The sequence below is a fragment of the Engystomops pustulosus genome, chromosome 8 (assembly GCF_040894005.1).
Source record: "Engystomops pustulosus chromosome 8, aEngPut4.maternal, whole genome shotgun sequence".
In the NCBI taxonomy this organism is placed as follows: domain Eukaryota; kingdom Metazoa; phylum Chordata; class Amphibia; order Anura; family Leptodactylidae; genus Engystomops; species Engystomops pustulosus.
The window spans coordinates 45,960,466-46,032,554 of NC_092418.1; the positions used below are offsets into that span (position 1 = coordinate 45,960,466).

General features: G+C 42.4%; 1 protein-coding gene across 1 annotated transcript; it reads right to left on the bottom strand.

Annotated features, from left to right (window-relative positions):
- Positions 1-1,874: 1,874 nt before the first annotated feature.
- On the bottom strand, positions 1,875-39,753 carry FOXK1 (forkhead box K1). The gene is made up of 10 exons (XM_072120821.1): positions 39,193-39,753; positions 31,748-31,936; positions 29,755-29,908; positions 25,740-25,886; positions 24,610-24,803; positions 21,838-21,980; positions 13,016-13,294; positions 10,088-10,306; positions 8,460-8,685; positions 1,875-7,166 (listed from the first exon to the last, which is right to left on the bottom strand). The coding sequence occupies exons 1-9, from the start codon at positions 39,567-39,569 to the stop codon at positions 8,495-8,497; spliced, it is 1,893 nt and encodes a 630-aa protein (XP_071976922.1). The 5' UTR covers positions 39,570-39,753; the 3' UTR covers positions 1,875-7,166; positions 8,460-8,494.
- Positions 39,754-72,089: the final 32,336 nt, after the last annotated feature.

A 72,089-nucleotide genomic window follows, 5' to 3' on the forward strand; every position in this document is an offset into this window, starting at 1 on the left:
CCAAAAACTAAATGAAAGTGTATATAAACCTGTACCCTTGTAGTCTAACCACATTGTCACCACACAGAGAAATAGAGGGATCATGAAGTGTCTGCCCCTGCCCACCCCCCGAAATCATACACTGACCATCACGGAGTGATAGCAGCTAAAACAGCATTAAAACTGAGTAGAATTGTAAAGTAAAGGGATTAAAAATTATCTTCCCTTCTTAACATCACTAGGGGATTGAAATTTGAGATTTTTCTTTCATGGGCAAACTACTTTAAGCCTTAAGAATTGGGAGCTTAAAGGTTATAAGTATACAAATTGGATTATGGAAGATAAAATTGTTAATTCCTTTAGGGGATTACAAATAGAAAAGGGCTTAGAAAAAGATGGATATTGAAAGAAAGGTACAGATTAGAAACATTTTAGGCAAATTTGTAGAAAGACCATGCAGGATGGGCCATGTAAGAAGTTAGCTTTATTTGATGACACTATTTGTCAGAAAATAAAGTTATCCATAGCATATCTTTTTTTTTTAAAATAGTGTCAATAAGAGGGAAACATTTCCCTACATGTTCAAAGGGGAACGAGAACTGGGAACGGACATTGGGTTTAAGCAATGGTACAGAGCCATTGAAGAAATGTCACGAACATCCACCTGCATTAATCACATGGAGCAACGTTGAAAAAGGTGCCTAGACAGACTAGCACACTGTATAAAAGATTATTCAAATTAGTGCTTGAAGGGCTGTCAGAAAAAGGTATTACAATACACGTTTGGTGGAAATGTCCTGATATCCAGGAATTTGGGACTCAAATTTTTAATTTAATTTCCGCAATCGAAGGTATGAAAGTAGATCCTGCTCCAGTACTGGCACTACTGCATAACATATAGGACTGGAAAATGTTAACACCCTAATAAGGTGTCCAATTTTGTATATACTTAAAGGGCACCTACCACCCCTATTCTACCTATAAAGGTAGAAGGGGTGGTAGGTGGATGGATGGGACGTGAGGATAGCCCTTTTTTGGGCTAATCCTCACGTCCCGGGTGTCTTTTAGAAAACTTTATTGTAGCTATATGCCAATTTTTTTTCTGCGGCTACTGGGGCGTGGAGTAGCCGGACATGAGGCTACTAGTCGCGGCTACTCCACACCCCAGTAGCCACGTTACTCCGCCTACCAGATAATCTTCGGCGCGCGTAGCTACCAGGAGCCCTCATCAGTCCCCCGTCTACTGCGCATGCGCAGTAGTTCCGACCCCAGAGCCGCGGACGCGCAGCCCGCGGGCTACCCGAACGAGGGCGCGCAGCTACCAAGAGCTGCGCGCCGAAGATTATCTGGTAGGCGGAGTAACGTGGCTACTGGGGCGTGGAGTAGCCGCGACTAGTAGCCTCATGTCCGGCTACTCCACGCCCCAGTAGCCGCAGAAAAAAATTAGCATATAGCTACAATAAAGTTTTCTAAAAGACACCCGGGACGTGAGGATTAGCCCAAAAAAGGGCTATCCTCACGTCCCATCCATCCACCTACCACCCCTTCTACCTTTATAAAATTATAAAACAATGGAAATATGGAAAGAAAAAAAATTGCAGATGTGGGAGATCAGTCCCTATGTAATTAAGAAATAAGGAAGTAAACTTATAGTCTTCCTTTTCTCTTTTTTATTATTGATTTCCTCTACTAAAAAAAAAAAAAAATCCATAGTTCTTGTGATAGTTTTTCTGTGTATGTACCCACCTTCTACAAAGTAGCTGAGGTGCAGATAATATATATGTATCCAACTCCATCACCGTATCCACTACAGAGGATTGTCAAGAGCGCAGCCTCAGATCCTCCCTCCATGTGATGTGGATTATATATCCAGATGAAAAACTCTTTACACAAAGTTGCTATTTTTATGACTTTATTTTAGATCTATAGTAGCACTAACATTGACAGCAGCCCTCTTCACAGCACTGTTAGCATCAAGTAATCTTTGGCTGCTGCACACTCAGCATCCAAGGATTAACATTCCTGTTACTTTATTAATATTTACACTAGATGAGTGCAGTGAATTGCTTGGCTTACATGTAGCACTTTATAACCTCAGAATTGTTTCTTGTTTTCCACAGACTTATTATTGCATTGCTACCGATGTGTACTTCTTTGCTGATCTTATTTCCTTATTCAAAACATATTGAAAACATGTTAGCGACAGCAGCTGATCGAATCCAGTGTAAATCTAATGGCTAGATCTTATTATGAAACATTTATTAAAAGGGAAATTAAAATAGGAATTCTCAAACTGCTTTTATAATGAACATCACTGTTCCACTCACTTTATACCTGGCTCCCTGAATGCAAACTGGTTTTAGCCATGGGGAAGTATGTTACAAGGCTGCAATCCTTGTGCAATCATCATCATCTCTCCTCTCTGCAAGCTCTTCCTTCCTCCTGGAGCATGAGACAGCTAACTGCAGGTAGGGAAGAGGAGGAAGAAGAGGAGAAGGGAGATAATGATGACAGCAAAGATTAAAAATATTCAAGGAAATTATGTTTCTTCTTTAACTATAGAATCTAGGTCGGACATCTAGCACCTGGATGAAGGATTGTAAGTAAGCCAAGCATACTGACATACTGGTGTGTGCCCTCTCTGGCAGGATCTACTCTTCTTTTCCTGTGCCCTTTTTTAAAAAAAATAAGGCAATATAAAATAATGCAAATGAGCCCGAGGAGCTCCAGGCACCATTAACACCTATGGAACCCCTCTGTCTTCTTTGCCGTTTCTGTTTTGTAAAAATCAGGGCATAAGAAGTTAAAAGAGCACATCCTGCCACAGGAGTCATAAACCAATATGTCAGTGTGCTTGGTTTCAATCATTCATCCTGGTGGTAGGAAACCTACCATCATGGATCTACCCAAGTCCTATCCTTTTTTTTAATTAAATCTTTACTGGCCCAGGACGGTCTAAAACTTAGTCCAATATATATGCTAACTTTCTCAAGAGGCTACTAGAGCAAGGAGTAACCATGCCATGGAGCGGGAGCTACGGCTACTACATGCACCAGTAGCCGCTTTTGCTTTCCTCCTTCAATGTTCATGCACACAACTACGGGTTCTTAATTGAGTGTGTGCAGCATCAGTGAGCGTTGTGCTGAAGATGGGATAGAATGGATCTAAACAGGCTACTGTGGCGTTCAGTAGCCGTAGCTCCCGCGCCATGGCATGGCTACTCCAAGCCCCAGTAGCCTCTTGAGAAAAGTTGCATATATATTGGCCTATTTTCTAACCATGTTCTATGTCATAATGTCTATTCCATAAAATGTACTTTACCCTGCAATTAATAATAGAATTAATAATAGGATTAAAACAACCAGACATCCATTTGTTCTGGATTGCAAAGCCAAATGTCACAGAATTTAATTATATCAACATAGAATATCAAAATATAAAACATTATTCTATATTAGCGGGTTTACTTCAATAGAAAATAGTGTTTATTTATATGTGTAATATTTAGACTTTTACATGGTTGTGTCCATTTACTTTTTTACCTACCATTCTGGTTGCATAATCAGGGTTTCAGTACATAGCGTTTGGAGACAACTGGGTTGCAGCATTTTGTTAACTTCTCCACCCAGGCCAGTGACACATGAGCGAGTGTGAGATTTACCAGCCCAAACGCTAAGCAGCTGAATTGGCACAGGATGGTTATTATTTCTAATATCTGAAGACTCACTAAGGGCAGGTTCTGTTCTACAGGACTGGCGCATAGCAAATGAGGAGCCAATATATAAAAAAGGGTCAAAAAGCGATCCTGGAAACTACAAACCTGTGGGTCTAACAGCAGTTGTGGCAAAAATATTTGAGGGGTTTGTTAGAGATACTTATCCTGGAGTATCTCACTGTACATACCTTATCACCCAGTATCAGCATGGGTTTATGAATGATAAGTTCGGACAGACTTATCTGATCAGCTTCTGTGAGGAGGAAAGGTCTAGCTCTAGACTGGACCTGGAGGAGGCTGTGGATGTTGTGCATCTGGACTTTTCCAAAGCATTTGATACAGTGTCTACAGCTTAGAAAAAAAAAAGACATCTGAGGGGAGACCTTATTACAATGTAAGAAATGTTTTAATTGGGCAGTACAGAGATCTCTCCAAAGATCTTTTTATACCTAGGACTTTGGCCAGGACAAGGGGCAATCTACCACGCCTAGAGGACAGACAGACAGGGATTTTTTTACTTTAATAGCAGTGCAAGTGTTGTAATGGTTGTTAATTTGAACATGGTCTGGATGCCTTTCTAAAGAGAAATATCACCACATTTTATAGGTGGTGGATTTATAAACGCACTTGCGCCACAATTCTGGTGGTTTTGCACCAAAACGCTGTCTAAAATGCCTTGCACCACAGGGCTTGTAGACCTTTTTTGTCACTTTCCCGACTTGTCCGAATAAGGGTGAGATGTGAGATGTCTCACAAGAAAGGGGCATGGTTTGTGGGAAATCGTCCATGCGCCCAAAATTCTGGTGGACAGTTTAGACCAACTAAAAGTCTTATACTGCATCAGAATTCATCATCACAGTGAAAAATCTGTCGCAGCAAAAGACAAGTGTTTTCCAGCTAGAAAGTGGCGGAACCTGAGACAAATTGATACACCCCCCCCCCCCCATTGTATGGGAATAAAACTTTTTGCAAGTAATTTCTTTTGATCCAGGCATCAGCCTTCCAGGGTTTTTGCCTCCTTCTGTATCGATCAACACGGTATGATTTAATAGGTTTGACTTGATGGACGGAAATCAGAAAAGTTGGGAGGGGTGACTGGTCCCTCCTTTAGGTTACTAAATGACGTATTTCAGTTTACTAACCAATTAGCCTCAAAAACAAGGCTGTTTAATATATATTTAAAAGCAGGAAAGCAAATGCTCTTGTGCTGGTAGCTGTAGTAGATGTCCACTATATGTCAGAACTACCCAGAAAACAATTTTAAACTGAGAAATAAAAACACTAACTTGAGTTAAATACAAAAATATATAAAACATTTAGCAATACAGTTGGCCTATAAACTAAAGACATGGTGTTCCTTTGAGGAATAAGGGAATATATACATTTGCTTCAGAACGTCCTCTGTAGCCCAATAATGTCACTATAATTTCAACCAGGAGAAAAACAGAAAAGGCCAATTTAACAAGTAAGTGAATCATGAGAGATTTCTGAAAAAAGCCATGTGTATTTTATATTCAGCTTTTCATTAAAAAACAAACAAACATAAAGCATCAGTAATGCATGTCAGTGGCAGGATCCCTAAAATGATGGCCCTTACATTGCTGGGAGATAAATCTATGATGGAGCACCCAGTGATGCAAGTTATATCATTTTAAGCTACTGAAAGTAAAATTAAAATCAATGATATGCTTCTTTCCCATTAAAGAATCTATATTCAACAATTAAATTAAATATATTTTACTTTCTTATATTAAAAAGTAATCTAGAATCAAAATCATTTGCCCCAGATAAGGCACCAAGTGATCGTGTCCTCTGGCAACCTGACCTAGTTCTGTCCGTTTAAGCAGAATCATTTCTCTGTATCTGCAGTAATTTAAAGGGAGTTGGGCTGCTCTTTTCCCTCCAAGAGGATTCCATTACACAAGTTCTCCAAGATAGAAGGTCAATTTCAAGAAAATTTACTTTAATGCAAATTTGTTTTAAGTGTTCAGTGGGAAGAGCCAAATTCAGCAAGTGCTCAGGTTTTCTCTGATACTGGTCCTCTGTCATGGGACACAATAGTATTCTGCAATAACGATGGGATTAGTTTTAGGGCTAAGAGACCTGGCCCATGAAGCCCAGACCTTGTGCTGGCCATATTTCACAAACAGAGTGCAGAGGAAGGGATCATGATTACAGTTCAGAATTGCTGTTTTCTGGAGAGGAATGGACTCCATGCATCATACGTATCCCTATGATGCTCAAAGACCCATCCATGTCAAGTCCGAAAAATCTGCTATTGTTCAGTTCGTAATTCGGGGACCGATCATGGGCTTGTGTTCAAGTCCCTATACATAACACAGCTGAGAGATTTCCTTTGAATTAACTGAAGTGAACAAAAGATGCAGGGCAGACAACAACCTGGAGTGTTCTCCTGGACATACTAACAATGACATGACTTTCCGTGTGCAATTCCATTTAAAAGGTTATATGTATTGCAGAGTTTATAGCTGTTAAACATGTAAAGTACTCCTAGGGTGTCCAATCACATAAAAATGAGAACATACACAAGATCTTGCCATACATAAAAAAGTGTCAGGGTCAATAACAGGGCTGTCTATAGGTTTTTTCATGAACAAAAAAAAAAAAAAAGTCCTCACAACTAGGTAATTGAATAACTCTTATTACTAATTTAGGTTTCATTGGCACATATTAAGTCCATAAAAGTGCTATAGTGAAGACATTAGTATGACTATGACTACATTCAAACAGCTGTCATAGCATTTGCCCCATCTATCTTAAAAAAACAGAGGTTTTCTGTGCATTGTTAGAATTACAAATGGAGAAAAGGGGAGACCTAGAGAGACAAAAATCTGCAATATATTTTTTCGTATTTTACATTAAAGGTATCCAAGATTAACGGAGCCATCAAAATGACTTGATAAAATAGTGCCATAGAAGTGATGGAAGGTAAACCCACTAGTTCCAATGCTGAGTAGGGCCAGGCAGTGTTCTATAGCTGAAATGGTCAGATGAGCTAAACAGAAAATGACCGGCTTCTTTATTTACTTTTTTATAATTCGTTTTGAGAATTTTGCCTGCAACAGTCATGTCAGATCATAACATCATGGTAGATAATTTAGCACAAAATTGCCTGCAATCTTGTACACTGCACTCCAGGGTCATGCAAACCCCGTACAATGTAATCCCAGGACTAACTTTACCCTATACTCTACACTCACAATCCTGTGAACCCACAAGCGGCGTCCTGAAGAACTCTGGATCCTGCACACTAAACTAGGTGCCAAATTATCTTGTAATGTGTTTAGAAGAGTCTTGCAAAAGCTGCACCATTTCATACATAGCTTATTTGAAAACATGCAGCACTTTAGCTACAGGTCATCTTTATGTGGTGGCGGGTGATGCATTCTCTACATATCCATCTGGGGAAAGGCGCTTGATTACCGAGAATTCACCTCCAGTGCACAAGGACCTGCAAGATGACAAAAATTGAAAGTAAAAGGGATGAATGCCAAAGCAAGACACATAAATCTGCATATTATATGAACATCTAAAACTTAAAGGGTTTTTTCAAGGTTTTAAAAACATGGCTACTTATATTTGCAAAAATATTATGCAGCTTAGTCCCAATACCACGTACTACCTATAGTCAGATGTGGCGCTGATTTGGAAGAAAGTAGGGGGGTTTTTTCAAACCTTGGACAATCCCTTTAAGGGGAGGTCTAAATGTGAAAGTTACAGTCCTAGTTATAGTTTGAAACAAATTTTTTTGATTAATCCTTTTATGACCGGGGTTCCTTGGTTCCTGAATGTCCAGGTCAATTTTTGCAGTTCTGTACACCAAATGATGGTTATCCACTTTACATCATCATTTACATCATAACAATTTATACCTTGTTTTTGTTCATGTGAGATCTTAACTTGATGGAATAATTTTATTGAGAACAATTTTTAATTAGCAGACAAATTATTAAAAATGTGAAAAAATATGCTCTTTTTGTAATTTTTCCCTCATTAAAAATTTTTAAATAAGCAACAAAATTGTATAAACCTTTAGCATAATATGTTAAAAACATAAACAGTATCAATCCATTACTATTTCCCAGGTTCAGAGACAGAGGGTGCAGGTGCTTTTGCAAAGTGTCTTCTGCAGAACCTAAAGCATTCTGTCTTCAGCTGACAGGCTGGAAAGAGGCTAACTTCATTCTGGTGTCATATTAAAGAGGATAATATCCCCCTTTAATAGAATATCAGGATTGCATTTCAAGGCGACACAGAACCGGCGATATCCACTCTGAAATTTACAGACGGGAATTGAGACCTGTATTTAAAAATATAATTTTTACTGCAACTTTAACAATGTATATCTCTGGTTCTGTTTTACCTAGAAACACAATCCTGACACCAGAATTGTGTTTATATATATATATATATATATATATGCTCTCCGCAGGGGACGTGCAAACAGGAAGTATATATCAGTATGAAAGTTGTGACGGGGGTTGAGACACTATAGCAATGATTTGGTTTGGCACAGGCAATGGTGGAGATTAATCAATTTGTCTAAAACACTTTGCACCCCTGGTATGACTAAGGGCGTGGCCTCAATCATCATCAGATACTGTTAAGAATCTACTGTAGCAGAAGGCTGTTTGTCCCTGTAGCTTTCCAAGGTGGGAGTAGGAGATCGGCTACGGTTGATCCCTAGGTACCGATGTTCCTAGAATTCCCTGAAAATAAGTGAATTCAAGTATTTTACAATCACCTGAACATTCATCTTTACAAACATTTTATGTTTTCTCATTCTCCTGTTGCTTCTACTTGTGCTGACACAGAGGTGATCACTTCAGCTTGTGGGCCACAGCCTTCATCCAGACGCGCCCTCTTCGTCTCTGGTTCTTTAGGGATCTCCCGATCTACTGCAGAGGACACAGACACAGGGAGAGAGGTGCTTGCCTGAGCAGCAAGAAGCTGCAGGGGGTTGGTAAGAGCTGCCCGAAAACAAGACGGAAAAGGGAGTTTATTATATTTCATCAGCAGTAACAAGTCATCACTTCTGTCAGATGGGACATGGATTCCTTTTTCCGGTCATTCAAAACTATTATGCTTGATATTGCTTTTACTTACCAGCTAGTCTAGACACATAATAATCTTACTAATATGCTTTAAGGGAACCTGTCAACACATTCTCACATATACTGCCAGTGACTGGTTCCTATGGAGCAATATTTAATGACTGACTCCCTTATTATAGCTAAAAAGTTTTTAGCTAAAAAGTTTTGCTTACATCCACATAAATCACCTTTTGTCTTATATTACCTGGCATCAGAGGGGGAGTGTCCTGCTCGACCGGCCCCTCCCATCTACTCCTCCGCATGCCTTATGCCTCCTTACTGGTCACAGTTCATGTCATGTGACCAGAGTGACATTATCTCAGGTACTTTAGCCTCTTAATAATTGCAAAGTGTAGCCCATGCATGTATCTGACTACATGAAGTCACAGAAGCCTCCACGGACTTCTACTCCTCTCCATTCTTCATGGAGGCTGCTGTGATTTCATGTAATCACATACATGGTGTACAGTTTGCTATTGTCAGGAGACAGAGACCCGCGATGATGTCACTGGTCACATGTCATGAATGCAACACAAGGCACCGTGTAAAAAGATTGACACAATATTTCTCATCTGTACATAGAGCTTTATATGTCTGTAGTTGAATATTAGCAGTCCATAAGTACAAGGAGGCAGAGCAGGGATTTGAAGAGACACAGAGCTGTCAGAAGAATGGGGCATGGTTCACTGGTATCTCTGACTTAATTAAGGTACAGTGCTCCACTGGCAGCTAATTTTAGGTGATATGGGGAGGACTTGTAACCCTTTATCAGCAGGCATTGTTAGTCGGGGATGAGGGGGGGGGGGGAGCAAATCTGGTGATAGGTCCACTTTAACAGGGGGCTAATAAAATTATCTGAAACAAAACGGAGAGGGGTAGATCTGTATAGCGTTACCTGTATATGGACACATAAATTTTAAAGGAAACCTACCATTTCAAATGGTAGGGGTAAGCTGTAAATACCGAGCACCAGCTCAGGGTGAGCTGGTGCCGGTACTTACTTTCGTTAGTGTTATTAACCCCCTGTATCGTGGTTTTAACACTTTTTAAAGTTTACAGCAGAAGCTGCTTCGGCGCTGCGTGCAACGTCTCCGGCATTTCCTATGTAGACGCGTGCACGCAGCAGTTTTGGCTATAAACTTTAAAAAAATGTTAAAACCGTGATACAGCGGTTAATAACACCGGCACCGGTACCAGCTGGTGCTCGGTATTTACAGCTTACCCCTACCATTTGAAATGATAGTTTTCCTTTAATATATAAACTAGGCTGTCTACGTACCATACATATTTCCGTGGAAGCCGGCAGTTGTCACAGCCTCCTTTGTCACCATTGGAGAGTGCTGGGCTATACTGACTGGAGTCGCTGGCTGGAGAAGTGTAACTTTCTGCCCCTGAACAGTTTGGGGCAATGCACTTGCTACAGTCTGAATTACTCGGCTTGCAGTTGGAAGAGTAGGAATTGTAGCAAATGTAATCGTATTCACCTCATCTTTGATGCCTGCAATATGATAAAGAACATTTTTGTGTCACATATAGAAGTTAGAATATGAAATTATGGAGGCCCAACCAGAACCACCAATCTGGGTTTAGTGATGCAGCATGTCAGTGGCACTCCATGCTATCTGGGTATGCAGACAACAATAGCCAGCCATATCCATTGGAATAGGACCACACTGCAGTTCTCCTAAATTTGTAGTTCAAAGTTTTAAGTTGTTCACGGTCTCTCAGCTCTCAGATAACATTAAAGAGGTGCATCTGAAATGCAACATGAGGGGCGACAAGAGTAACCGGAGGTCATTTAACATTTGGCTCTTCATTAAAATGTAACCTATGTGCAACCCATTATTACAGACACATAACTGCACATAATGTGCAATTCTATTCATTCCTCAGTATTGCAACTATCCCTTAGCTCAGGGGTCGGGAACCTATGGCTCGCGAGCCAGATATGGCTCTTTTGATGGCCGCATCTGGCTCGCAGCCGGGGCTCCTATCCAGGGGCGTAACTACAGCCACAGCTGCTGCTACAGTGCCTGTCAAGAACAGGGTCCCGTATTTGGCCGTATGTCCGGGGCCCCTGTTGTTCCCCCGGCTGTAGTTATGCCCCTGGATGTATTCGGCAGAGCAGCGCAGTGGTACGCGGGGTTAATTCAGGGGCGGCACCTCCGTCTCCTTCCCTGCAGCAGCCTCCTCCGTGTGTGAGAGGGAGGGGGAGGAGACTGTCTGCCTGCTGCCAATCCCAGCGTTGGATGTAGCAGTGCGGGAGATGCATACATGAGACCAGAGAGCTGCACACTCCGGAGGCATCCAGCACCTGAATAGAAGGATTCAACAGCCCGGATCAGCCAGAGAGAAGTCCTCCCTCCCCCCAGTGTCCTGCCACACTCTGCACTAACCCCTTAGTGTCCTGTGTGCAGGAGCAGCTATGAAGCTCCTAAGTGTCCCTTTAAAGACCCATCTGCATCATCCCCTCATATCTTCCCCCACCACTGCATTTCTACATTAATGTGAGGTTCTGCAGCAGCTTAGACACATGTTGGCATCTGTATAGGGATGTTCTGCAGCGGTTGGCGTCTGTATGGGGATGTTCTGCAGCGGTTGGCGTCTGTATGGGGATGTTCTGCAGCGGTTGGCGTCTGTATGGGGATGTTCTGCAGCGGTCGGCGTCTGTATGGGGATGTTCTGCAGCGGTCGGCGTCTGTATGGGGATGTTCTGCAGCGGCTGGCGTCTGTATGGGGATGTTCTGCAGCGGTTGGCGTCTGTATGGGGATGTTCTGCAGCGGTTGGCGTCTGTATGGGGATGTTCTGCAGCGGTTGGCGTCTGTATGGGGATGTTCTGCAGCGGTTGGCGTCTGTATGGGGATGTTCTGCAGCGGTTGGCGTCTGTATGGGGATGTTCTGCAGCGGTTGGCGTCTGTATGGGGATGTTCTGCAGCGGTTGGCGTCTGTATGGGGATGTTCTGCAGCGGTTGGCGTCTGTATGGGGATGTTCTGCAGCGGTTGGCGTCTGTATGGGGATGTTCTGCAGCGGTTGGCGTCTGTATGGGGATTTTCTGCAGCGGTTGACGTCTGTATGGGGATTTTCTGCAGCGGTTGGCGTCTGTATAGGGACAAGCTCAAATGTAAATTATCTATTTTTTATTTTAAAGGGAATTACCATTGTTTCGGTCCAGTGGCGGCTTAGTACACGGGGGAGGAACACTCCTTGCTGTACTAATGACTGCTGGTGCGATTGTTCTGTCAGTGGCCTTTTAAACATATTGTACGGCTCTCGCAGAATTATATTTTAAAATATTTGGCGCTTATGGCTCTCTCAGCCAAAAAGGTTCCTGACCCCTGCCTCAGCTTAAAGGGGTTCTCCAGGAAAAAGTGGCATGGTGCCCATTCACTACAGTCACTCAATGCATGGTGGACAAAGCTTTTGGCTTCTAGTTCCATTCAAAAAGGCGTCCAACTTTCAGCAAGAAAATGCTTTTCATTCTTGTCTTTCTGACTGTATTTGTGTGCCCGTTTTGCTTTTCAGTCTATGGTGGAGATTAATCAAAAGAGGTAAAATTGTTCTAGTTGCCCATGGAAACCAATCAGAGCTCAGCTTTAATTTTATAAACAGCTGTGGAAAAATGAAGGTTGAGCTCTGATTGGTTGCCAACTAGAACTGTTTGGCTCTCAGGAACTTCTGATAAATCTCCCCCAATGAGTCCATGTTTGTGTAAACTGAAAATTATGTTGATAGAAATGAAGATTTAAAAAAAATATATGTTTTTTATTGTATAATGTGAAAAATTACATTGGTTCTAATTCTGTAAATTTTTAAGGAGAATCTCCTAAACATTTTGTCCTGGAGAACACTGGCATAAAATTGTCAATTTGGAAAAATGCTCTAAAGTACAAGTAGCAATTGACCTGTATGAACAACACTTGACTAGTACATCCAGCCCAGAAGATGTATTTTTAGAAAAATCCAGTAGTGTAGAAATAGGATATTACTGCTTTCAAGCTGCATGTTCTGTTCTCTGTTGTCAGAGAGCCACACTCCATCTTTAACCAATGTATCATGTGTCATATTTTCATGCTAGGTAGAAAGTGTCCAACAATCATAGCAAATTGTCTATGGTTGTTGCAAATAACATGCACAGTTAACGAGTGTGAAAGTCGAGTGTAAAAGGAACAAATGGCATCTTGTCAAAATTAGCAAAATATTCTGACCTCTGGCAGCTGAGGCACCATCCATAACTGTTCCACGCAGGTCATCTCTGGTACATGGTGGCCTCTGGTTTGCAATAATGTATCCATTTGCAGAATTGGTAGGGGTCGTCAATACCTGCACCATGGTGACAGTAGGTGCTTGCTGCACCACATGGATGGCATGACTCGTTGGCTGCGATGTCATGATGGAAGCAGGCATGTATGCCAAAGGTTTTGCCACAAAATTTGTTTGGGGTACAGGCTTTGCCATGATAACTGGCTGAGCACTCACCGGAGAACCTGTCACAAAAAAAGAAATACATATTGGTTTGTAACAACAAACAACTAAATAACTAAAGAGTTATAAATTGTCTCAACAGCCGTGGCTTCAAAGCACATGGCAGGGTTCAATAGACCAGTATGGCTCCTGCAGCTAAGCTATCGTAATGCAAGTGTGGAAGCTCAGTCAGTGCACATGAAATGTGAAAGACAAGTCGCAGTCACTGATAGCATGATCATGTTACCACCTTGGGGATACCAGCACAATGCCCAAATCACTTTATGTAACATAGATTGTGACCGTTCATGGGTCTCCTTCCATGTATGTCAATTAAAGGGCACCTGTCACCAAGGACCTCACAGGTTGCTTTTAAACCTAGTTTTTTGGCTTTTGGACTTATTTCTGCTTGTTTTATGCCATTTGCATGAACACCTTTACAAAATGTTTAGTGCCATGGAATTAATGGTGCTCTAAGAATAATAATATTAGCCATTTCCTAATCCTAGCAGTAAGGAGGGAGTATTCTCTAATTAGCCACACATTACTTAATTTATTGTTCACAGGATTTGGTTATGCAGTTAACGTCACAATTTAGAACGACTGTGTGCATGGAGGAATCCTATGTGCGGTCCGGAGCCCAGCTGCTTGGCTTAAATTAATTAGACAAGAAGAAGAGGTGGATTCCAGCATTTCGAGTAAAAAAAAAAAAAAAAAGCTGTTAAAACATTAAATTTAATATGTCTTCGTAAAAACTGCTTGTAGCAGGTAACATCGACATGGAGACACAGGACACAAAAACAGAGCTGCGGTAACGCGTTTCGGACTACAACATCCTAGTCCTTACTCATACCTGGTCTGTCCAGCGTCTCCATGTCGATGTTACTTGCTACAAGCATGTTTTTATGAAGACTTATTAAATGTTACATTTTAACAGCTTTTTTTAATCGAAATACTGGAATCCACCTCTTCTTTTTGTCTATTCAATTTAAAGCAAGCAGCTGTCTGGACTCCGGACTGAACCTAGGATTCCATGCACAAAGTCGTTCTTCTAAATTGTCGGACCCACTCATGGTGAGCCGTTTTTCTATTTCTTTTTTTAGGATTTAAACTTCACTTCCCTTTTGTATAGATTATTGGCACATGCTCCCACTTGCCTTTAAGATACATTTTTTCATATTTTGTCACCAGAACTTTACCCCTCATACCAGTAATAAATACCTGTAAAGGGTTAAGAGTCCTCCTCATATCACCTAAAATTATCTGCTACTGAGGCACAGCTGTTTTTCTGACACGCAAATGAATAAAGGTGAGTCAACTACTGAAGAGAAGAGTCACATTTTTCTCTCCGGCTGCTGGTGAGCCACGCCTCCTTTTTTTGACTGACAGCACAGTGTCTCTTCCCTGACCACTTTCTGTCCTTACCGGAATGCTGTCCCTCTCTTTCTGCATGGTGAGTTTAGCATTGAGCACTGTGTGTTCTTCTCACCATTTCACATACCCTTGGGTGGAGCCAAGTGGTGAAAGACACGAGCCACATGACAGTGAGACCCATCATTTGGCTTTACATCTTTTTAAGTTTTCAGGTTTGTGTGTTTTCAACTGCCTCAAAACATTTGTCTCATGTATGATCAACTTCTTTTATTTTATAGGCACATGTTCACACATGTTTTTCCAAATTAAGAGGATTTATATGTGCATATAAGTGAAAAAGATCCGGGGGGGCGTGACCGGATGTTGAAGGGAACAGACGTGTCCCACTGAGCGCTCCACTACCCGGGGCAAATCTGAATTAAATTAGCGGGCCAACGCTCACCCACACATGGGAGGACGACGGGGGCAGACGACACGCCTCTCGAGGAGCCAGGAGAGGCCGGGGATGCCGCATTCCGCGGCGGATTTCTTTAAGAAACGAGCGGTGGAAGTCCCGGCGCCGCGATCCAAGATGGCGCCCGCAACTCAGAGCGGTGAGCAGGCACCCTCCCCCTCTCCCCTGCAGCAGCGCTTACCATGCGCTTCCTATTGTGAGGCCCTGCTGAGCCCGAGTGTGGCGGGGAAGACACCACCATGCCCCCCCACAGCCCCCCTGCCAGCAGAGGCACAAGATATATCTAGTAAATGCCCTGGCAATATAGAGGGGGGTTCTCCTGAACTGCGCCCAGGAGATAAACAAAGCTCCCAGCCGTCTATACCGCAGGAGGGTGACCCGGCTTACCGGAGGTCTCCAGCCCCCTCCCTTACACCCCCTACACCAGGTCCAACTTTCACAGCGGAGGGTATGGAGATGATTGCCCCAGCCATAGAATGGACCTCACTTGCACACCAGCCTTCCATGCCGTCCTCACCCTCTCTATCTCAAGGGGAAGATGAGAGAAACTCTCCAGGAATTGCAGCCGTCAGGGAAACGCTTAATAATGTCCTATTGACATGCTCACCACAGCTGCCTCCTGATTTACACAAGAGCTCTAGTCCGCCATCTACGCCTCAAGTATTATCGCCTATGCCTCTATCCTCCTTGTCTCAGCTGTCTCCACCTCTCCAAGACCCACTTTGGCTCTATATCCAACAAATGCCCACTAAAAAGGACTTTAGAGAGCTGATTGATGAGGTCAAGGAAACCTGCAGGCAAGAGATTGCAGCAGTTCATAAAGATGTACAGCAGGTGGCGCAAAGAGTGGACACACTGGAAGATGATCATAACGCTGCCCGGGCAGTAATCTCGACCTTACAACATCAAATGACTGAGCAAGCTTCAACTATTAGGGATCTGAAACGCCATGTAGAAGATCTTGATAACAGGGGACGCCGGCACAACATTAGAATACGGGGCATTCCAGAACAGCAAGGCGAAGAGAACATACATGGTTACCTGCAGCGGCTGTTTAATATGATCCTGGATAGACCACCGGAGACTCCATTAAAAATGGACAGAGCTCATAGGGCACTTCGCCCGAAAACAAGCGGTCCCCCTAGGGATGTTATTTGTCATATTACTGACTTTGTGACCAAGGAGGAAATTATGAAGCGCTCTCGACAACTCAAATCAGTATCGTTCCTTGGCTCTCGGCTCCAACTTTTTCAAGATCTCTCTTGGATTACGCTCCAACAACGCAGAGCCATCAAACCTCTTCTGGACATGCTACGAGATAAAGGGGTACCATACCGCTGGGGGTTCCCTTTCAGCTTGACGGCTAGAAAAGATGGATTCTCTGCCACCCTCCGCTTCCCGGAGGATCTGCAGGACTTCTGCGAGACCTTCCAGATTGATCCGCCTGACCTCCCTGATTGGCCTCAGCAACCAGCGACACCAATGTTGTCTCCAACTTGGCAACCAGCCCATCCACCTAAGAAGAAGCAGAAAGCCCCGGACCGGAGGCCTCCAACGGGGCGATAAGTATCTATGTCGATGTTTCTCTTTGACCTATTCGCTATGCCTTGATCTGTTAGTATGGGTATATTTCAAATGTATGGTGGGTTAAATGTATCGTATACTAGGATCTTTTGTGTATATTTCTTAACTAATATATACCTCCTTACTTTCTTTGACCTCCCCTCTGCTTAATTGGTCCCCAGTTAGGCCCTTATCATAAGGCCCGGGTGAAACTCAGTGGTTAAAGATAGATTATTCTATACTATGTTGACAATCGGTTGTGATTTTCCCCCCGAAGTGAATCCTCCTGACAGTCTTCGCTCCTTCGCTGAGGAGCTGACATTCCTCTTGTGCTTTGTTACGGTTTTAGGGAGGATTTGCAGCGAGAATGGCAGTAGGCCTCCCTCGCTATTCACACTTTTTGTTCTTATGTTGTTCTTAATTGAAAGTTGTTATTTGATTTTAAGGTACATCCATGGATCCCTTTATAGGTTGTTCTCCAGCGCCCATAGGCCTAGAGTGGAAACAGTATTCGGCTGGGTTCCCCCGGGAGACCCCATAGCCGAGTTTCCATCTGCTCTACTTTTCATTTACAAAGCTCACAGGCCTCACTACTTTGAAAATGGTTAAAGTCTTCTCTCTAAACGTGAAAGGCCTTAACTCAGATGCCAAGAGGCGACTAGCACTTAAAGAAATAAGACATGCTAAAGCTGATATAGTCTTCCTCCAAGAGACACATTTTACAGCATCAGGATCCTTCCATTTCGCTAAACATTGGTTCCCAACAGCCTATATGGCACATGCGCCCACAAAAAAGAAAGCGGGAGTAGCTATACTGATATCCAGCCAATGTCCCTTTCAAATAGTGGATAGTGAGGTTGACCCCCAAGGTCGCTTCATTATTCTTAGGGGTACCATATATGATCTCAATGTAACCCTATGCAATGTTTATGCCCCCAATAATCGTCAGGTGCCCTTCCTCGCTAAGGTTCTCTCCAAATTATACTCGACCCAGAATGAAGTACTCCTACTAGGGGGTGATTTCAATACTATTTTTTCAGACACTGCGGATCGCCTGACCCTTCCTGCACGTCCAACGCCACAGAGTGTGAAATCACTCGCATTACGTTTCCGTCAATTAATTCGTAAGCACTCCCTGTATGATCTATGGCGGGTAAATAATCCTACCGCCAAAGAGTACACCTTCTATTCCCAGCCTCATAGAACTCATTCTAGGATTGATTATTTTTTTGGTAATTACCCTGCCCTAAAAGCCATGCATGTGGCAACTATAGGCCACATTACATGGTCTGATCACGCCCCAGTCGTCATAGATATACAACTGGAAGATGCCCTTTCTAAAACAACGCACTGGCGGCTAAATGATACACTTTTAACGTCAGTACCTTCCAGGGAAACCTTGCGGACAGTCTTGGTTAATTATTTTAAAGAGAACACCCCAACAGCACCTTCGGTCCCGATTCTATGGGAAGCACATAAGACGGTCTTTAGAGGAGAGGCAATATCATTGGCTTCCAAATTAAAGAGAGATAGACTTTTGAATTACTCTAAGTTTAAACAGCAATTAAGTCAAGCGGAGAGGGATTACACGTCTCACCCCACACATTCTCTACTTAGGAAGATCTTAGTGCTCCGCTCGAGAATAAGAGAGCTAGACCTGGTAGATGTCGAACGCATGCTCAAATTCTCCAAACGTAGGTTTTACGAATTTGGGAATAAAGCGCACACGATGCTGGCTCGCCAGCTACGAAATAAGATGGTTAACCAGACACCTTATCACATTAAAGATAGAAGCGGAACCCTACACTATCATCCCGCTAAGATTGCTGAGCTTTTTCACTGTTATTATTCTAGCCTCTATTCATTGCCACCCACACTACCTTCGTCATCCCCTGAATGACGAATAAAACTAGATCAGTATCTCTCCCAGTGTTCTCTACCCCGTTTAACTACAGAGGCCCTAACCCAATTAAACAGAGTGGTGACGCCGGAGGAGATAGAGGAAGTGGTAGGAGACTTGCCGGGAAATAAAGCCCCAGGCCCGGACGGATTTACGTACCTCTATTACAAGACTTTTCTGCCACTTCTTCTGCCTCACATGGTGGAATTATTCAATAAATTTCTTAAAGGCGAGGCGATCCCCCAAACAATGTTGACGTCACATATTACAGTTATCCCTAAACAAGGCAAAGACCCTTCAGAATGCTCCAGCTATAGGCCCATTAGCTTATTAAATACAGATCTTAAGATCTTTACTAAGCTTCTGGCTAGCAGATTAAGTGAATGGCTCCCGCACCTAGTACATAAGGACCAAGTGGGGTTTGTCCGGTATAGACAGGCAGGCGATAACACTCGCCGCACCATTGATCTGATAGATCTGGTGCAGAAAACCAAATCAGAAGCCTTAGTGTTGAGTCTAGATGCTGAAAAGGCATTTGACCGATTAAATTGGCATTACATGTTTCGGACATTAACACACTTTGGTTTCCGCGGACCATTTCTGAACGCCCTGTCCAATCTCTATTCTTTTCCTACAGCGCAAATTAGACTACCGCATGCCCATTCAAATTCCCTGACAATTAATAATGGTACTCGTCAAGGCTGTCCTCTATCCCCTTTATTATATGTTTTAAGCATTGAACCCTTAGCAGCACGCATCAGAAACAACCCAGACATTAAGGGCATTGAGGTACGGGACAAACAGTTCAAAATAGCTCTGTTTGCGGATGATGTGCTACTCACTATCACTGACCCCCTCATATCGCTCCCGAACCTAAACACTGAAATTGAGGAATATAGTAATGTCTCTGGATACAAAATTAACCAGACTAAGTCAGAGGCATTGCCAGTACATCTATCCCCCACATTATTAAGCTCTTTAGAGGACAACTTTCATTATACTTGGAACTTGACCTCCATAAAATACCTGGGGATAAAACTTACCGCATCATATAACTCGCTATACAAAGAAAACTTCCCCTCCTTAATTCAAGATGTGAGGAAGCAGTTACAAAGCTGGCGTACTCTAAATCTCTCTATGCTAGGTAAAATAGCGGCTATAAAAATGTCAATACTTCCCAGATTTTTATATCTTTTTGAAACTCTCCCAGTGAGGGTGCCAGTTAGCACTCTGAGGCAAATCCAATCACTGTTCTTGGATTTTATATGGAATTCCAAGAGGCATAGGATTTCAAAAACAGTCTTAACAGCACCCAAGTCACGAGGGGGTCTGGGACTACCTGATATAGCGGTGTATTATTATGCTACTCATCTAAGACACATAGTATCCTGGACTTCACTGGCGGCCTTCAATAAGTGGACAGAAATTGAGAAGCTCTGGTTAGCCCCCGCTCATCCCGCTGCATTGATATGGGGGCCACCATTGGAAATTCCTACACATTCCCTTTTAGGTCCCATAGCGTTTACTAGAGAGGTTTGGAGAAGATGTCGCATGCGATATTCTCTTGCTACTTTGAAGTCGCCTCTTACCCCGTTTCTATATACACCGGGTCTACCCCAAAGTCTCAAACCGGACTTTGTAAATTTTTGGAGGCCGATGAAAATTTTCCAGATTAGGGACCTGACACACCCAACTACCAAGAACCTCCTTAAGCTATCAGACCTCAGCAGTGCATCTGATCAGTTTGCCCCCGCCGCAAATACGTACCCACAGATCTACCAATATTGTATATCCATACTACAATCTCCCATAATACCGGATCTTACAGAATTTGAGCGGATCTGTCTTAGGGGTTCGGCGTCTAGAGGACTTATCTCAGATTTATACGTCTTGCTCATGGCCCAGACATACCCGAATTCAGATAAACATGCGTACATGACTAAATGGGAGGACTGGCTGGGTAAGACACTTTCGATATTGGATTGGAAAAAGGTATGGGATAAGGCCCCGAAAGGTTCTTTGTCCACTATATACAAAGAAAACCAGTATAAAATCTTGATGCATTGGTACCACACCCCGGCGCTTTTACACAAAATGGATCCAAGCATCCCAGATATCTGCTGGAGGTGTAAAGCCCCAGACGCCACCCTATATCACATCTTTTGGGAATGTGGGGCTATTCAACCTTTTTGGGAGAAGGTTCGATTAGTGATAGAAAGGGTACTGGAGATAAGTTTGTGTAGAGACCCAATTGTCTTTTTGCTAGGGCTTCCTCCACCGGAGATGGGTAAATTGCAGTCAAAACTGCTCCTCCATATTTTGTGTGCTGCAAAGACCCTGATCTCGTTGCACTGGAGACGTCCTGCACCGCCCTCAATGCTAGATCTATATTCCCGCATCAGGCATATACGAACTCTAGAACATATGACTGCCTCGCTGCACGAAAACTCGGACAAGTTCCTCAAAACTTGGTCCCCTTGGGATACTATTGGAGACAACCTACCTATGTTTTAGCTACTAGATTCTTAATTTAGGAATGGGATCCATGGATATAGTATGTTCTGTTTTGTGTTGGCATTTAGTGTGTTGATAAGTTGGACCTTTGGTCCCTTTTTACTTTTTTTCTTTATATTTCTCTTACATAAAGTAACGCAGCAAAAGAGATGGAGCTCGAATGAAAGACTTTATTCTTTTTCCCGTAAGAACTGGACTTTGCTCCTTACTCTCCTGCTATTTATTGAGTCATTTAAAGCTGCCTGTTTTATTCGACTTCTACACCACCTACAAGAGGTCCTGCGTGACCTAACTATTACTTTATGTATTGATGTGCGGTATATGCTTATACCAATCTGGTAATACTATGTTTTATTGCTTGAGCATGATTGTTTGTAACTTTTCTTTTGGAAAAATAAAAATGTAAGTTGAAAAAAAAAAAATAAGTGAAAAAGATCCAGTATGCATTTTAGAAATCACCTTAAATTTTGGCATACATCAGCTGTTGAGAGGGGACAGTATCCAGTGAATACCTAAAATCTGTGCAGTACAGATGTGAACCGCCAGGACACTGTTCCAAAGGAAAACTGGATCAAAACTTGTATCTGGTAACAGCAGTTCCCTGCCAGGAGCTCTCCAGTTTTGAGCTTCTATAATATAACAACTACAGTTCTTACTTCCCTTCATCTAACACTGCAAAAAACAAGCCCTCTTATGCTTATAAGAGTTGTATACTCGTCCCTAGTCGTTAACCTAAAGAAATTTGTCATACAACCGCCCACCTGGTGCACTCTGAGAGTATCGATACTCAGGAACAGAGGCCATCTTAAAACCAAAATCATGTGGAACAGGGGATCCTTCTCGAGACATGCTTTCAGGGGTCTGCAAACCAGAATCTGGATAAGTTGGGGAAGCTGGAGCACTTCTAGGAAAAGAAGAGAAATATATATAAATAAAACCTTAAACATGTCCCAAAATCAACAATTTAATGCAAAAAAAAAATGACTATCCAGTACAGTGGACGCCATCATTGAAAAGAAGATCCACAAATTTTTGCCTTTCTACCACAAATAAAAATTTTATTAAAAAGTGGCCACAAAATCAAAGAAAACTACAGCTCCATATAGACAAACATAAGGAAAATTTACAGTTGTCATTACATGGCAATGAGGAGGCCTTTGTTTTGACAACGTACCATAAGCAAGAAAGATAGTGGGACCGGCACCACCCTCTCCACACAACCCAAACTCAGTGGCGCCCCAGAGTGTGAACTGACATCAGGTCGCTGCTTCCCAGAGGTGCACGTGTGAATGCAGAGTAGGTCAAACAATCCCACGAGGAGAGAAGACACGGCACTCACCGGTATGTGCAACGTTGAAATCTTTATTCGGACAGACACAGGACAGGAGTGATGCACGCCACGACTAGGCGACGGGCCGTTTCGCGCACAAAGCGCTTCCTCAAGCCTCAGACCTCGCGAGATCTCTGGGTCCGGGTAAAAAACCCGCCCCCGGCTCGCGTGGCCTTGGCAACAATAAACAATGCAATTAAAAACATATGGCAAGTGTCTTGGGTGCACCTGGGCTGTAATGCACCCGAGCACATACACCGTGAAGTTTTACATTAAAATGATATATCTAGTACACTAAACTGCAATATAGCAACTAAGCATAATTACATGGGATAAAGAGTAAGAGGTATTAGAAGCATAAGTACGAGTAATTGTCCAAACAATAGTAACACGGAACCACCTAAAGAAAAGGTGAGTGGTTAAGTTTTTTGGTTAGCAAAAAAAAAAAAAAAAAAGGGGGGGGGGGGGCAAAGGAGAGGGGGTGGGGGGGGGAGGGAGAAGACATAAACCAGTGGAGATACAGATATGAATGAAAATGAAAATATAACACGGAATCGAAAAAAACGAGATCATGGATCACTTATCTTATAAATTTTAAGTGCGGCACTTGCAACTTTTGTCGCTTTAATTTGCAAATCGACAATATAAAATTGGCAGGTCTTAACCACAGGGTCTAGTCCTTCATAAATTGTAGGTCGACCTTTGTAGTTTACGCAATATTATGTCCATGTCAATTTTTCTATATAGGAAAAACCATCAGAAATTTGTTCACCAGGTTCCGTGAGCACCTTAACTCCTTAGGTACTGGAAAAGGCTGCCCCCGTTTGATTAACCACGTCAGAGAGGAGCATGGGGGGAACCCCAATGTACTGAGGTATATGGGGCTGGAAAAAGTAGATGTAGATGCCCGGGGAGGTGACCGCCAAAAATATTTACTTCAACTAGAAGGGAGACTGATCCTAAAATATAATGCGTTGGGCCCGATGGGATTGAATGACAGGAATGATATGAGCGTCTTTCTATAAAGCGCCCCTCTTTCATGTAACCGTTCAGTTCACTATAAGATAAGTGATCCATGCCCTCGTTTTTTTCGATTCCGTGTTATATTTTCATTTTCTGTCTTCTCCCTCCCCCCCACCCCCTCTCCTTTGTCCCCCCCCCCCTTTTTTTTTTTTTTTGCTGACCAAAAAACTTAACCACTCACCTTTTCTTTAGGTGGTTCCGTGTTACTATTGTTTGGACAATTACTCGTACTTATGCTTCTAATACCTCTTACTCTTTATCCCATGTAATTATGCTTAGTTGCTATATTGCAGTTTAGTGTACTAGATATATCATTTTAATGTAAAACTTCACGGTGTATGTGCTCGGGTGCATTACAGCCCAGGTGCACCCAAGACACTTGCCATATGTTTTTAATTGCATTGTTTATTGTTGCCAAGGCCACGCGAGCCGGGGGCGGGTTTTTTACCCGGACCCAGAGATCTCGCGAGGTCTGAGGCTTGAGGAAGCGCTTTGTGCGCGAAACGGCCCGTCGCCTAGTCGTGGCGTGCACCACTCCTGTCCTGTGTCCGTCCGAATAAAGATTTCAACGTTGCACATACCGGTGAGTGTTGTGTCTTCTCTCCTCGTGGGATTGTTTGGCCTTTGTTTTGAGACATATTTAAACTATATATATTTGTAAAAACAATATATACCGTACATGCTGGAGTATAAGCTGAGATACCCAATTTTAAACAAAAAAAAAAAAAAATTGGGAAAACCTATTGACTCGAGTATAAGCCTAGTATATAGCCTGCCATATCATGCCCCCAGTATATAGACAGACAGCCCTTTGCCCCCAGTATATAGACAGACAGCCCTTTGCCCCCAGTATATAGCCTGCTGTTATGCATAAGACGATATGATGAAATACGATGAATCATCCTGCCAGCCCCTCCCCCTCTGATTGATATAGCCTGCCAGCAGCCCCCTGCCCCCAGTATATAGCCAGCAGCCCCCTGTCCCCAAGTATACAGCCAGCAGTCACAACCATAGGAATGCCCAGCCTATAAGAAAAAAACTAAATGTTTACTCCCCTTCCGATACCCCTCAACACCCCCCACCCTGGGAGGTCCTTTTTCCATGGACATCATATGGCGCCGCACACACTAGAATGTCAGCAAGCACCTGACGTCATGACGTAAAGAAAATGATTGCATACCTGGAAGAGAGCGGACCAAAAGGAGTACGAAAAGATGAAACTCCCCTCTGCCTCCGTTTTCTAAATGCTTGCTCAACTAACTTTGCTTCAGATGTTGGATCAATTCTCCAAAATGAACCTTTTCCAGGCTCCTCTTGAGAACGTGGCACTTTTATAAAATAACGATTCAGTGACAGATTGTGCCGTATAGAGTTCTAAAGAGAAAAATAGTAACAGTTATGGAAGCACCAAAAGGCTGAAACTAAAAATCCAACAAGAATTTAAAGAACAAAAACAGAAAAAATACACACACTAAAAAGGTAAAAACAAAGCAATATTAAAGGAAAGCTATCATCAACATCAAACACTTACTCATAGATCCAGGCACAGTGACTGTGCTAATCTTATTGTATTTGTTATTCATGGCCTCTGTCTAAAATCAAACTTTAAAATATGCTAATGAGCCAGGAGGGCTCTGGAGGGTGTTACCAGAGCCTCTCTGTTTTGCAGCTTCACAGGCTATTACACCATCTCCCCTTCCTCAGCACTTCCCCTTCCCTGTAATCTCACACAAATAGTGGTGTGTAATAATGTGTAATAATTAAAAAGTTATTTTTGTATACAGGAAAAAAAATGTTGTTACAGGATAGGAGTTTTTTTTAACTTTAAGCATTTTATACTTTCAACACAGTTGCTAATTGCAACCAAATATTGCATGGCTTTAGTTCTGGCATTTTTGGGAGTGTAAAATCAGGATGATGTTGTGTGTTGTGGCATATATAAATCTGCTTACTTTGACTTATACATCCCTAGTTGTATGTAAGCCTCCCCTTTGATGTGAGTTTTTATGTAAAAATGTATGTTTTCATGCATTTTTTTATCATTTGTATTTGTCACAAAGTTGCATGATGGGCTTTAGTTTTAATCTGCTTAATTGCTATATTTTGCAGTTTGTGATGGTCTTAAAATTTGTAGCTGAAACACTGATTTTTTAATTTATATGACTGACTTATCCATGTACTCTACACACAATCATCTATTACATTTTGAAGATGTGAAGCCAATTATTTTCTAATAGCAGAGAAAGCTATTAATTAGCTATTAAAGGTCCAACACATGAATAGCACGGGGCTCTTGAAGAAACAACATACCTGCCAGCCTTTATCAGCGGACCTGTAGTAAGGGTAATGCTTAGTAATATGAGCATAAATTCCACTCAATGTGAGTTGTCGATCTTTCGCACAAGAGATTGCTTGAACGATGAGCTGTGCATATGAATATGGAGGTTTGGATTCATCCTAAAGAAAATAATGACAAGGAATAGCATATATTTAGGTCTGTGGCTCACAACATTCACATTGCCTGGCACAAAGGGTAAGAACACTTTAATGCATCGCTGAGAGCCTCTTTATAAACACAAAAGGCATAAAAGAAAAAAAAAAAATTGGCAAAAATGCACATAGCTTTGAAAGGACATCTAAAATAAACAAAATGCATTATAATATTCTACTTCTTGCCCATGATGATGGTATGAAAACTTTGTCAGCTGTTCTGCAGTGATCTTATTACATGATATTAAAGGGGTTTTCCCACAAAGACAAGTTAGGCCCTATCCACAGGATAGGGCCTAACTTGCTCATCAGTGGGGGTCTTAGGGCTGAGACCCCTGCAAATCGTAAAAAACTAGGGGTCCGACCAACCCATGAGAGTAATGGAGCATTACACTTGCTCCTTGAGAGTAATGGAGCAGATGGCCGTGCATGACCGTTCTTCTCCATTTAGCTCTATGCAGCTGATGGAGACAGCGCAGCACTTGGCAATTTCAGTCAGATCCATAGAGATTAATGGAGCAGAATGGTCATGCACGGCCATCTGCTCCAATAGTCCGTCGGAACCCCCCGTTTAACCCTATAGGGATAGGATAGGGCCTAACTTGTCTTCGTGGGAAAACCCCTTTAAGTTTATTATGGTTTACTATGTAAACACATACCAGAGCTTTACATTGTTTGGCTACAAGGAGCACTGAAAGAATAAAACCTAAGGCTTACTTTCACTTAAAAGTGAAAGTAAGGTAACCAATCCCTCTACTGTGTGGAGATCATCAGGGGAGCCATCTCTAGATATCTGCAAATTTGGTTAAAAAAATTGATAAATAAAATTATAAAAATTCAAAATCTTGTTTACACCACAATACGAGTACATTATTGGTCCCCTGGGTGGAAATTCTTTAATACATAGTGTCCCGGTAATTGTAACATACAGTTAGAGATATAGGTTTAACGTTACAGTTACATACATACACTACGAGAGACACATTCTTACATGTTGATAGTTCCTTAGTTGCATACAAACAGTTACAGTAACATGACCACATTAAATTATAGAAGGGAAACGTATGTAATAGAATAGTGACAATAACATATAAGGTAGGGCAGACAAGACATGCATAGGGGTTACTACAGTCGGGGGGCTGGTGCAGCGCTCACAGAGATTGTGGTGAAACAGCATTGTGCTGCTGCTGTTGGCTTGCCAGAAGGGATACAGTCCGCTTTGCCACTGGTTGTGATCACTTTTATTTCAGGTGCTCGGATGACACCGTGACTGGAGCTCTTTGCTTCCAGGTTTCGGTGCTCTGCTGCACTAGGTGGTGCAACATGGAGCTCCTGCTGCCGATGATCAGCTTGTCGTGCGGACCCCAAGGAAGTCCGGTTCTGGGCCCCCTTAGTCTGCATCGAGTACTTATCTACTGAAGCCTTTAAAGGAAACCTACCATTTCAAATGGTCGGTGTAAGCTGTAAACACCGAGCACCAGCTCAGGGTGAGCTGGTGCCGGTGCTTAGTTTCGTTAGTTTTATAAACCGCTGTATCGCGGTTTTAACACTTTTTAAACTTTATAGCAGAAGCTGCTTCTGCTATAAAGTTTAAAAAGTGTTAAAACCGCGATACCGCGGTTTATAACACTAACGAATCTAAGCACCGGCACCAGCTCACCCTGAGCTGGTGCTCGGTGTTTACAGCTTACACCGACCATTTGAAATGGTAGGTTTCCTTTAATATTATATGTACGGGTATCTTTTAGACACCGGTACAGGTAAATGTAATAGCAGTGTAGCAGGGTTTCTCACCTTGCCACGCTGTTTTAAGAAGCAAGTCACCAGATGTAGCGGGTCATGACATCACTGCACCGGGGCCAGAACTGAACGAAGCAGAAGCCACCAGAAGGCAAGTGGTTTTGTCATGTTATTGACCATATTAATTTAAAAAAAAAAAAAAGTATAATATATATTTTTGAGGCACTATCTATTTTTCTTTGCTAAACCAATGAAAAACTTTTAATCACTCTTAAAAATCAAAGGAATACTGTCTATAGTATCCCCTGACTTTAAATGAGTAAAAGTTATTTTATTATGCCCCCTTTTGTTTTATTCAGTGAACACTATGGCCCACATGTCATTTTGTCTGTGCCAGTTATTGGTCTATCATTGCACTAAAAGAAAAAGTTTTATTAAGTGTTTGCACCTAAAGGGGATTAGTAGTGTTTAGTCAGAGTTTGCACCAGTTATCAAATATCTGGGCCAATATTTATTTATAATATTATAATGGGGGCTCTAGATTATTTCAGAACAGTACGAATGTGTAATAAATTCCCTTAAGGACATCATTTTAATTAAAGGGGCATTGTGTATTCTATTTTATTATTATTAGATGTCCTGTGATTGATAATAGGGAATAGGGGTGCAGGGGCACTGCATAAAATAAGATTTTATTTGGTCCAAAATATATTATAATTGATGGGGGGGGCAGCAAAATGTATTTATGGGGAACACAGCGTAGTCAGTTGTGGTGTAAGGGGTAAGCATTATTTAGGGGCACAGTATATTTATACAGTAAGTGACTGTCATGTCTATAGTTGCCCAGTGTGGAGATGTGCTGCACAGAGCTGAAGACATCTGGGGGTGAATGCAGCAGCGATAAGTCATAGCCGGGTCTCTATAACTAATTCTGTCACCACTACCTGTTAGAGCATTTCACCAGGATTTCATCCCAGCCTTTATGTTGTTTATGCGTACATTAAATCACTGTAAAATAATATTTTCTTTATAATGCAAATGAGCCTTGGTATATGGAGAGAGAAAGTTATCACCCCTGTTACCCCTCCCCGACACATTCTCTTCTCCCATCCACATGGCTGCATCCTGTAGCAGTTGTATCTCATACACACAAGCTGCAAGGGGTGTGGCAGCCAGAACCAGGAGAGGAGCCAGCACCAGGAGTGTTACATCATTATACAGGCTGTCAGTCATGTGTATAAGAGTATCAGTATTAGGACCTGATAGTTTACATTTACAGGCATGTATAAGGACATCATATTACGTAGTTATATAGGGGGTAGTTATATAGGGTTAATTTTATAGTCATGTTCTATTTAAGAATAGAAGCCATGAATCAAAACAAAGCCTTAAAAGTGGTTGTCTCATGAGGTTTCATATGTAAGGATATGGTAGAGGTAGACTCCCTGCTTGGCATTCTCATGCACAAGAAAGTCGTACATCGCGATGGCTTATCTGGACCTTTCTGTACATAACCAAGAGATTTATAAATCAGTGCACTAGGTGATAATAATCTTACCCTGAAAATAATATATGTCAGGCACATATATTGACATATAGATTTACATTGTTATATGGCAATACTTATGAAAATTGTCATATCTATGCATCATTAAATAAATGTCAAAAGTTTAAAGAAATTAAAGCCAACTGCTTCCTGAAAGAAGTCAGAGTTGTACAGTCTCTGCGGCTGGCTGTATGCAGCTCTAAATATTACTCCAATCCCTTCATCTTGTATTGCACCCTTCTCACATTTCTGTAGACTTCATGACTGTCCTTCAGCAGGCTGTCATTTAGGTAGCCTTAGGCATGTGTACAGTAATATAGCAGAGTCAGAAGAGTAGGAGGAAAAGTAAAAAAAATGAACTTTTCCACCTTTAACTAATAAATAACCCAAAATAGCTCATCTGCTATATTATCAGCCCATATAAAATTTCTGTTCAGGGGGTTCTTTTACACAAACCTTCCATAACTGGTAACAGATTCACCAAAAAGACCCCTATCAAAAGGTATTTCCATAATGGCATGACAAACATTACCAATGACAATCACATACCTTGGGACTGTCTCCTCCAGATGTTTCTGTCTGTTGGTCTGTTGCAGCTTTCGCACATTCTGCTACCAGCTTCAGCTCAGATGCAATATTATGTATGAAATGTAAACCCGAAGATCCAGCACCTCGAGGGCTGGCGGGGCAGGAATTGGGGACACTAGAACAGGAAAATGTGTTTTATTAGGAATAAATATACAGAAGGTCCTTGTGTTACATACATGATTATTTCTGTAGGTTTGTTCTTATATTGAATTTGTATGCAAGTCGGGAAACTTGGAATATTTGTAGGTGTAGCTCTAGACAAAAAATTTTTTCTCCCTGTGATAATTAAATTTTCCCAATTTTGGGTTGTCAAGGGAATAAGGATCAAAAATAAAGCTTCATTGCAGCCTGGGACTAAAGGTCAGTAAATTACCAGCAACCGGAAAGGTCACAGTGGGCAGAATGGTCGTTTGTAACTAGAAGTCGTCTGTTGGGTGTCCTTAAGCCAGGCACTGCCTGTATGTTTAACTAGAGAACTAAAACCTTATATCCACAAGAAACTTCAAAATGATTTCCAGAATGATAAAAGTCACTTAAATATAATACTGTACAAAGAGCTATGCGAATACATAAATGCGAGTTACAGGAGCAGACCCACCATTACTATGAAAACAACTGGAGGGCACAGAAAACCCCCTTTAAATTAATAAATCTTGTAAGATTGTGTCTACAGCACCTATAGTGACCTAACAAAAGACAACAAGCAAACCCATGTGTGATCTTTTTTGCCTTCATACGCTGCTCAACCAGTGTCTCTAACCTTTACATTTGGACACCACCGGATTCATCTGTGCATAAACTTTGACCGATTTTACTTTTTTGATGCCCCAGCACTTTCTGCTGTTAAAGGAAATGTCATCAGAATCACTGATGGTAGACCAAATTCACATACATGTACACCTCTTCTTTTCCTGTCTAGAACAGAATCTGTTATATCATTTAATCCCCGTTCTTCGATTAAAAAAAAAAGAGCTTTTAAAATATGCAAATGAGCCTGAGGGGCTCAGGCTTAAATGGGTTTGCCCATGAAAGAAATCTTAAATTTTAATTCCCTCGTGATGTATACACAATAAAGATCATTTTATACCCTTTACCTTACAATTTTACTATGTTTTATTGTCAACACTCAGATGGTCAGTATAAGATTCAAAAAAGTGGGTGGGGACTCTCCAAGCAGACACTTCATGATCACTGTGCTTTGAGACACTGTGCTGACAATGTGCTTAGATTATCAGGGTACAGGTTGATCTACACTTCTTTTTTAGCTTCTGAACATTCACTAGTATCGGACACATAGAAAAAGAGAGATGAGACAGATCAGAGATAATGAGATGGATATAAAACACAATGACCCTCTCCTAACTCACCTACTCAATAAAACACAGAGTCAGCCCTGCTATAAAGTCTGCACCTGGTAGGTGCTGCTTGCCAGTGTCTGAGCTGGTCTTGTAATGCAAGTGGGAGGGGAAGGAGGCAGAGAGCAAGCACTGCATCGTGCAGACCAGAGAAGCTAGTCATGAAAAGAATCTTACCGAAGTCAGAAGATTAACAGTTGTATCCAAGTTGGAATTACATCTGTAAAATGCTGTATTTTTGTTAATAACAGCGAATTAGAGAATGTGATATTTTGTTATCCTGAGTATATATGTATAAGAATTTTGTCTTCTGGGGCAATACCTGCTGTGTTTTAATTTATTCCCTCACTCTTGGCTGCTGGCGACATAAGCAGGCCCTCCAAATCTCACGCATGTATACACTGAAGCCCTATAGACTCATTAGCATATTTTAAACACCCTTTTTATCAAAGAACAGGGATTCAATGATAGAACAGATACAGTTCTGGACAGGAAAGGAAAAGTTGCAAATGTAAGTGAATATGGTCTAAGATCAGCGATTCTGATGGCAGATTTCTTTAAAAGATCCAAAGAAATTAAATATGTTACAGAAGCTTCACCTGATGGTTCCAGTCGGTGAAGGTAAGGGGCTGGCAAAACTTCTCATGTCTGGTTCAGGTATATGAATTTTCAAAGGTGAAATGTGACGATATATGGGTGAAGGCGGCATTGGAGGTTTCACCTCCTTTTCTTGATACAGAGCGCAAAATTTTATCTTTATGACAGTGCTGGGGAACCGGAACGTGCACCTGTAAAAAAAAATAAATAAAAAAAGTCTAAATCGGGGACAGTGTAAGACAATTACTCTAGTTCAGCAGGTACTGTATAAACTTTAATTCCTCCACATCACCGCTGAAAAGTACCTGCCCACTGTGGCTACCCAAAAATAACAGCAGTCACACATTCACTAGTTTGAATGGAGTGGCAGCTCAGAATGTATATTACTGCTCCAATCAACTCTCCAACAGCTCCAAACAGTCCATCGACTACCGAACCATACATATGTTTCATCACGTTACCCGCAGAAATAAAGTACAAAGTTTGACTGGATGTGGAGTCAGGGAGTCCTTAAAGGTTTTTTTTCTTTTTTTAATTATGCAGGGGGGCTGGGGAGCGATTTTTAAAAAAAACCAAAGCTGTACTTCCCTCCTCCGTTGCTCCCAATGTCCCTGTTTACAGGGGCACAGAAGCGATGCTGAGTTCTCCTTCCAGCCGCTCCGCCACACCCACCCATCCCCATATCTTATTGCCTGATACAGCGCTGGGAACAGGGACGGGACAGGCCCAACCAGAAGCTTGGCACAGTGCAACAACGACAGCGAGGGACATCAGGAGCGTCAGAGGGGACGAGTACAGCTTTGGTTTTTTTAAAATCCCTCCCCAGCCCGCCTGCAGAATTTTTTAAACAGTGGGACAATCCCTTTAAGTACTGAGACTGAGCCATTCAGTACCATGAGCATTGCACACATCTCAAGGCTTCAGTAAAGCTCATTACAGTACAGTTCTCTTGTGATGATACATGCACAGAGGTACAATCTGGAGAAATTCATTCTTTTGAGTATTATAGATGTATTGAGAAGGTTTATATTTAGTTTTACGTTGAGTATTATATTCCGAGTGACTAAATCCTGCATGGTTAAACACTGGATGTTTTCATTCCGATTTCCATAGCTTGTCATAAACATGTATCCAATACAGTACACTGAAGTGTCTCCTCTAGTCTATGTAAATATAATGTATTATATCTAAGGAGTGAAATAAGTATAAGGTTACCATCAGGATTGAAACACCCAGGCATTATATTACAGAGAACTGAAAAATGATGTACAATATAGAAATAGTTTATACGACAACATGATACACGATTGTGACCCCTGTGCTCCTATAAACACTGCAGGGAAGAGGTTGCACATCCGGTCATTATATATTATAGTGACTACAAGATATGGTCCACCTAAGCCCAGCAGTAAAGAATATAAATTTTATATATGATGGCACTCGGCCACAGCTTGCCTTAAGATAAAACACTTGCTTTTAAGTACAAGTGCCGTGCTTCTTAAATAGAAAGTAGGTTAAACATTTTGATGTGTTGCTGCAAATCACAGATCTTATAGTTGTCCTTTAAGCAAACAATGGCGTCACTGAGGCTTGTGATGTGCTGTTTGTGTAGAGATCATTGCAGCAGTGACCTGTCCCCAAACAACATCAACAGATCTACAGCAGGTGCAATAAAAAGATTAGTGATGTTTCCATAACTTTGTGTGTGTTGTAAGTTGCAGCAGGACTGTGAAAATGCATAACTATTCTAAGATTGGAGCTGGGCTTGGAGCACTGAAGAAGTCCCCTCACAATGCTGCCTTCTTTGACCTTAAGGTTCAAACTGCTCTCCTTGAGGGGGATGTGCTGTGTTCATTGAAGATATCTCACACATAAGGTGTACCATAGTGTCCCGGGTCCAGATACAATTTATTTCCACAGTCCTGCTGCTACTAACACCACATACAATAGTATGGTTACACAGATCTCCAGAACTGCTACTTGACACCATCTGCAGCTTTATATGGTCTAAACTGATAGTAGACTCCCTTTCTTCTCCCTGCATTGATACAGCACATATATGATGCTCCCTCTAGTGGCCAATTGTAGTATAAATAAAATAAATACATTTCTTTAAAAAAAAAAAAAAAAAAAGGAAAACATAAAAAAGCCCCAAAATCTTATAACTAAGTGACCTTCTCAGTGGTGACTACCCCTGTATCTATACAGCTGCTCTCAGTGGCTATTCCACTGTTTTGAATTTACCAATTATCCTGTACATAGGGATACACAGGATAATTAGTAGGGGATCCTAATCCATCATGAGAAGGGTGGGGGGGTCCTTTGTTGACCCTTTATAAATGAGAGGCTGATGTGACCACCAAAAATGGCAGAGTATTGCAATCTGAAAATTAATGTAATCCATATACACTCAAGTATAATCCAAGGCCCAAAATTTTACCATAAAAAAATGGGAAACCTATTGACTCAAGTGTGAGCCTAGGGTGGAAAATGCATTGGTCGCCCCCTGCCCCGTTATACAGCCAGACCCAGTTTGCCCAATTCATAAAAAGAAGTGAAAGCAAAACAAATACTAGCCTTTCCGGCGCCCCCCGCAGGTCTTCTGTTCAATCCGTCTGGCAGAGGCAGGTCCATGCGGCGCCTGATGTCAAACGGACCTGTATTTATTGCATTTGTAAACACAATGCAAATGCCACGTGTGAACACACCCTTTAGGTACATACCGGAACGCCGTGAGGCGGCTGAGATGCAGCAGGTCACATCAATTAAGTAATTGTGCCGATAATTCTGTACAAAATTATTACTTAGTAACAGTTTCATGTTAACAGTACACGAAGCTGTTACTAAATATTATTATCAGCATAATTACTTAATCTCAGGCACATCCTGGCTGCCCTGTATATTCGCACCCCAAGAAATGTTGTTGTTTTTTTTTTTTAAATCCAATTAGACAATTACTAGATCAGCAAGTACACACAACCATTTACTAAAAAGCACAGTGCCGCCCCAGTAGCAGGCTGCTTCTTCAGTGGAAGAATAATTTCATGTGTTTACACTGTAAACAGCTGCAATGTGTTCTGTACAGCACAATAGGCCAAGCTACAGCACAACTATTGCCCTGACAACAGAAAAATTCTGAATGATCAAATGGAAAAATACAAATCTAAAACATCATTTTTTTACAATATCTGCAGGTAAATTGCAGGGCTCAGGCTTCATTCACACAGAGCCTTTACAGGGGGTTAATAAATGCACTGCAAACGCATCTGATTCTTTTAAAGCGAGTAAAACACAAGAGCCCGTTTACTAAACAAATATGTGATGTCGAAAAGCACTTTTCTTACGCGCTTTCAACAAGCGACGGGAATGGAACGTGTAAACGCAGCCTCACACTCAAAGGTTTGATATGGAGCGTGGCAGATGTGTAAGTAGGACGACCCTATGCCTAGATTCTGAAGGTATTCAATTGCATGGGGAGTTGTAGATTTTTATGAGCAATCTGTGCTGTGTGAACACACTGGGAGGACTCCATTAAGTCCACAATACCGAAAACCTTTCACATACAATATGTCCTCTATTGAAGAGGTTTCACTGAAATATTTTTAAAGAAACCTTCACATGGTAAACCAAATTATCATCAAAAACTAAATGTTTAAATGTCAACACTAAATTAATGCCCATCTATCACCGGTCCGTGAAATTTGGATTTAAAGAGGTAAAAAAAGTGTTTGGCTGGATCCTCCCTATGCTGCAGTGCTGAGGACAGAACACACAGCATCATACAAAGGATCAGAAATCTGGAATTCTTTTCTACGGTACCATACTATTTCTTGCACCTACGATTCTATACAAGAAAGGCACCTTGTTATAAAAAAACATAACATGACGTTTATCCAAAAACTAACTACAGACAGTCCCCAGGTTACGTACAAGATAGGGTCCGGAGGTTTGTTCTTAAGTTGAATTTGTATGTAAGTCGAAACTGTATATTTTATAATTGTAGATGCAGACAAAAAAATTTTTTGGCCCCAGTGACAATTGGAGTTTAAACATTTTTTGCTGTAATGGGACCAGGGATTATCAATAAAGCTTCATTACAGACACTTTACAGCTGATCATTGCAGTCTATGACTACAGTAACATCCAGAGAGCTTCACCAGAGGTCAGAGGGGTCTGTCTGTAAGTTGGGTGTCCTTAAGTAGGGGACCGCCTGTATATGGTTTTATACATGTACAAAATTGAGAAGAGATTGTAACTGTAGACATTTTATCATTGTTCATTACACGCCTTCTAAAAGACACACAGGAATATAAATGTACCCTGAAATGTGCCAGAACTCTACTATGCCTTTATTTTAGACTACTTCTACTCAAATCTTCTCCTCATCCATCAGTGCTGAGTCTGTTTGACTACAACAGAGACGGGATGTCATTACCAAACAGAGGGCGCCTCAACGGGAGCACAAAGTGTTATATTTACTGCCCCAAAGATCATTTTTAAATTAATACCCTTTAAAAAAATGTTCTAAAAAAGGGATTTTAAAAAAAATGTTGCATGCTCCAAAATAAGACCACTAAGACGAACATCGCTTCTCACAAAAAATAAGCCCTTAGCCAGATTTGTCAGACGAAAAATAAAAAAGTTATGCATATGAAAAGATGGTGATGGTAACATTAACAAAATTTTCGCCAAAATACTTTTTAAAATTCTATATAAATGAGGTATTTTCGTAATCATGGGGGCCCATAGAATAAAAATAATATGTATGGTAAACGGCCAAAAATAATACCTAAAACAATCTCCCTAAAAATTGAGGATTCTCATTTCTTCCACCAACAAAGTGTTAATAAAATCTCACCAATTAGCTATAGCACAAAATTATGTACCAGAAAATTGCATCTTATGTGGCAAAAAAATAAGCCCCTATAGGTCCGCATTAAAAAAAGAAAAAAAAATTATAGCCTGTACAATTTGACAATGCAAATCAGCTCTGGGTGGCGCCTCCTTCCATTCATTCATTTAATCCATTGCAAATGTTTATTTTTCCACCCAAAATAAATGTATTATGAAAATATATTAATTTGTAGAACATACCTCCATTTTGTTTTAACCTCTATAAAACACCTAAATGGTTAATAAACATCTTAAAGGAAACCTACCACTTGTAGTGGCAGGTTTCTGATGGAAATACCGGGCACCAGCTCAGGGTGAGCTGGTGCCGGAGCTTATTTTCGTTAGTGTTTTAAACCGTGGTATCGCGGTTTAAAACACTTTTTATACTTTATAGCCGGCGCAGGCAGGTACGCGCTCGGCGCTTACCGTGCGCGCAGCTACATAGGAAGTGAATGAGAGCCGCGTGCACGGTAAGCGCCGAGCGCGTACCTGCCTGCGCCGGCTATAAAGTTTAAAAAGTGTTTTAAACCGCGATACCGCGGTTTAAAACACTAACGAAAATAAGCTCCGGCACCAGCTCACCTTGAGCTGGTGCCCGGTATTTCCATCAGAAACCTGCCACTTCAAGTGGTAGGTTTCCTTTAAAAATGGTTTTTCATACGGTAGAAATGTCTAGTTTCCATAATGGGGTAATTTACCAGTCTTTCTATTATTTAGGCCTCTCACAGTGAATTAAAAGTTAAAACAGGTCCCTACGAATAAGGGTTTTGGTGAATTTTCCGAAAAATTTGGCACCTAAATTCTGAGCCTCATAACATTCTAGTAAAATATGTGGAATCTTAAAAAAACGTAAAGCAGACATTGGGGAAATGTAAGTTATGAATTTATTTGGGTGCTATGACTATCTGCATCAAAAGTAGAGTATTTAGAACATTTTTGCCAAAATTTAAAAATTAAAAAACAAAGGAAGGCAAATCCTGGGTGGATTTTGACCAGACTTTCCCTTGGAATATCTGTGTCAGAATGTGCTGTGTGAACCTGGCCTAAGGGTATATTCAGATATGTTGCAAAAAATATTCACCTGAACTAAGTTTTTGCAACATTCTGCAAGCTGTACTTTGAATTAATTTTTGCAACAAATCTGCAACAACTGAGGTCTTGTATAGGAAATCGTTTTACTGGAAGCAATGCTCCTAGAAAGGAATATCTTTGTATTATGGCACGTGATGTAACACGCACACATACCGCTCACACGGTACCAGCCCAAGATTTCTGACAGAAAGGGAAGCAGCTCATCTGCTATGAAGCTGTACGTAAGGGCAAGATCACACCGTGTCAGGCAAGATGTTACACCAAAAACAGAATAGCAGCCAGAGTATTGTTATCAGCTACCAATAGCAGAAGATAATGGAAGGGGCGTTCAGGTCTATGAGGATTAGCTTCCACTACACGTGAACATTCACCGCTGGATGTTTGCAGGTTTTTACTCAAAACTACGCAAGATGGGACCGGGCATAGTTTTGCCGCTAGGACAGCACCCTGGCAGATACATGAGGTCTAAGGGTGATGCCACACATGGCGTTGTGAACCCGTTTTTGGTCCTTTTTTGAAAACGCATCTGTTTTTGACAGGTTTTACCAATTATCTTAATTAAAACTGGTTAAAAACGCATGCATTTTTCAAAAACGGGGTTCAAAACGCCATGTGTGGCATCACCCTAAACCTCATGGAGGTATCCGCCAAGGCAGCACAGAACACTGAAGCGTCATACATCTCCCCAAGTGTGTGAATGTATATAGTGTATAGTCCAATTACATGTGGGAATAGCTGTATGGGGTAAGATAAAATATGTCCTCCCTGGCAGCACAACTCCTGTTTACATGACAGAAGCTGCCGACAAACAATGATTTTATGTCCCCGGAAAGGATGTAATCAGCCGACAAGTGTTTACCAGGAGACAGACGGCCATGTTTACGTGGAGCAATGACCAGAAACTAACATTTGTTCAGCTTAAACTCTGACATAAATGCAATGACAGGCGATCGCTGTCCTACCAACATCATATAAAGCAGGGACTCTCCTCGCCCGGTGAGGGGCTATGTGGGAGGGTCTTCTCTGTCCTACCCCTTGTACTATGAATGGTCCCCAAATAATCTACAGAAAGAGCAACCAATGAGATTTGTGCAAATGTCCTTGGTAAATAAAGCAACCAATCAGAGGTCAATGCGAGCCAGGGAGCTCAGACAGGTTGCTAGTGGTAACAACACATTTGGACTACAGAGGGCGCCATCCGGTACACGGGGGGCAGTGAGGGACATGTCACACAGGGAGGTGACTCCCCATGAGCTGCTTACAGGCTGCCCCTTCCCAGAAGCCCCCGCTGTGTGTGGCTCCTGCCCCTGTAGTGAAGTGAGTGAGGCGGCCAAAGCACACGGGCACCACGTTTTCTCCGAGTGTTGACATAATGGTGTCGTGAGAGCGCCGGGCGCCATAACGTGACACGTGAGGGGTGTGCGGCCCCTCTCCCTTCCCCCGGCCTCCATGTCCTACTCACAGGCTGGAGAGCTGCAGAGGGGGCGCCCCCCGCCGCTGGAAGGCCCCGTCCACAAACACCCCGTTCTTGCCCAGGCAGCGCAGGTAGAAGTGCGGCTCCACGAAGTTAATCTGAAGGTGGCGGCGGGAGATGAAGCTGGAGCGCCCCATGTTGACATCTACCGAGCCCTGGCTGGAGTCACGTCCGATGATCACTTGGGAAGTTCTCATGAAGAACTCAAAGTCTCGTCCCTCCAGCCGGGCCAGGGCCGGGGGCGCTTCATGTGGCGGGGCGGCCAGGTCACAGGCTGCGGGGCGACCCCCGGGCTGCACGGGGCTGCAGGGTGCAGAGCGCAGCGCCAGCAGGGCCAGCACCCCCGAGTCTTCTCCAGGCTCCATGGCGGCCGCGGCGCGTTGCCAGCTAGGATTGTTTTGGTTGTTGAAACTGAGTAACTGCAGGCGGGTAGACGGGCGGAGCGGAGGGAGATGGACGGGTCACAGGGGGAGGGAGGGGGCAGGGACAAAGCTCAGGTACAGGGGAAAGGCTCTGTTCGGCCCCAGCCTGTCCTGCAAGTAGTGGGGCCCCTACAAGACGTCTCCCCACACATAATAACACGGGCTGTGCCCTCATAGCTCTTCTATAGGAACATATGACAGACAGCAGAAGCGTCCAGTGCTCCTCATGACATGACGGGTCTGTCCAATGAGTGTGTACATTGGGTGGGAGAGATAACATGGCAGGATGTTCTGTGTTTTGGGCAGGGGCTGCACATCTGTGGAATGACACAGAGATTTGCAGTTTAACAGCAATTATATAGACCCCCACAAAAGGTCTTTGACCAACTCACCGACCAGAGTTTGCTTGTAGCCTTTCATCTATTCACCTACCTACCTGCCCTGATCCTCTCTGGTGGAAAAGGAGCTGCACATCATTTTGGTTGACAGCGTCGCCCATAACGAATATAAAAAGTGCTATTTAGAGCTCATTCACATGGCCACAATGGGTTTATGGCCCCCATACATTTCTATAACTTCTGGACACAGTGAGCACACACAGGGCCGATTCTAGCATATTTGCTGCCTGAGGCGAATATTAAAATGCTGCCCCCCCCCCCCCACGCTCCCTGTTAAGTAAATGCTGAAAACTTTACTAACAATTAACAACCCTACAGGCAGCTCCCTGACACTGTGTGACTGACTACAGGATCTGAGAGACATTAGTGGCATCTAGTACCTTATAGATGACAATCTCTTCCATCAGGACGACTTTATTCCGGGTTCTCCAATCCATGACGTATCACTGCTGAATTCACGGGCAGATATCTTCAGCTCCGTGCAGCATCTCCACCCGGCGCCCCTAAAAATACCACAGTCACTTACAGTATGAAGTCTCCTGGAAAACAACACTGCGCTCCTAAATAATATATACCCCTCACAACACAACTGACCGCACGCTACCCCACATATAACACATCCCTTCATTATATAGGGATAAAATCTATATACATATAATATACTGTATCCCATATACAGCCCCTGCAGCTAAGTAATATACTGTACCCGATATACAGCCCCCCCAGCATAGTAATATACTGTATCCCATATACATCCCCCCAGCTTAGTAATATACTGTATCCCATATACATCCCCCCAGCTTAGTGATATAGTGATATATAATATATACAGCACCCCCCAGTATAAAATGATTCTGGCCCCATATAATATATACTGAATCCCCCCCAGAATAGCCCCAAATAATATCTATAGCATCCCCCCCAGTATAAAATAAGTATAGCCCCAAATAATATCTATAGCATCCCCCCCCAGTATAAAATAATTATAGCCCCAAATAATATATATAGCATCCCCCCCAGTATAAAATAATTATAGCCCCAAATAATATATATAGCATCCCCCCCCAGTATAAAATAATTATGGCCCCAAATAATATCTATAGCATCCCCCCCAGTATAAAATAATTATAGCCCCAAATAATATCTATAGCATCCCCCCCAGTATAAAATAATTATAGCTCCAAATCCCCAAATAAAATATACAGAACCCCCACCCCCACCCCCACCCCTAGTATAAAATAATTCTGGCCCCATATAATATCTATAGCATCCCCCTAGTATTAAACAATCATAGCCCCAAATAATATATATATAGCATTCCCCCCAGTATAAAATAATTACAGTATAGCCCCAAATAATATATATATAGCATTCCCCCCAGTATAAAATAATTACAGTATAGCCCCAAATAATATAAATATATATTGCATCCCCCATAGTAATAAAGAAATAATTATAGCCCCAAATAAAATAGCATTCCATGATCCCCCCCCCCCCCAGTTTAAAATAATTCTGGCCCCATATGATATATATAACCCCCCCCCCCCCTCCCCGCAGTATTAATTATTAGCCACAATTAATTAAATACATGAAAAATAATAAAAATCATACTCACCTGCAGGCAGCTGCTCCCTCGGCGCGGCTCCGGTGTTCACGCGGCTCTCCTGTGAGACGCGGCTCCGCACAGTGACACAGGCGCCGCGCCATGACGTCATGGCGCCTGTGTCACTGCTTAGAACGGAGCGACGCAGCTGCCGGAAAGGCGCTGCGTCGCTCCGCATATAAATCGCGCCTGTGTCTTAAAGAGACAGGCGCGATTTATTTAGCTGGTGGGCGATTCGGGCGTTAATGGACGCCCGAATCGCCCACTTTAGAGCGGCGAATTTCGCCGCCCTTTACAGGGACCCGCATTCTGCCGCCTGAAGCGAGATTTTCAACTCGCCTCATGGCAGATGCGGCCCTGAGCACACAGGACATCACCGCACCATGACCTTGTGGTGGCTCTTCTGCCTATGGAGGGAGGTGGGGTGATGATCATCCGTCTCCCCTCCTCCTCCTGGCCCTTTGCTCACCTGGGATACGGTCCACGGGAGCACACGGCCGTATCTGTAGTATAACTTTTTATTAATCATTAGGCTTTACTGAAATGATTTTGATTTCCAAAAGTTCATTTTACTCCACTCCACTGCTGTAAAATCAATGATACCATCATTGTTAAAGGAGAGACCCTGGTGATAATGAAATACTAATCGGTTACTTATTACAGGCAGTCCCCGGATTACAAAACTTTAAAATTGTGTCGCAAGACATGTACTTACATACACCGGGAACAAGAAGGTGAACTCCGGCGGACTTGAGTGGGGAAGCGACACATGCAGGAAATCGGGAGCACGATCTTAGTGAACCACGCCAGAGTGCATTATCGTCAGAAGAATGGACTTTGGGTGAACCCCCTGGTCTAAAGTCAAGGTGCTGTCCCAGACTAGTTAAGGGTCCACTAAACAAAACATAACACTGAATAAATATAGATACAGTTAGGGTTGTTTCACACAGAGCAGAGGACGGGAGTCCCTGCATTATATTTCTATACGTTCCCTCTGCCTGCTGAACAGCCACACCAGAACATAAACTATTACAGTTCCATTGCGGCTGTTCGGCTGGCAGAGGGAACATTGTCCATTATATTTCTGTATAATTCTAAACGTATTTTGTCCACAACAAGGGGACAGGCCTAAAGCATAAACCACACTAATCAATATGGTGCAATGAATCTTTATGAAATTGACAAACAAAAACAGTTGTAATACTGGTTAAAAATGTGCACCCACAGATGGTAATGCGCAGACAAGGGAGTCACTCCACATGGACACTATGGGAACCTTGCAGTATACATAGTATCAAACTTGGGGAAGCATATAATAAAGTGCAAATGTGCAGTCGAAAAAATCAGTATTGCTGAACATGTATAATCATATAGCATGTGCCCCAAGTAAAGAAGAATAACTTTCTTACCAATATCAATTGTGCCGGTTCCCGTGTCCTGGGTGACTCCAGCCCCGATGCGCGTTTCGGCTCAAATGAGCCTTTGTCTGGGGGTGATTTCGTATATGTTATCAGAGGTCACATGTAGATACGGTTATATGTAATATTGAATAGGCACATAACCAGAACCTGTACAAGTGGTTCATTGTAGGCATATATTTCTGTATAATGCAGTGACTCTCATCTTCTGCTCTGTGTGCAGCCCTTGGGAACATGGCATCATATGGCATGTTTATACGGGCTGCACACTTTCGGCTGAAACAGCCCATAAACCGAGTGTAGCTTACAAGCGTAGTACTACAAGTATAAGCAATTTGTGAGTCAGTCACCTTCTGCTGAACTAATGGGGAAAATGGTTAGTCCACACTTGAAGATGCTTCCTGCCCTTGATGGTATGATATGCTACTATACCACATAACCACAATAATTAGTCCACACATACAGACATAATAATGCCCCTCAGCATCTCCCCTTCATATTATGCCCCCACAAAGCAGCTCCCCCTCATATAACAGTCTGCAAATATCTCCCCTGTTGCTGCTTAATAAATAAAATAAACACATGGTACATGCCTCTCATCTTTCCCTGGCAGCAGCTTCTCATCTCTCCTATCCTGCTGTATGTAGCACTGAAGCTGTCAGGTAGATAACAGCATCACTTTGGGAAAAATGCAAATAAGTTTTCCAAGGTGTTAAATGGAAAACAATACCTCCTTTTGCTACCTTGAAAGGCAGCCCCCTTAACATCAAGTATGACCTACAAGAAGTCTAAAAACATGATGTGGGATTAAGCCAAACCAGTATATCTATTCCATAAGGAACAGACTCCCAACTGTAGACAGCACTGTTTCGACCTGGTTGGGTCTCCTCAGTACAGTGTAGGAAACTGATTTGGCTATGTGAGAGGCTATTGACTAGGATCAGACAGTAGATGTTCTCCTTAAGGAGACAATGCCAATTAAGGCCACCTTATCAGCATCACTTTGGGGCAGATTTACTTACCCGGTCCATTTGTGATCCAGCGGCGCGTTCTCTGCGCTGGATTTGGGTCCGGCCGGGATTTATTAAGGCAGTTCCTCCGACGTCCACCGGGTGGCGCTGCTGCGCTGAAGTTCCCCGAAACGCACTGAAATACACCTGAGCCGGGCTGAGTGAAGGTAAGTGCAAGCTCTGCGACACATTTTTTTTTTAAATGCGGCGGTTTTTCCGAATCCGTCGGCAATTGAGGGGAAAGCGGCACAAATCAGTGTCTGGAGGACATCTCGGGTCGCAGGAACACCTGTGTGCCCTGTACGGCAACGCAGCAGCTGCAACGGTACGCCAGCTCTGTGAGATTTAAAGGGCCAGCATGCCGCTAATTGGCGACGGCCGATCCCTACCCTGATACATATCCTACCTCTTCCTGTGACCCTACCAGATCTTTGTGCCCTGTTGCATGAGAGAAGCGCTATGTTGAGACTATTGTGATCTATCCGTTGTGACCTCTGCTTTGTTTCCTGACTTCGATTCTCTGCTTCCTGTCTTGACCTTCTGCTTGTCCTCGATTCCGATCCTGTGTCACCTGTCCTAACCTCCTGCCTGACTACGATTTTGCCTGCCGTTTCTGTACCTCGCCTTGGCCACTACAGTGAGCAGGTTGTGCCTGTGGAGCGACCTGGTGATATTCCATTGCAGGAAGTCCAACCCGCTTTGAATACCGCGTGCCACTTAGACTCTGGTCCCAGGTGTCGGCTCATGGTGGTTAAGTGCGTCCACCACCTCCGATCTGTCAGTCCACCACCGATCCTGAGGGAGTTGATGTTGAAGAAAAAGGGTATCACACTGAAATATGTTTTTAAGGTGATGGGTGCTCTTGTTGAATTTCCAGACCAAAATATATAGAATTAAAAACATGACACACAACAGCATGCAATCTTTAATTTTTTCTGTTTTTAATTCAAACGCTTTATAGCAAAAAACTCTACTGTATAGTGAATATAGAGATATGTTTTTAAATAGAATAAATGTTACATCACTATAGCTATAGGATAGCTATGTGTATGTATCAGTCCCATGTTGGAAGGTACCACTATTTCTAATGCAAAAAGGGAAACAGAATTTAGTTTAACATGATGCACAAAGATATATCAAAAGCTTTTTATATATATAACATATTGAACCAAAACTGGAATACAGGCGGTCCCCTACTTAAGGACACCCGACTTACAGACAACCCATAGTTACAGACGAACCCCTCTGCCCACTGTGACCTCTGGTGAAGCTCTCTGGATGCTTTACTTTAGTCCCAGACTGTAATAATCAGCTGTAAGGTGTCTGTAATGAAGCTTTATTGATAATCCTTGGTCCAATTACAGCAAAAATTTTGAAACTCCAATTGTCAATGGGGCAAAAAAAAAAAAATTGTCTAGAACTTCAATTATAAAATATACAGTTTCGACTTACATACAAATTCAACTTAAGAACAAACCCCCAGTCCCTATCTTGTACGTAACCCGGGGACTGCCTGTACAGGCGGTCCCCTACTTAAGGACACCCGACTTACAGACAACCCATAGTTACAGACAGACCCCTCTGCCCACTGTGACCTCTGGTGAAGCTCTCTGGATGCTTTAAAATAGTCCCAGACTGCAATAATCAGCTTAAAATTGTCTGCAATGAAGCTTTATTGATAATTCTTGGTCCTATTACAGCAAAAAAATTTGAAACTCCAATTGTCACTGGGGCAAAAAAAAAAATTGTCGGGAACTACAATGATAAAATATACAGTTTCGACTTACATACAAATTCAACTTAAGAACAAACCTACAGTCCCTATCTTGTATGTAACCCGGGGACTGCCTGTATCTTGGAAACCTAGAATAAATTATTATGAGAAAGTTCGGTCATATTCCCGATTGAGTCTCTTCAGTTCAATTGCTTGCAGAGTGTGAATCTAGAAGGATTCACGTTGTCATAACAGAGCTATACTATTTCCTTCTCCCCTCGGCTTCTCAATCTGTTCGATGACTTGATATCTTAATTGCGAAGGATGATGATGGTTTGAATTAAAATGTGACGGTACTGGAAGCAAATTTTTGTTTGTTCAAATGGTAGATATATGTTATCTGTCAGTCTGTCCTTAATTGGGATAGTTGTTTTTCCCACATACAGGAGTCCAAAAGGGCATTTGCGGTGGGCTCTGGTGAAAAGCAGGTGCCACTTAGACTCCGCTCCCAGGTGTTGGGTTATGTCATCGCTCGCGGTGGTACAGTGGGTACACTAACCCTGATCTTGACAGTAAGATCCTGCCATAGATCCCGCCAAGGTTCCGCTACCTGAACTGGCTGATATTACCACCATCGTGGCCCAGCAGTCGCAGCAGATGGCCGTGCATGGTGAGCAACTCGGAAAAGTGGCCGGCATGTTGCAGCAATTGTTGGCTACTCAGCGGCAGCGTCAAGTTCCTGCGGTCCCTCCTGCTACTCCGGTTTCTCTAGCTATTGCAGAACCTAGGCTGAAACTCTCTATGCTTTCCAAGTCTGATGGGGATCCCAAGTTGTGCAGGGGCTTTATCACCCAGTGCTCCTTGCACATCAAACTAATGCCTACGTAGTTCATCAGGGAACGGTCTAAAGTGGAAAGTTCATCATCAGCCTCCTTTCCAGGAAGGCCTTGGCTTGGGCTACTCCTCTCTGGGACAGGAAAGACCCCGTCACAGCTAATATCATCACATCTTTCGCTGAATTCTGGTCTGTCTTTGAGGAACCAGCCTGGGCATCATCTGCTGAGACCACCCTACTGAACTTGCGACAAGGGAGTTATCTGTCGGTGACTATGTAGTTCAGTTCTGTACCCTAGCTTCTGAGCTGGCCTGGAATGAAGTGGCCTTGGTCTCTACCTTTAAAAAAAAGGCTTTCTGGACAGATTGAAGATGCTCTGTCTGCCCGAAAACTAGCCATTTTGCATGAATGGTCTCATCTCCCTGGCCACTCAGATTGACATCCGGTTCTCAGAGCGTACTGAGCAGCGTCTTGAACAAGCGTGAGTCAGGACCCGACGACTGACCCACCTGGCTCCTGTCATCCAAAGACCGCCTCAGCCATCTTCCGTGTCTGCTGCAGAGGAACCTATGCAGGTGGATAGAGCTTGTCTGTCTACTCAGGAGCATTCCCAACAAAGACAAGGGAATCTCTGCCTCTATTGTGCCAGCCCGGAGCACTTTCTTAAGATTTGTCCAGCCCGTCCGCAGCGTTCGGGAAATGCATGCACCTAGAGTTCCTGGGAGAATCGCCCCTAAGTGAGAACAAAGCTCCATGCCTGAATGTCTCAGTTCTACTCAGATTTGAAACAAGTGGCCTGGTTCAAGCTTTAGCCTTCCTGGATTCCGACTCTGCCGGGAACTTTGTGGATGCTGCCCTGGTCTCCTAGAGAGGTCGTTGATCATTTCTTCCGTGAATGGGCAGAACCTCTGTGATTCAGTCCAGTATCGCACCAAGCCCCTGTGCCTACAAGTAGGGGCTTAGCACAAAGAGAGACTGTTGTTCTATGTCCTACCCCAATCCACGTATTCCTGGGTCACCCGTGGTTGCAACAACATGCTCCTGTGCTCAACTGGCATACCGGTGAGGTTCTTCGCTGGGGACCGCAGTGCCAGTTTCACTGTTTGGTGGTCCCTCAGGCCGTATCCACCACGGTCTCTCCAGTGTCCACCAAGCCTCTGGTGAGTCTTCCAGCTCCATTCTTGGACTTTTCTGATGTCTTTTCAGGGAAGCAAGCGGAGACTCTGCTGGAACACCAGCCCTATGACTTCCCAATAGACTTGATGCTGGGCACCTCTCCACCACGGGGTTGAGTGTATCCCCTATCAGAGCCCAAAACCGTGGCTATGTCAGCCTATGTCAAGGAGAATTTGCAGAAGTGGTTCATCCGCAGGTCTTCTTCCCCTGCCCATGCTGGATTCTTTTTGTGGCAAAGAAGGATGGTTCTCTCCACCCATGTATTGACTATCATGGTCTTCATAAAATTACAGTGAAGAACCGCTACCCAACATCCCTGATCATGGAACTCTTTAACCCCTTCCCGAAGCGCGCCGGGTCCCGGTGCATGGAGAGGGCTCTCGGGCCGAGCCCTCTCCATAGCCGGTAAGTCTTTGCTGCATATTGCAGCAAAGGCTTACTGGTAACACCCATACAGTAGTATGGCAGTAAATGATAGGATGAATCAGACTACCTAGGGTTAGAGTACCCTAGGGAGTCTGAAAAATAGTAAAAGTAAAAATAAAAAAAAGTAAAAAAAAAAAATTATAATATAAAAACCTAAAAATTCAAATCACCCCCACTTTCCCTAGAACTGATATAAATATAAATAAACAGTAAAAATCATAAACACGGGGCGGAGCCAGCCAAGATGGCGAGAGGACGCGGCTAAACTGAGCTCCGTGCAGAGCCGAAGCAAAAGGGACGTCCACAGCCCAATCTATGGGGAAATCAGGGGCCAACAGGGCTTCTAAACGCCTCCAGAGCAGATCGGTGTCGGCAACACCGATCCGCAAGTTCTTCAATCCGCTCCAGCAGAGCTCCTTATCCCCGGAGAGGACCCGCGGCAGAAGGAGCCCGCCGCCATCTTTAACACGTGCGGCCCCGCACTCGCGGCATCACCGCTCACCGCCAGCACAGCGAAGGGGTAAGGAGAATAGGACTGCGTGTCCTCTCCCCTCACGAGCGCCACAAAGCCCAGCACACACAGGCACACTGTCCTCACCGCAGCAACCGGGGACTCCCTCACTGAATCCCTCGCTGACACCTGAGGGACACCGGGGGACGGGCAGCAGAGACACATCGCTGGGAAATTCCCAGTGCATCACCCCAAACACCATGCCAGCCTCCTCAGAAGGGGCAAAAAGCATGCCTAATGGCAAGAATAGCCCACAAAAGGGCAGAGCGGAGGTAGGCTTACCTCTCAATGCAGAGGCTTCTATCTTTTCTCCTGGAGCTGCTGCCTCACTGGGGTCATCCAGCGCTAGCTCCCCTGGGCTTCAGCCTATGGCTGGATCCCAATCCTGCATGCCTGCAGACCTTCCCCCACCAGAGGAAGCTGTTCTCACTTTGAGAGGCCATCCTGAATTACAAGCCCTACTTGCACTGCTCCCCTCTAAGAGGGATATGGACAATCTAGCTGGGGAACTTCGTGGAGCCTGGGACAGGGACTTACAAGTGGTGAGAGAAGACATAACTAATTTACATGAAAGTGTGGCAGCTTTTGAAACGTTTAAGTCTGAGATTACTTCTGCAGTCACTGTGCTACAAGAGAAGCTAGAGGATCAGACAGCTCAACAGTCAGGGGCCTTCCTGAAGCCACTCATCAACCGGATCTAGTTGCTACTTTAACAGGAATATTTAATATGCTCCTTGAACGCCCTGTTGATACGCCCATTGAAATGGACCGTGCACATAGAACGTTAAGGGCGAGAAGTGCTGATCCCTCGAGGCCAAGGGATGTGATATGCAGGATACATTTCTACAGCCTGAAGGAACGAATTATGCAAAGAGCAAGAGCAAAGGGAGAGCTGGACTTTGACGGAGCTAAGATCAACCTGTTTCCAGATCTCTCAAGGCGCCCTCTGCGGCAGAGGGCAATACTGAGACCACTTCTCTCACAACTTCAGGAAAGAGGTATATCATACAGATGGGGTTTCCCCTTTGCCCTGTATGCTCGTTCAGGTGATACACAGTCAACTCTTACTCATCTAGAAGATCTTCCAACCTTCCTAAGAGACTTAAATCTACCACCATTATCTCTTCCGGACTGGGATGCTCCAAACTTAACAGCAGTCAGACCGAATCCAAGCATCTCATCATGGGGAAACCCCCGGAACCAGCGCGGAGCATCGCCTAGACCCCGCAGACAGCAGATGCGACGCCGTCTCTCAAATGCAGAATCCCAGGAAGACTGAGAGCACCTACACCTGCGACTGGAGTGGTGAGATGGATTGAAAGATCCGCTGTTCTATACAATAGGACACTCTAGCTATAGATGGTTATATTTTTCTTCTTTCCAGGAAACAATGAGTGGAGGTTTTATCCTGCTAATGTTTATTCCCCATGATTGTCATCTTTTCTTGACTATAACTGGTTTTTAGTTCCCTACCATGTTTAACACGTGTTATTTCAACCTATATACTTCGGCCTGCAGGTACTCTTTACTTAGATTGACCGAATTACACACTGATTTTGGAATACGGTCAACTCCGTGACGACGACCTGTATTGTGCTGTCACTCACCCCCAATAGGTGAAACCTTGGTAAAGCACCTAGGTTTATTTGTGCTTGCTGCACAGCAGACTTTCTGCTACAATTAATATATTTGCTATCCAGTAGATAGCTTGATACCCGTTTTACATTTGTATAAGACTTCTTCTTCATTAGGGACTCCCTTCCCCATCTGTTTCCTTCTGCCTTCCCTACAAACCCCCCTACTCACCCCTTGACCTCGACATAAGCTAGGGAACCTACAACTTCGCTATGGCGATACCACTAAAGATCTCCTCATTCAATGCGAAAGGCCTCAATATCCCGGAAAAGAGGTCCCGGGTTTTGTATAATTTTCACAAACAACGAGCTCAAATCCTATGCATACAGGAGACTCATTTTAGCTCTACACAGACCCCTTCATGCAAAAACCGCTATTACCCTGTATCTCACCACTGCACTAACCCTCAAGGGAAATCAAGGGGGGTATCAATATTCTTCCATAAATCTGCTCAATGCAAAGTGTTAGAAACTAAGTCCGACCCAGATGCCAAATTTTTATTTTTGAAATGCGAGGTACAGGGAGCATTGTATACCATAGCAAACGTCTACGCTCCTAACTCGGAGCAGACCTCCTTTTTGGTGAGGACGCTTGAGGAACTTTGTACTTTTGCTAGGGGGTCACTGATATTGTGTGGAGATCTAAATCTCGCTCTCAATCCACTCTTGGACACCTCTTTAGGGAAATCCTCCATATCCTACAACAAACTGAATAGAATCAAGAAAGCTCTACATGCCCTGCAGCTTTGTGACGTATGGAGATTGGGTCACCCGACAGACAGAGACTATTCGTTCCTATCTATGGTTCATAATACTTACAGTAGAATAGACTACATCTTTGTTCAACACCACCTCCTTTCGCAGATTCAGGACTCTGACATAGGATCGATTTACCTATCTGACCATGCCCCTGTATCATGCACATTAGGTATCACGCATCAGAAAAGACGCCCATTTAGTTGGAGACTGAACGAATCCTTACTGACTGACGGACTATGTTTATCAGATCTTAAACAAACGATAATAGCTTTTAACTCAGACCAGAGGCACACCTTTTCCTCAGAAGCTCTCAAATGGGAGGCATTGAAGTGTGAACTAAGGGGGGTACTTATGAGACATGGGGGAAGGTTGAAGCGAGAAAGGGGACACAAAATTTCCTCTCTTCTCACCACTCTCCAGAAATTGGAAGCTCAACACAAACAGACACTACAAGAAGCTACTCTAAGAGAGCTTACCGCCACCCGACAAGAACTTAATACTCTGCTAGAGGAGGGTCAGAGGAAACTAAAACATATATATGCTCGCTCGTTGTACGAGTGGGGTAACAAGCCTGGTAGACTCCTGGCTAGAGCTCTTAGGGACGCCAGGGTATCAACATACATCCCCTCCATCAAATCACATAATGGAGCCCAAGTACATAAAACTGAGGAAATTGCTGAGGCTTTCACTGAGTCATTATACAATCTTCCACCTCCAGCAACGGCCTTCCAACCGCCCCAGCCCCCCCTCTCCTTGTCGCAGTACATAAAAAACACAGCATTGCCCATGATACCAACTGAGGAAGCAGAAAGTCTGGAACTTCCTTTCTCTCCTGAGGAGCTCAAACAAGTTATTAAACTTCTTCCATCAGGTAAAAGCCCGGGTCCCGACGGGTATACAGCGGCGTTTTACAAAACCCTATTAGAAGACCTTTCTCCCAACATGATTGCGACATTTAACTCCATTTCTGATAATAACCTCTTTCCCCCTTCTTTTCTATATGCTCATATCACAGTGATTCCCAAGGAGGGTAAAGACCCTCAACTTTGCCCAAGCTACAGGCCAATTTCATTGATCAATGTAGATGCAAAAATCTACGCCAAACTCCTGTCTTGTAGACTAGCTCGCCTCATGGGTACACTAGTTCACCCTGATCAAGTAGGTTTTATACCAACACGTGAAGCAAGGGATAACACCCTGAAGTCCTTTTCCCTGCTACACCATGCGAAATCCAACTCCACACCGTTTTTACTTCTCTCATTAGATGCAGAGAAAGCATTCGATAGGGTGGATTGGGGCTTCCTGGAGGCGACCCTGCAGCAAATAGGATTGAGAAAGACTACATTAGCACGAATCAAAGCACTGTATGCCCTCCCACAGGCGCAAATACGAATAAATGGTTCCCTCTCCCCTACCTTTACCATCCGTAACGGAACACGTCAGGGTTGTCCCCTCTCCCCCCTCCTATATGCGCTTGTTATCGAACATCTACTAAAAGCAATACGTACAAATGAGGCCATTTCAGGAATTAAAGTAGGGAAGCAAATGTATAAATGTTCCGCGTTTGCTGACGACGTCCTGCTTTACATTACTAGCCCTGAAACCTCTCTCCCGCCTTTAATGGAAACACTCAATACCTTTGGCTTCTATAGTAATTACAAAGTCAATATTACTAAGAGCGTCGCCATGGGAATAGGGCTTCCTCAGGCCACCATTACTGATTTGAAAAAAGCATACCCTTTCTCCTGGTCTACTGATGACATAGTATTAGAATTCCAGCAGACCTTGACACGACCTACGCACGCAACTACGGGCGATTTCTACAGAATCTACAGAGTGACCTCAAAAACTGGTCTGCGAAACAGCTGACATGGATGGGACGACTCAGTTGTATCAAAATGACAGTCTTACCGCGGCTTTTGTACCTGTTTCAAACTATCCCCCTTGCACTACCAAGTCAGTTTTTCGGGAAGCTGCAGAAAATAATAAACCAATTCTTATGGTCTTCAACCCCCCCCAGAATATCTAGACTAACCTTGATACGGAGGAAACATCAGGGAGGCTTAGGCCTACCAGAATTTAAGGGCTACTACACAGCGGCAACGTTGGCCCGCATTTTGGACTGGTTCCATTCTGGGAAAAGTAAGCTTTGGGTACACCTTGAAAACACCCTATCCCCGGTCCCTCTGACCATACTCCCGTGGACGGCGACATATGTACACCAGAACTTTCACTTATCCAAAACACCCTATGTAACCTCACATGTCCTTAGACTAGTAAAAAGAATGAGCAACGCAATGCAATTGTTCTGTACTGATGGACCTATGACACCAGTGGTTGATAACCCCGACTTTCCGCCAGGATGCCTCAGTCACTTCCTCCGTCCCCTGAGAGACGATAAAACCCTGACTTTTGCTAGACTTGTAAACGACACAAGTCTCCTACCCATTGAGGAAGTCATAGGAGCGGACACTTGTACAGCTAGAGTGAGATGGGAATACTCGCAACTGAAACATTTCTATAACGCCAATAAAGGTAGCCTAAATCTACATAGGTCACTGACCCCGTTTGAGTTATTATGTACATCAAAGACTCCCATCCCACACGCTATATCTGCAATCTATGATCTGCTGCTAGATAAATGGGCGATGTCGGATCTACCGTATGTTAAGACCTGGGAACTCGAACTAGGCAAAACACTATCAGAGGATGATTGGGCTAAAGCTTTCGAGCTCTGCTACCGGCTTTCCCTATCGGGTAAAGCTCAGGAAGCAAACTTCAAAATACTGTCGCGATGGTATTGGACACCTGCGAAACTGAACAAAGCATATCCCTCATGCTCTGATGAGTGCTGGCGCTGTAAACAGGCTCCAGGAACTATGACTCATATCTGGTGGGGATGTCCCTTGTTAAGACCACACTGGGCCAGGGTTATTAGACTTATAGCGAAACTAACAGGCACGAGACTGAACGATGAACCCACTACTCTCCTGCTAAATATCCTCCCGATCTCCACTGCGAAAGCCAAAAAGTCGCTAATGAATTTCGTATTAATAGCTGCCAGGGCTCTAATACCACGCTTATGGAAATCCACTAGGGTCCCAACCTGTTCTGACCTCCTCTCAGAGATTTCGCTGTTACATAGGATGGAAGAACTCACAGCCGACGCTCATCACACAACCGAACAACAAATTAAAACCTGGGGGCCATGGCATGACTTTAGAAACTCACAGGACTTTCTCTCCTTCACGTAATTAAATAGCTAAAAAGATTTTTACTCGCTGACACTAGCCTCCCCTTCTTCCCTATACTTTCCCTCCCTCCCTCCCTCCTTAGTGATGGGGTTTTCCCTCCCCAACAACAAAAGGGGACTATAGGAATATAGGCAATTAATAGACAATTAATAGTCTCTATGATGTGATGATATGATCTTACAATAACACTCCATAAAGATGATGCTTTGATTCCACGGATGTCATATCTCTGACAAAGCTTCATTAACTATATTAACCCCTTAACGCTCTGCGCCGTAGCTCTACGGCGCAGAGGTATAAGGGAAGTATGAAGAGGGCTCACGGGCTGAGTCCTCTTCATACAGAGGTGGGGGTTTTTGCATTTTGCACAAAACCCCCACCGCTAATAACCGCGGTCGGTGCTTGCACCGATCGCGGCTATTAACCCTCTAAACGCCGCCCGCAAAGTCGCGGGCGGCGTTTAAAAGACGGCGGCGCGCGGGCGCCGCCATCTTTTTTTCGATCGCCACGCCCCCGAACGTCATCGGGGGGCGGCGATCGGTTACCATGGTAGCCTCGGGTCTTCTCTTGACACGAGGCTACATGGTTTATGCAGGTTCGTTACAATGAGCCAGTGGCTCATTGTAATGTAAGACCTGCAAAAACGCCATATATTGCAATACTGTAGTATTGCAGTATATGGTAGGAGCGATCTGATCATCTAGGGTTATTGTACCCTAGATGGTCTAAAAAATAGTGAAAAAAAAAAGAAAAAAAAAAGTTTAAAAAATAAAAAAAATTAATAAAATATTAAAAGTTCAAATCACCCCCCTTTCCCTAGAACGGATATAAAACATAACAAACAGTAAAAATCACAGACATATTAGGTATCGCCGCGTCCCAAAATGCCCGATCTATCAAAATATAAAAACGGTTACGGCCGGCGGTGACCTCCGAGGCGGGAAATGGCGCCCAAATGTCCGAAATGCGACTTTTACACCTTTTTACATAACATAAAAAATGAAATAAAAAATGATCAAAATGTCGCACAGACCTCAAAATGGTAGCAATGAAAACGTCGCCTCATTTCGCAAAAAATGACCCCTCACACATTTCCGTGCGCCAAAGTATGAAAAAGTTATTAGCGTCAGAAGATGGCAAAAAATTTTTTTTCTTTTTTGTACACATTCGTTTAATTTTTGAAAATGTATTAAAACACAATAAAACCTATATAAATTTGGTATCACCGCGATCGCACCGAACCAAAGAATAAAGTAGGCGTGTTATTTGGAGCGAAGAGTGAAAGTCGTAAAAACTGAGCCCACAAGAACGTGACGCACGTGCGGTTTTTTTTCAATTTTTCCACATTTGGAATTTTTTTTCAGCTTCGCAGTACACGGCATGTTAAAATAAATAACATTACGGGAAAGTAAAATTTGTTACGCACAAAATAAGCCCTCACACAGGTCTGTACACGTAAAAATGAAAAAGTTATGGATTTTTGAAGTTGGAGAGCGAGAAATGAGCCGGAAAACCCTCCGTCCTTAAGGGGTTAAGTTAATATTTACTTATGCAAACTGTTAACTATATACGTACTAAACATTGTATGACTTGATTAAATGCACCAATGTTAGACCTGGGCACCCGCGCCTGCGTGCGCAAAGGGCGCTCGTATCTTCCTATTTTTGTACAATTTCTGTGCATTACAATGTTGATTCTTGTTGTACCACATATCTTGTTCAATAAAAGAATGATACAAAATCATAAACACATTAGGTATTGCCGCGTCCGAAAATGCCTGATCTATCAAAATATAATAACGTTTTTTCACTGCGTTTAACCCCGTAACGGAAAATAGCGTCCAAAGCATTTTTTTGCCATTTTGAAAAATATAAAAACATTCATAAAAAGTGATCAAAAGGTCGCACAGTCCCAAAAATTATAGCAATGAAAACGCCATCAAAATTCGCAAAAAATGACACTACCCACAGCTCCGTACACCAAAGTATGAAAAAGTTATTGGCGCCAGAAGATGGCAAAATAAAAAAAAATATTTTGTACAGGAGGTTTTAATTTTTTTAAATGTATGAAAACATTATAAAACCTATACAAATTTGGTATCCACGTGATCGTACCGACCCAAAGAATAAAGTTGACATGTCATTTGGGACGCAGAGTGAAAGCTGTAAAATCCAAGCCCACAAGAAAACGTCGCAAATGTGTTTTTTCACCATTTTCACTGCATTTGGAATTTTTTTCCCGCTTCCCAGTACATGCCATGGAATATTAAATACCGTCACTATGAAGTGCAATTTGTTACGCAGAAAATAAGCCATAACAGAGCTCTTTATGTGGAAAAATAAAAAAGTTATAGATTTTTGAAGTTGGTGAGTGAAAAATGGAAGTGAAAAAACTAAAAAAGGCCAAGTCGTTAAGGGGTTAACTGCCTCCGAGGAGCCAAGATCTTCACTAAACTGGACTTTCGGGGTGCATATAACCTAATCCACATCCGTGCGGTTGATGAATGGAAGACAGTCATCACGTCTCAAGCCAGCAGGTCTGCTTCTGCCTTTGCCAATACCCAGGTGCCCGTGGACTCACAAGGCCATGGACTTTATTACTGATCTTCCATCTTCTTCCAGTAAGATTGGTCACTGACCGATTCTCTAAGATGTCCCACTTTGTTCCTCTGCCAGGTCTGCTATCTGCTCCTTGCCTTATCAGCCTGTTCTTCCTTCGCATCTTCCGGCTTCATGGGCTTCCTCAGCACATCGTCTCTGACTGATGGGTCCAGATTGTTTCCAAGTTCTGGCGTTCATTGCCCGACCAACTACAAGTATAGCTGGACTTCTCATCTGCATATCATCCACAGTCTAATAGACAAGTGGAGAGAGTCAATCAGACTCTGGGCTGCTACCTACAGCAATTTATCTCTGCTCGACAAGACAACTGGTCTACCCTCCTATCTTGGGCATAATTCTCATATAATTTCCTGGACTCTGAATCTGACGGAGATGCTTCCTTGTCTATGGACCCCTATCGTTTATGGATGACTCCCATACCCATAGATGAATTCGCCAGGTATGACTGTGGAAAACTGGTTGCAGTCAAAGCATGTATAAGTGCCCTTTTTAGGGGTTGCCAAAAACGTTTGTCGTGGTACTTGCTTCCAATGTCTGCTCAAACTAAAGTGTATTTCAAGTTTTTATGTGCTTATAGCACATTAATGGTAGTTCTTGAAATTCCTGGATTTGTGGATAGGATCTTTGGAGGAGCGACTAGTGTTTATTCACAATTCTTGTGAGAAGAGGTGAAAAGGAGTGATATTAATGTACTAGAGGTATACGCTTAGTAGTAGCTCTAGTATACGCTTAGAACTACATATTTACATCTCTTGTAATTATTTGGGGGGATAACCTCTCTGAGTAAATTTAATGGTCTTCTCTTCTGATCTTTCCGTTTTCTTTCTATATTGTGACAGTGGACAGTGGTAGAGAATTTTTTGTACTGGAACTATGATAGTGTAAGAGCGCGTTATGGTCTGTGGGTTTTACATATAAATCCGCCTGTATGTTACCCTCAGAATTCTGTAGGATTAGGGAATCCCAAAAAATTTATTTGGAGTTTGTCTTGATGAATGGTGAATTAGAGGTGTAATAGGTACTGATGGAATTGTAACAGGGAGTCTAACGTGCCCACCCATACAAAAAAATATTGTCAATATAAGGATGGCAGTAAATTGAGTATTGTTTAAATTTCTGTTCATTGTAAATATGTTTCTCCTCAAAATGTGCCATGTTGGAATTTGTATATGGGGGGGGGGGGCACATTGGACCTCATAGTCATTCCGTGTACTGTAGTTGCAAGTAATATTGATCACAAACAAGACAAAACAAAAATTGATATACAAGGTATACATGTCCCATGTGACTTGGATGGTCGAGTGTGTTAATAGAGAAAGGGCCTTGAAAGAGTTAAAAAAATTAGATATATGAAGGACAAAGGAGGGTGGTCTTGATTATGGGGGTGAGAATTTTTTCTAGGTAAATGGCTAACAGGCCAAGATCGTGTCTTTGGAGGTCACAATGGGCCTTCCTGGGGGTTTCTTGAGTCTCTTTCTATCTTAGGGAGTGTATAGAAGACTGGAGTAATTGGGTGGTGATTCACCAAGAAGTCTGCTGTTTTAGAGTCAATAGTGCCAGTTGTTTTTCAAAAGTGTTTTGAATTATTCTAGAGACCCTAGATGTAGGATCATGCTATAGCTGCATGTATGTAGGAGTGTCACTTAATTAGAAGTTGATCTCCTCAATGTAATCCATTTTATTCTTCACTACAATTGCGCCCCCTTTGTCTACTGGTTTTATAAAAGGGTTATTCAGTTCATTTAGTGTAGTCACCATCTTGCCAAGGATTGTCGCTCCCCGTGACGTCATTGGGGAGCGGTGATCCGTCGCCATGACAGCCTCCGGTCTTCTGAAGACCCAAGGCTGTCTCGTTTTAACCCTATAATTACAGTGGCTGTTTTTTGCCATTTTAAAAAAATATTAAAAATCAATAAAAAGTGATCAAAAGGTCGTAAAGCCCTAAAAATGATAGAAATTAAATTGTCATCAAAAGTTACAAAAAAATGACACCACCCACAGCTCCGTAAACCAAAGTATGAAAAAGTTATTGTCTCCAAAATAAAAATAGAAAAAAAAATTTGTACAGGAGGTTTTATAAACATTATAAAACCTATACAAATTTGGTAGACATATCAATTGGGGCGCACAGTGAAAGCCATAAAATTCAAGCCCACAAGAACATGGCTCAAATGCATTTTTTCACCATTTGCACTGCATTTGGAATTTTTTTCCCAGTACACAGCATTGAATATTAAATACCATCACTGTGAACTGCAATTTGTTACGCAGAAAACACAGAGCTCTTTACATGGAAAAATAAAAAAGTTATAGATCTTTAAAGGTGGGGAGTGAAAAATGGAAATGAAAAAAAAGGCCAGGTCGTTAAGGGGTTGTCCGAGACTTATTGAAACAAAACAAAAGGTGGCCAGGAGGGAGCTGCTTAAAAAAATAAAGATGTACTTACCTCCCGGCACTCTCCCAGGCTGTCCTGCGCTGCTGTCGCTCCGGTCTGTACACCATGCTAACAAACATGGCCGCGGGGGCAGCGCTGTATTCAGCTTCCAGCTATTGCCATTCACGCCCACCCGTCCTATTCACAGCATTGTATTTGCAGAACAGATGGTTGTCGGGTCCGGCCGGAAGCTGAATCCAGTGCTGCTTCTGAGGCTATGTTTGTTTACATGCTGCATGGACAGGAGTGATAGCAGCGCAGGACGCCTGGAGGGCGCCGGGAGGTACTTACATCTTTATTTTTTTAAGCAACCACCTTTTGTTTTTTTAATAAGTCTTGGACAACCCCTTTAATGTCATAGTGTTTAACTCCCTCTGGTGATGTGGAGAGTCTGCAAAAGAGCTTTGAGTCTAATAGATCTCTAGTCTAATAGTGATGCAAGTCATCTTTAATTGTGAAAGCATCAAAAGAATTGGACAAGCCTTTACTTAATACCACCATCTCACCGTGGGATAAGAGTTGTGAGTTTTGGCCCTACAGATCCCAGAGCAGACAAATAATAATTCTGTAGTCGGGTGGATTAACCCCTTACTGATATGTGATGTACAAGTAGGCCACATTTTGGCTATGGGCGTTAAGAGAGGACCCACCGTAAAAATGTAAATGCAAAAATTAAAAAGGGCCAAGTTTGGTAAGACCCAAGGCTATAAATCTGTTACAATGTGCCACTGGATGACGTGTTAAATCACCATATAGAGCCATATTGTAGTATGGCAGTATATGGTAGATTATCAGACAACCTAGGGTTAAAGTGCCCTAGGGGGTCTGAAAAATAGTATTAAAAAGAATGTAAAAAAATCCTAAAAGTTCAAATCACTTCCCTTTCCCTAGAACTGGAACAGTAAAAATCATAAGCATGTTAGGTATTGCCGCATCCCAAAATGTCCAATATATTGAAATATAATAACAGTCATTCCCTATGTTGAACCCCTTAATGAAAAATAGCACCCAAATGTCCAAAATTACACTTTTTTGTCATTTTGCTAAGAATTTTATAAAATGTGATCAAAAGGTCATTCAGGCGGTAGGAATGAAAAAGTCAGCTCATCCAACAAAAAAATTAAACCTTAAACAGCTCCATATACTGAAGTATGAAACAGTTAGTAGCGCCAGAAGATGGTGAAACAAAGATATTTTTTTTCTACAGAAGATTTAAATTTTTAAAAATGTATTAAAACACAGTAAAACCTATATAAATATGCTATCCTTATTTTCGTATAAACCCAAAGGATAAAGGAGACATGTCACTTGGGATGCACAGTGAAAGCCATAGGAACCAAGCCAACAAGAAAATGGCGCAAATGCGGGGTTTTTTTTACCAATTTCCAATCACCAATTTTCTCCCACATCCCAGTACACGACATGGAATATTAAATATTGTCACTTTGAAGTTCAATTTTTTTACGCAGAAAACAAGCCCAAAAAAATTTAAAAAGAAAAAGAAAAGTTATAGATTTCTGTAAAAAAGTAAAAAATAAAAAATAGAAAAAAAAACTAAAAGAAAAAGGGCAAAGTCGCTAAGGGATTCAGAGGGGATAAGTGTAGCATTTCAAATGCTGAAATTCTTCGGTTAGGGTATATCCACCACATGTGTTGCATGTAAATAATGCGAAACCTGTGGTGTTCAGTTTAGAGTAAATAAATATGTGTCCAGGGAGAAGTTACTTCTGATTGGCTGGATCATACACCAATCAAAATACAGCTGTGTGCATATATCATAAGGAATCCCTGCTGCCCCAATAAATAGCAGCGACAAACTGTTATCATGATTATACTTCTGTGCTGCTGTTCTTTGGGGAAACAGGGACTCCTTGCATCATATATCACTATGATGTTCAAAGTCCTTTCCACTGCACTGTGGTTGAGCTGTGAAATTTGTCCTGCACACAGTTTTTCACAACAGTCTTTAGCCTTAGAGTTAGACCATACAGAATATTTAAAAGAAGTAATATAATTATTATTAACTATGTACAGATGCCTCTAGTATATACACATATATTGGAAATAGAAATTAGAGTACAATGTATGATCACTTGATTTTTTTTAGAAATAATGTAATCTCTATTGAGATGATTTTTTTTTGTAAGGGGCACCCCATGCCACTAGAAAAATGTTTTACAAAATGACCAAAGTAAATCAAAATAAAAATTTTATTTTGCAAAAAACATGATGATCATAATTAGAGAACAGCAATGACTGTAGCACAGAGAAGGGTTATAGTTACATTTTCTGAAGGTTACAGCAGTCACCAGTCAGTAGGTGTGCACAGGCCTTTGCTTTGAATGACCTCAGGACATCACTAATGTCTCACACGGCTCTGGATTATTGGTCCACTCTTCTTGCAGTCCACAGTTCAGAGAAGGCTGTGGGTTTCTTGGCCATAACGTTGTCTCCAAGGCTTTTCCATAGGTTTAGATCACTCTGGGGTGGCCAATTCATTGTTTCAATGTTTTCTGTTTGAAGGAACTACTTTAACCCCTTAACGCTCTGTGCCGTAGCTCTACGTAGAAGTACAGGGAATGTATGAAGAGGGCTCATCTTTATTCCGATCGCCGCGCCCCCGAACGTCATCGGGGGGCGGCGATTGGTTGCCATGGTAGCCTCGGGTCTTCGTTTGACCCGAGGCTTAATGGCTTCTGCAGATTCGTTACAATGAGCCAGTGGCTCATTGTAATGAATGAGCTGCAAAAATCCTATATATTGCAATACAGAAGTCGGACAATACACTTTCGGAAACTCCTCTGGACGGGTAAGTAAATGTGCCCCAATGTTTCCCATCAGGTCCAAATAATTTAAACTTGCTTTTCATCACAAAAATGAACTGTGGACCACTTTGCTATCCACACAACGTGCTCCTCAGAAAAAGTGAGCCTAGCCTTTTTACTCTTTTTGCCAATCATAGGCTGCATTCACACAGCCACGTTTATATGGCAGACGTATACACGTCCCGCATAGACGGCAATGGGCGCACAGCGCCCTACAGAAGCGGCACAGTGCAGCACAAATTCGGCACCATACTGTGCCGTACCCCATGAAAACATAGGACATGTCCAATCTTTCCCCGGAATACAGCGCTGTGCGCAATGTTCCTCTATGGAGAGGGGCGGGGGTGAGCAGCGCCGACGTGTGCCCACCGTGTTACGGTATAGCGGGCATACATCAATGTGAATGTAGCCTTAAGGTTTGGTCACTGGAATATATGACGAGACAGATTGAAACCCTGTTCAGTGCTGAACAGTGATAAGTTAAAAATAAGCCAGACAGGGTCTTTGGACAGACCATGATCAACCTCTATCAAAATAATGGAAAGAAAAAAGAAAGGTGAAAGTGTGGTACAGCTTATGATCCAAAACACATCACATCCTCTGTAAAAAAAAAAAAAATGGAGGAAGTAGTGTGATGGTTTGGTAAGGCATGGCTGCCAGTGGCATTGAGTTACTAGAGTTTATTGTAATGATGAAATTTGAGGTAATCAGAGACATACTGGCCCAAATGTATCAGAAGTAGTACAATGGGGCACATTTACTTACATTCCCCCTGTAGTTCACTGAAAGTGCATTGTCTGACGATAATGCACTGTGCTGTGATTCACTAAGATCGCGCGCCCAATATCCTACATATGTCACTTCCCCGCTCCCCGACAGAATTCATCTTTTTAGAAGTGCTTGGGCTTGCGACACAATTGGAAAGTTAAATCCCGTGCTCAGTCCGAATCAGTTGGATTATCTGACGGCACACCCTCTAAATTGTGTTGCATGGAAGCCAGCGCATGTGCAAGCTGTGTAATCCTCGAAAAAGGCACATAGTCCGAACGAAAGTACGCTCTGCAAACCTTAGTAAATGAATTTCAATGTGTGCAGTTTCAATGTTTGCACTAATGTCCAAGTGCGCCAGATTATTGAATACAGAAAACCCCTGCAGTAATGGCCTGGCAAAGTATTAATGGGGTTATCCAGCCACATACGGGATAGGTGTGCAAAGGGATTCAATAAAGGTATTAATGTAGGGGGAGGGCATCCAAATTAACTGAAAAAGTAATGTGGGAGGCGGTCATAAGTAACAATATAAGTGGAGGAAACAAGTGACCAAAGTAACCAGATATTTAAGGGGCAGGAGTTCCAAAATAACAACGGAGGGGATCCTAAGTATCGGGATAAGTAGGCGGGAGTATGTCCTAAGAAGTACAATATGACTCCCTTTATCCTCTCAGAGCTGAGTCATCAAATGTTAGACCTAATTTTACCATTAGTGTAAAGAGAAGTGGTGAGGACAGTGCAGGTCTGTGTGACTCCTAGTGTGATGCAGTTTTATTTTCCATCAGCAGGGGGCAGCCATCACATTAGTGTGAGTGTCTGCTGCTACCTGAGCTATCTTAGCTCACAGAGATTTGTCTGCTCCCCTTGTTATCCAAGATGTTCTTGATACATGCTATTGAAGATACTGTGAATAACACAATATGGCAAAAATGACACCCTCCCCAACCCCCCGATCAGATCAGCAACAAAATATGAACAAAAATAACAGGAGAATCTATAAAATGGTGAAATCAGCATACCACACTATATATAATTCTGACCTCACACCAGAAAATAAACATTAATGCATATCGTAGACAAGGTAATGAATGATAGTCCAGGCCCTAGATCTGAAACTCTTTAATAAAATACCAAAGCCTAAAACATAAATGGTAAAAAACGACTCAACACCAGACAAGAAATAACAAATTAACATTCAGGCTAACCAACATATAATAATAAGTTAATCAATATAAAAAAGCCATCACAGAATATAAATGACAACCTTGATTAAGGGACTAGAGTCAAATGTATTTTTCATGTTAGAAAATGTTTAGTAAACCCTGTCCCCACCCTCGCCACGCTTAGTTTTCAAAATTTTGGAAGGGTGGCGAAAAACTTGATTTAAAGCAAGTTTATCACAGGATGAAGGATTCTAAACCAAGCACACTGACATATTGGTGTGTGCCCCCCTGACAGGATCCACTATTCTTTAAGCTTCTTATGACAGCTTTTTTAAGAAAAAGAAAATTGATGCAAATGAGCCTGAGGGACTCCAGGCTCTATTAACACCTTTAAAGCCTGAAGCCCTTCAGGCTCATTTGCATAATCTTTAAAGCCTTTTTTGGTAAAAAAAAAAAAAAAAAAAAACAGCACATAAGAAGCTTAAATAAGAGTGGATCCTGACAAATGAGCAAACACTGATATGTCAGTGTGCTTGGTTCACAATCCTTGATCCCAAAAAAGATTTCCTTTACGCAAAGGTTTTTGCAAAAATGGAGTAAAAAAAAAGAGGCAAATCAGTGCTTATCCCCTTTTCTAAGCCTAAAAATTGATTAATTCTTCCCACTGTAGTACAGAATTTAATAAAATTCTAGGTTGTAAAGAGCCCAAAATTCTCATACAGCCAATGGTCATTTGTAGCCTTATCCACCCCAGTGACATTGCTTCACCTTACATAGAGTGTTTTAAACCATTTTTCCTTTACATGCTGCACTGAGGGTTGAATACAAACCTTGGCAGTGCTGAATGTTTAGTTAAAGGAAACCTACCACCACGGATCTACCTATAGATCGGGTGGTAGGTGCTTCTATAGGACGTGAGGATAGCCCTTTTAAGGACTTTTAAGGGCTAATCATCACGTCCCCGCAATCTTTTAATAACTTTTAATTCCCTAATATACAGATTTTCTAAAGAGGCTACTGGGGCATGAAGTAGCCGGAGCTGAGGCTACAGGGCGGGGCTACTCCACGCCTCAGTAGCCCTTTTGATCCTCCTAGCAGATATCTTTGGCTATGAGGAGCTGCGCACCCTCGTCTGCGAAGCCTGCCGTAGCTGCGCACTAAAGATATCAGCTATTGTGCAGTTAGCCTCTCTGGAGCTGTTAGCACAGTTTATGACAAGATGGTGGGATACAGAATGTATATATTTCATAGAACTTAGCGGACTTGTACAGCTCACCAAACAGCCTCCAGACCACAGAACGGTCCCAGCACCACAAATTTCTTTTTATATATAAACTTTTCAGGAAGACATAAGGCATGAATGCATCACCACTCTTCACCTGATATGCCGTAGTCCATATAGTAAAGTCCACACATAGAGCTCAATGGTTTTCACTGAAACGCTGAACTTCCGGTGTGTCCTGTGACAGATGCCATTACTAACCTGCTTGTATTAAATAAATCAAGAATTTTTAATTGTTGTGCTTGGATCCTTCTCTGTTTTTTCAAGAAAGATGGTGGGATACAGCTTCATAACCTGACCTCAAGTCTGTTCCTGAAAACTTCAAAAGGACCACATGGTCTTCTCTCCCCACTCCACATATACCATATATACTCGAATATAAGCCTAGTTTTTCAGCACAAAAAATGTGCTGAAAACCCAAACTCGGCTTATACTTGAGTAAAAATAATATAGGTTTTACCGGGTTTTTGTGGTAAAATTAGGAGCCTCGGCTTATACTTGGGTTGGCTTATACGCGAGTAAATACGGTACATTGATTATTTAGTCAAATATACTGTTGACTTATTAATCAATGGATGGTTCTGAAACATAAACCAAACCGAAAAAATATAGAATGATGTAATATAGAGGAATACAGGGTTCACATGTTGGAGGCAGCCAAGTTGACGTGTTCCATATTTCTCCCATGTTCAAGGAATTCAGGATTTACTTTAATTTGTAAGTTTCTGTTATTTTTCTCCCTTTTTATTTTGTAACTGCTTTGCTGTGTGTCATTTTATTAAGTATCACAAAAACCAGCAATAAGAAAACTTTATGGACACTATACTCATTCCAGCTATACATTCAAAAAGGCTTCACCACAACTGCACAAAAATTTATTGCAAGTCGTTCACATTTATTTTCAAACTTCAATAAAACAAGAGATTACACATCACCTAACTTCTCTTGGCTCAATGTCCATGGTAACGTATTACAAGAATAGCGTCCCACTATCCATGGGGTTACATGGAGTGAACAGGTGTGAACCAAATTTTTTTTAGTAACTTTGTAACATCTTTTTGAAAGCACTGGACTCCTTATTGTATATTTTTTTCTTTTAACTTTTATGTTGGTCTCTGTATGCTCTATGAATCCATAGCCTAGTAAAGTAGGGTCAGCTGTGTGACTGCTAGAATGCTGAGCATGACTTTAAATATTTTTATGCTTCCCTGTACCTGCACCTTGTATTCTTGACATAACCAACCTCACCTGTGTCATAAACAACTGTACCTATCATATACAGCTACAGAAAACACAGGAGAAATGGCTACCCATGGGTACGAATGGACGGTGACACCATGACATGGACATTTTATGTTAACAGTTTGTGAAACTGTTACTAAATAATAATTTTGTTATGAATTATCATTCTAACCTGGCTACTAACCATTATAATCATGTTCTCAAAAGTGTCCTGGATGAGGTGGCAGCACCCTCAGTCCGAGCCTTTTGACACAGATGTCGGCAACCTTGGCACACGCCCCTAACCCATTTTCTTCAGCAGTGCTTAAGGAGTGCTCTGTGGAGAAAATTGTTCACACATCGCCAGGAAATAATTTCTTAAACCAAGGCTCAGAATACTAGAGTGGCCAGCTGTTGTGGCCTTGGGCACGCTATGGTCACGGTGCTTGGTATATGGGAACGGGGCCTTGTCCAAAACCTGGCAGGTCTCCAGCAGGTGGTGTGTGCAAGAAAATGGAGGGAGAGGCTGATGGAATAGGTTTCTCCCTGGGGCAACCCCGGTATGTAGATAAGGATCCCTGGGTGATAGAGGATGGGGAGCCAATGATGGTGATACAGCCTGATCCAGGGATTACACGGAGGCACGTTGTGCAAATAAATTTACAGTTCTTTATTCAACTCCAAACAGCAGCCAACAATAGCAGCAGATTGAAGAGTCTGGAAAGCTGGTAGGAGATAGCTGGTCCGCAGGAAGGATTACTCGCTCTGAGCCCAGATGATGGACCTCTGCTCTGGGGCTTAATCTCCTGACTTGCCCTATTGGTTATTAACATTTCACCTGTTAACTCTTGCCTTACCAGGCAGTGGCTTCAAGATGCAATTACTAAGTTTCATTACTAATGTTACAGACCTCCTAGTGTGGTTATCAATCTCACTAGACAGCTGTTGGCGTGGAGAAGGGCATATTCACAACACCTACCTATCCCATGCGCTGGCAAAAAATGCATATGCAACATTTTCTAGTGGGCTTGGATTTTATGGCTTTCACTGTGAACCCCAAAAGATAGGTCTACTTCGTTCTTTAAGTTGGCCTTTTGATCACTTTTTATTGAATTTTTAATATTTTTCAAAATGACAAAAAAGTGGCAATTTCGAATTTGGGTGCTATTTTCCGTTACAGGGTAAAACGGCAGGAATAAATGTTATTATATTTTGATAGAGCGGACATTTTAGGCAATACCTAATGTGTTTATGATTTTTACTGTTTATTTATATTTATATAAGTTCTAGGGATTCTAATTTTTTCGTTTTTTTTATTATAATTTTTTTTAAACTTTTTTTCAGACCCCCTAGGGCAGTGGTGGCGAACCCATGGCACTGGTGCCAGAGGCAGCACTCGGAACCCTCTCTGTGGGCACCCAGGCCATCACTCCATCATGAAGTTCACCAGACAGGACTCAAAGAATCTTCCTGCAGAACCTTCCTACAATGATTGACAAATTTGCCCTCCTCCTTTCAGCTGCCTTGGTGTCTTTAGGAGGCTGAACAATTTAAAGTTGTCAAAGAACAAGGAAAAATAAATTACTGCTTAAATTGCTGTGCTGGCACTTTACAGTAAATAAGCGGCTTTTGGTTGAAGTTTGGGCACTCAGGCTCTAAAAGGTTCGCCATCACTGCCCTAGGGTATTTTAACCCTAGGTTGTCTGATTGATCCTACTATATACTGCCATATTACTGTATGGCAGTATATCGAGATTTTCCTCATCATTCATTACAATGTGCAAATGTTACTGGTGGTTGTTTGCTGCAATATGCCCACCATGTATGGAGATGGCTCTGCCACTATCAGTATGTTGTCAACCAGGTTAACTCCTTCCAGTTGCTATTTCTTTTATGGCCCAGAGAGGTGACATCTTCCAGAAAATCAACTTTGAAGTAAGATGTGGTTGTGGTGAGACGATTGTATAAAGTCACAGAGGTGAAGAGTTTCGCTCTGCAGTCAAGCTATCCTCGCCTAGAAACACCCCTTCACTATATTTGTCAGCCCTTCATCCAGGGACACTTGTCAATGTCGTTCCAGAACTTTGGTGACTGATACAATTTACAGCCAATTTACATCTCATTTGAAAGTAGATTTTCTGGATGATGCCACCAGGCTTGACCATAAAAGAAACATGATCTGGAAGGTTTAAACTGGTAGTGGTTTCTTAGTTCAGATTCCGCTAAAAAGTTCAGAATAGTACAGTACGTTGTTAAGGTGTGAAATTTCTGCTTCCAAACATGGAAAAGTGGGGCCACGCAGCCAAGCCGGGAAGAGGTAGGACCTGCTCTATCATTTGTGGCGTGGCTGCACAGCTCGGGCACGGTGTAGTCAGACACAGTCTATGGCAGACGGGAGCTATCTGCCGTTTCTGCGGCTAACTTATGGCTGCCATATCCAAATGTGTGAATGGATTCGATTGATAGATTGGAAAGGTAAAAAAACTGAAAATAACCAGGACATAAAGGCATTTTCCAGTAATTATAGGAGCTAACTTGCTCATCAGTGGGGGCATCAGTGATGGGACCCACACGGATCACGAGAACAGGGGTTTGTTTTACTCCAGGCGCCCAGAACAGCCAGTTATACATGGGCTGGCTGCTCTATTCAACTCTATGGTGCTGATAGTCTATCACCATATTTGGCTATCTCTTTCTCTGTTAGCACCATAGAGATGAATAGAGCAACTGGCACATGCAAAACTGGCTGCTCTGTTCATCTGGGGGTACAACTGATCCAAGACCCCCATCACTTAGACCCCCACTGATTGGCAAGTCAGCCCCTATCCTGTGCATAACTTGTTGTCACTGGAGAACCTCTTTAACTCATTCCCAACCACCCACTAACTTTAGAAATCAGTGGGCGCAGGTCTCGAGTCTGTAGTGACGTCTTTAGACGTCACTGCAGTTTTCTTCTGCTCCCGTGCTTAGAGACTGATGGAGACCATAGGGAGAAGTAGTTTATTACCGCTTCTTCCTTCTCCACTGCTGAAGCAACGTGGTGCAGTGATGGCATTGCCATCGGCTCTACTGACCTAACGGTCATTTGATCGCCTGGTCTGTAGTGGTTAATCAAAACTGCTGGGTCTGATCGGACCCAGTCCTGCTCTGATCAAACATCTGCCCCCATAGGGGGTCATTTCCTCCTGTAACTGAGGCTCTTATAGATGCCCCATTTACAGATGAAAACAAGAAAGTTAAAAAAAAAAAATTAAAATCAAAGAAAAAAATTTGGAAATGTCCCTCGGGGCCTTTTATGACCTCATGGGGGACATATAAAATTAAAACATGACATTACATATTTAATATTTCATATATTTAATAATAATAATTCCTTTATATTGCGCACACAGATTACGCAGCGCTGCACAGAACTCGTCACATCAGTCCCTGTCCCATATTTAAAAATAAACACTCCCCCATAAATATTCCCTATTAAAATAAAAAAAATTCCCCCACTACACTATGAAAACATCCCCATAGTCGCCTCCTTTGTCCCAAACTATACATAAATTATATATCAAAACGACTGTCACTAGCAAATTTTTTTAACCCCTTAAGGACGCAGCCATTTTGTAGCTTAAGGCTCAGCCCGATTTTTTGGATTCTGACTTGCTTCGCTTTATATGGTTATAACTTTTGAACACTGTTACTTATCAAAACGATTCTGAGATTGTTTTTTCCCCACATGTTGTACTTCATTTTAGTGGTAAATTTTGGCTGATAAGTTTTGCGTTTATTTACAAAAAAAAAGAAAATATGATAAATTTTTTGAAAAATTTGCCATTTTCGAAATTCTAAATCATTGCGTTTTCAGGCAGATAGATTTACCACCTAAATAAGTTGCTGAATAACATTTCCCATTTGTCTACTTTACATTTTCATAATTTTTGAAATGTCTGGATAATTTATTTTGATGTCACGCGGCTTACAAATAGAATTTTGCTTTTCCGGATTTTCAGAATTGACTATTTTGGGGATAAATACAGTTTTGAATGAAATTTTACATATTTAGCATCAAAACCCCCTATATAATCTACCCATTTTCAAATCTGCACCCCTCAAACTATCAGAAACAGCTTTTACAAAGATTGTTAACCCCTTGAGATCTTCATAGTAATTGAATCAAAATGGAGGTGAAATTTAGAATGGTCATATTGTTCCCTTATACGTTCATTTAGCACTAAAATTTACACATTTCCAAAATATAAAAAGAGAAAACCCACCATACAATTTGTTCTGCAATTTCTCTTGAGTACAAAGACCCCCCACATGTGGCTGTGACTTGTTTTATGGGCGCACAGCGAGGTGCAGAAGGGAAGGAGGGCGCTGCAGCTGCCAGGATTTTAGTTTCCTCATTGGCCCCTTTTGAAGGCTATAAAATTTTCGCTTTTTCGTTATTGGGGCCATGTGACAGCATTTTTTTTGCGGGACGAGATGCTTTTTCCATTTTTACCATTTTGGGGTTGGTATCACCTATTGTTGAAAATTTAGGAACTTTTTTTGAGGGCAGGAGTAAAAAAGCATCAATTCTGTACTGGATTTTTTACTTTTTTTTTTTTTGGTGTTCACCGTATAGACTAATAATCATGTTATCTTTATTCTATGGGTCGATACGATTACGGGGATACCAGACATGAATATATTTTCTTACGTTTTACTAAATTTGTCAAACAAAACCCTAATGTGGGGAAAAATCTATCATTTATGTATTGCCGTCTTCCAAGTGGCATAACATTGTTACATTTATGGCTACGGAGCTGGTTGATGGCTTGTTTTTTGCGGGACATGTTGTACTTTGCACCAGTATCATGTCGCAGTACATATGGTTTTTTGATCGCATTTTATAGCATTTTTTGTGGGATTGAAAAGGTAAAAATCATAATTTTTGGAGGGTTTATAACAGTTTTTTTTTACGGCGTTTATCGTGGGGGTTCAATAATGAGTTACTTTTATTCTACGGGTTGTTACGGACGCGGTGATACTATATATGTGGGGTTTGTGTTATGATTTAGACTTTTTTTTGAGTTATATGTCTCTTTATATGTTTTGGGGGTTTGGGGCGTTTTTAGTGATTTATGACTTTATTTTTTTATTGAATAACTTTTTTTTTTTACTTTTTCACTTTTATACCATGGGATATGAACAAGCAATCATCTGATTGCTTCTTCATGATAATATTCTGCAATACTGATGTATTGCAGAGTATTATCAGTGTCAGCCTATACACTTGCATAGGCTGGCACTGTGCGGGTAAGATGACGTCACAGACGCCATCTTACCGGCAATTCTTGCAAGTAACTCTGGGGTCCAGATCGGACTCCAGAGTTGCTATAGCAACGATCGGCGCCCCCCGAAAACGGTTCGTG

Coding starts and splice junctions, on each gene's coding strand:
- FOXK1 (XM_072120821.1), bottom strand. CDS start 39,569: ATGGAGCCTGGAGAAGACTCGGGGGTGCTGGCCCTGCTGGCGCTGCGC. Junction 25,887..29,754: donor CTGGAGGAGACAGTCCCAAG/GTATGTGATTGT, acceptor TATTTTCTTTAG/GATGAATCCAAACCTCCATA. Junction 21,981..24,609: donor TTTGGTCCGCTCTCTTCCAG/GTATGCAATCAT, acceptor TTCTTTTCCTAG/AAGTGCTCCAGCTTCCCCAA.